General features: G+C 37.3%; 1 long non-coding RNA gene across 1 annotated transcript; it reads right to left on the bottom strand.

The window, feature by feature from the left end:
* Positions 1-21,582: 21,582 nt before the first annotated feature.
* LOC101059185 (uncharacterized) lies at positions 21,583-49,071 on the bottom strand. Its single transcript, XR_001709419.2, has 2 exons — positions 49,011-49,071; positions 21,583-21,973 (listed from the first exon to the last, which is right to left on the bottom strand). It is a non-coding gene; the product is annotated as an uncharacterized LOC101059185 (long non-coding RNA).
* Between the last annotated feature and the right edge of the window lie 23,018 nt (positions 49,072-72,089).

Raw genomic sequence — 72,089 nt, 5'->3', positions numbered from 1 at the left:
TATGGTAGCTTTCCTACCTCCTGAAAATCTGTTGCTCTTTAAGCCCCTCGTCAGATTCAAAAGAAATATTTTGCACTCAACTTTAAAGCAGAGATATATCAAAATCAGCAAATAAATGAAAAAGTGATTAAATTCTTTATTAAAGATTTGCCAAAAAATAATCCTTTACGTAATCCTACAATTGTTTTCAAATACAAATGATTTTCCCCATGTTTAGATGTATGTATTTAATGAATACAACTCAGTATAATCATCTTCCTAAAAATGCCCCTTTTGTTTCCTTTTCTGAGACTTCTAATATATTAAAAAATATATAATGCCAAAAAGCTTTTATCAAATTGTGAAAAATTTAAAATTTCCACACTTGTTAAAGAAATACTTTTAAGCACACACATGTGCAGTGATTTGCTTGTATTTTTCCCTTGATGGTAACGGGATTTAGAAAGATGTTATTTTGTAGCTCACTTTGCTAGTTATAACACTTGGGGCATTTGGGATCAGTTACTTAAACTGTCCCTGATTCCTTTTCTTACATGTAAAATAGAGGTAATAATATGACTTACTTTAAGAAATTAAAATACCTAGAACAGTGCTCATCAAAATTTCAATAAATTGCGATTATTGTTATTATTGGCATTGAGCAATGTGGTTTCATAAAAGAACAAGCATTTAAAAAATGATAAACATTGGCCAGGCACGGTGGCTCACGCCTGTAATCCCAGCACTTTGGGAGGCCGAGGCAGACGGATCACGAGGTCAGGAGATAGAGACCATTCTGGCTAACAGGGTGAAACCCTGTCTCTACTAAAAATACAAAAAAATTAGCCAGGCGTGGTGGCCGTGGTGGAGGGTGCCTGTAGTCCCAGCTACTCGGGAGGCTGAGACAGGAGAATGGCGTGAACCTCGGAGGCGGAGCTTGCAGTGAGCCAAGATTGTGCCACTGCACTCCAGCCTGGGCAACAGAGCGAGACTCTGTCTCAAAAAAAAAAAAAAAAAAAAAAGACAAACATCATTTAGTATGTCAAGTCATCTTCTGTGACCCCAGCTATGTGTTAGTGTGCTCTGGTTACCACAAGAGAATACCACAGACTGTATGGCTTAAGCAACAGAAATTTATTTTCTCACAGTTCTGGAGGCTGGAAGTCCAAGATCAAGGTGGCAGCAGCATTGGTTTCTAGTGAGGCCACTCTTCCGGGTTTGCAAATGACCACCTTCCCACTGTCTTTACACAAGCTTTCCTCTGTGTGAGTGCATTCCTAGTGTCTCCTCCTCTTCTTATGTTAATATTAACATAAGTTCTATTGGATTAAGGCCCTATCTTTATGACCTCATTTGACCTAAATTATCTTCTTTTAGACCTTATCTCCAAATATAGTCACATTGGGCCTTAGGGGTTCAACATATGAATATTGGGGGGCACCATAGAGTCCATAACAAGGTAGAACATCATTTGGGGATATCTTCATGTCTGAATTTGAAGTTCTTTGTATAAAGCCTAAGTCAAATTCCACTCCCTGCCCTCCCTCCCCATTGGAAGGTTTAAAGAGGTCATCTGATTCCCACTTTAAATGAATGACTTCGGCTCCTGTTTGGAGTTCCATTCATTAATATGCTTTCTTTCTCCAGTCCTGTATTAACAGATATTTCTGTGGAGTTTTCCATTGGTTTTATTTTATTTCTCACAGGGCTGGTGGGGAGCTTGATTACTACTTGACGCCAGGAAATAAGAGTTGCAGAAATGGAATAAATAGGGAACAGTGGAACATTTGTCTGGGCATGCCATCAGCCTCAAGCATGTCAAGAATGTTGCTGGAATGGCTTTGCCATCAGAGGAATGGTTCTAGCACCACACATCAGTCCTTCACTTGGGGAAGTGTGAAATTCCTAAGGTTTTAAAAATAACAGAACGATGTAATAGGCTCTCATTGCAACAAACTGAATCTCACCCACAATTATAATAAATAAGATTTGGATAATGATGACATTTTAAATTGACACCAAAGTGTCTCCAACCAGAAAGCAGTAATGACTAATTTCACATTGTGCAGAATAACTCATTTGTCAGGGAAAACCTAACTTGTATGCTTAGATTCTCATTGTTCTTTTTATGATAACTGCCCAGCGTCTCTGTTTAGTTATGATGTCAGTTTGATATACTATGTAATATTAACAACTCATCACATAAAACAAACAGTGAGCTAATTTTCTGCAAGTGCGCAAGTAAATACTGAATTATGGTTAACCCTTAGAGCAATGCACTTGAGAAAACTTCCACTTTCCTTTTACAGTCTGCCAATCTTTAAAACAATTTCCACCATCCCACATGTTTTTTATAAAACCTCAGATGGAACTATCATTTTATTTTATTTAATATGGATAGTGATTCTATTTTTAAGTACTATTGTGATCTGGATAAACTAAGTAATCTACAGGCCTTAATGGTACCTTACAGCCACTAGATCTTCAGGTAGATTAGATAAAACATTAATTGTTACCTATAGGAAGTCCTTGGCTGACTATATTTTCATAAGTCCTAAAGAGGCGGATCATCCGAGGCTGGGAGTTCGAGACTAGCTTGGCTAACAGAGTGAAACCCGATCTCTACTAAAAAAAGAAAAAAAAATACAAAAATTAGCCAGGCGTGGTGGCATGCACCTGTAATCCCAGCTACTCGGGAGGCTGAGGCGGAAGAATCGCTTGAACCTGGGAGGTGGAGGTTGCAGTGAGCTGAGATTGCGCCATTGCACTCCAGCCTGGGTGACAAGAGTGAAACTCCATCACAAAAAAAAAAAAAAAAAAAAAAAAGGAAGAAACGCTCTATTAAAACAATACCTTTTGGCCCACATCATAAAAACAAAGTAGAGATATCCAAGATGGAGATGGTAGTAACAGACAAAGTATCCCTGCATAGAAATCTAACTCATACAAATACGTGGCTTGACCAGTATTATTGGTTGCTGGTTTTTAACAATTCTCACAGCCTGGATCTTCAAAATATGGGTCCTCTACTTTTCTTTCTTATTCCAGATCTGACAGACCCAAGTAAGTAGCAGACAAGTAATGCTAGAAAAAAATCAGCCAGCACATTTCTAGCAGCTGGGTTTTATGGTCAGGCCCTGGGGAAAGTGAACCTACATTTGTCTCCAAGAAAAGATGAGTAGGCCATAGGGAGAGAAACTGTGTGTGAGAAAATCAGGGCAAATGTTAGTGTGATTCTGGCTATGCATGGCTTGGTCTCTCACGGTGGAGTCTGTTTTTCTCTTTGGCTCACAGTTAAATGACAACTGTTTCAGGGAAAAACTGTCTCACACTACGTTTTTCCTCTGCTCTCACACCACCAAAACAATCATCAACACAGAAGCCTTCTGTGACCAAATGTGTGGGGGTTTCTCCCCACACACCAAGCAGCGGGTCCTCCAATTCAGTTCCGACACTATCTACCCAGAGATGGTGCCAGATCCCACAGATTGAGGACTCAGTCCCACAAGACCGCCCCCCTCCTTCCTCTCAGTCACCAGTCCTGGTCTCCAGAAATCCTGACCAACTGGCTTCCAGTTGGGATTCCCACGACCCCTTCTTTGAGTTCAGTTAATTGGCTAGAGCAGCTCTCAGAATTCAGGGAAACACTTCCTTACGTTTACCCATTATTACAAAGGCTATTTTAAAGGATACAAATAAACAGCTAGATGAAGAGATACACATGGCGAGGACTGGAAGGGTCCCAAGCGCAGGAGCTTCTTTCCCCGTGGACTTGGGGCGTGCCACCCTCCGGGCACGCGGATGAGTTCTTCACCTTCCTGATGGCCGCCATGTGTTCAGCTCTCCAGAAGCCCCCTGAACCCTGTTCTTTGGGCCGCCATGTGTTCAGCTCTCCAGAAGCTCCCTGAACCCTGTTCTTTGGACCTTTTATGGAGACTTCGCTGGTTGTGTATCACTGAAGCATGAATGATCATGTGGAAATGTAACTGGACACAAAGGATAGGATCTAAATCCAGCAAGACCTGTCTGTTCAGATTCTTCTTGGCCTCTCTGTGCAGTGTTCCCTCCCCCAGAATATGAGGCAGGACCCTCTCTGGGATGAGGGTCTTATGATCCACAATCAGATGAGAATCATGCCTTGGGCAGATGAAAGGAGGACAAGAGAACGTCAGAGAGAAAAATTGTGCTTCTAAAACCTAAAGTGCCCCCAATTTTGTAACAAGACCGTAAGAATGGAAAATGATAAATGGGAGTTATGAGCTAGGAACTGTGAATAAAAACCTATATGTACATATATGATCATAATTTCACACAAGAAACCCAGCATTGACTGTAAACTTGCGTGGTTGTTGTTGAGCTTTTTGGTCTCCTGTACTTTCCACCTCCTCTATCGAATAACTGGGTCACTGTTCCAGCCTCAACCTTAAAGTTACCTTCTCCAAGAAATCATTCACCTTCCCAGCATTTGGAATCAGTGTTTTATGACACAATACATGGAAAATAATACATATACTATATGATAATCTTTGGGAAAAAAAGAAGGCTGACCAAGCAGGGAGATTGTCTGGCTTTGGAAAGCTATCACAAGTTGGCAATTGTTAGAAAGTGACTCAGCTGTCTGGCTCTATCTACCTTTCAGACAGATTTAGGTGAGCTGGAGACAGATTCAACAGTAAGGCTTATTCACACATAGGCATGCCTGAATCGGCCAAGTCTCATCAGCATACAGGAAGGCCAAATATCCATGATTGCATTAGGCAAATCCTACCTTTTCTCTGTTGAAATGCCATCAATTTAAACTTTCTAAGCTAAGAGCTGTCTAATTATATTTAAGCGTATATTTCTACATATTTCTTCACACATTCATTATGTTTTTAGTTTATTCATTTACTAAATGTTTGCAATGTAACGGTGTCAAATGCATTTAATGATTATTTAAGAACATTTATACTCATTTTACAGAGGAGATAGAGGCTTAGAAAGGTTAAATGACTTTCTCCAAGTCACATTGCTGATTTATGCTAGAGAAGAGACCAGACTTAATACTTGTTTGTACATTTCCCACTAAATTCTTACTTAGTTGTCTTTTTTCATTCAGATTTTATATAATTCCAAAATACTTAAGTGTATTGACTGCCTTGTGTATACTAGGTTCCATTTATACTGGTCCAGTTTCTGAGATTGAGGAGAACACACACAGAGAATAGCAAGGTAGAGGAACAGAAGCTGATGGGGTCTTCGATGACTTCCCTGTATCCTGAGCCCATCCTGGGGACATGTACTTCCACTTTCTTGTCATGCAAGACAGTTACATGCCCTTATTGTTTATTTAAATCAATAGTTTGTCATTCTCTTATTTGCAACAAAAAGTTTTTAACTAATAGACTAAAATAATAAAGATAGTGCAATGACAAAATTAAAAGGTTTTTTTTAAGCCTTCAACTTAAACAAATTTGCAAAAACACAACCCCATTAAAAAGTGGGCAAAGGACATCAACAGACACTTCTCAAAAGAAGACATACATGTGGCCAACAAACATATGAAAAAAAGCTCAACATCACTGACCATTACAGAAATGCAAATCAAAACCACAATGAAATGCCATCTCATGCCAGCCAGAATAGCTATTATTAAAAAGTTAAAAAACAACAGATACTGATGAGGTTGTGGATAAAAAAGAAAACTTTTACATTGTTGGTAGGAGTGTAGATTAGTTCAATCATTGTAGGAGACAGTGGGTGATTTCTCAAATACCTAAAGGCAGAAATACCATTTGACCCAGCAATCCCATTACTGGATATATACCCAAAAGAATATAAATCATTCTATTATAAAGACACATGCACTTATATATTCATTGCAGCACTATTCACAAATAAGATTTGGATAATGATGACATTTTAAGTTGACACCAAAGTGTCTCCAACCAGAAAGCAGTAATGACTAATTTCACATTGTGCAGAATAACTCATTTGTCAGGGAAAACCTAACTCCTATGCTTAGATTCCACAATTTTTCTGGCTAAGTCTTGGTTCCCCTACGTTCAAAACTATGAGCCTAATGCCTACCTGGTAATGTCATTGAGGAGAGTTGTATATGTTTGTAATTGTCTGTGCATTTATCAAACAAAATGCTTGGCACAGAGGTGAAACCACAAACAATAGTTATAGCTATTTTATATATATGATTATATAATAGTTATAAAAATTCAATTGTTTTCTATTATTATTACCTTGCTAACTACTAGTTTATTTTCTCCTTTTGCCTTTCTAATCTCACCTGGCTGCTCTGGCTCTTAATGAGCTCTCTAGGAGTTGCATTATTTTTCTTTTCTTCATTTTCAGCTGAGAAGATTTATTAACTGTATCATTATGGTTTGAATTAAAAAATATTTTAATCAAAGTGCTTCTAAAGTCAACCAATTCATATTTCTAGCATGCTCCTATTCACTCTTTAATATTACCACCTTTTCTTAAAATGTGGCTAAGAGAAAAGGCTATGATGTTCATATAAGCTGAGGCACATAGTCCCTATCAAGGAAAACCTCCTCTGACTTTTCTGCTTGTTACAGGTGATTTAGAGAACTATTAAGTAAGATAGTGTGATTTTAAAATGATGTACTTGGCCAGGCGTGGTGGCTCATGCCTGTAATCTCAACACTTTGGGAGGCCGAGTTGGGCAGATCATGAGGTCAGGAGTTCAAGACCAGCCTGACCAATATGGTGAAACCCCGTCTCTACTAAAAATACAAAAATTAGCTGGGCGTGGTGGTGTGTGCCTATAATCCCAGCTACTCAGGAGGCAGAGGCAGGAGAATCACTTGAGCCTGGGAGGCAGAGGTTGCAGTGAGCCGAGATTGCATCACTAAACTCCAGCCTGGGCAACGGAGAGAGACTCCATCTCAAAAAAAGAAAAAAAAAAAAAAAAAAAGATGTTCTTGTAGACAAAGGACTAGACCAAAGAATGGCTTAGGGAAACACTTCTATCTTAAAATTCATGATTATATTCAGTTTGGATAACTCTATTCGTGGTTCACGATGGCTTCCATCTCATTAAATACGTTTTGACAATTAAATAAGATAACACATATGTAACACCCAGCATATAGTAAATATGTATAGTAAAAACCTAGCATATAGTAAATGCTATTAAATGCTAGCAATTGCCAGTATTGTTTACTCTCTTGTGGAACTACAAGTATAGCTTTCCAAACAGTAATGGTAAGTGACAGGCAAATTAATACAGGTTGTTTTCCTTTTGCACCAGTTATTAAGCTATTGCCTTTCTCAGCTTTAAACCCTCCCTACTATGTCTTGCTTTGTATTCTGGAGAAAACCACACTTCTTTGCCAGCTATCTTCTCTTAGGTTTTGACAATAGTCAGACTTAAAAGGAGATTGGAAGGCAGGAGGAGGCATGGACCTTCTTCAGGGGACTCTAAAAGCTCTTCAAGTAGAGGGCACCTTCCCCAGTAACAGAGAGTGAGTGTTTTCTGCTCTTATCTGCTGTCCTTATTGGGGTCATCCTTGAAATAGCTCTTCTCACTTATGTCAAAAGTAGATTCCAAAAGCTGCAATTGGTCCCAATTTATAGTTTATCCACATGCTACAAATAGCCTCTTAAAGCCTCCTCAACTTTATTAAAGCCAGCTAATCTAGGTCCTAACTTCATGGGGGTCCCTTTTTGAACCCAACTAGCTGGGACCCCTTCACCAGAATTCTAGGTCCAGGCTCTGCAAGACTCTTCTCTAAACTTCTAAATTTTAATACCACCCTCGTCCCGTTAGTTCCTGAACCCTAAGGGAGATAGTTGCTCCCTCCAATAATTACCTATGTGAATCCACAGTGTCCCTCTTTCGTCTTTCACTTCTGTAATACTTGTTTATCCATGCTTTATAACAACTTTTTCCATTAAAATAACTAGTAGACTTTTTTTCCCCTGACAGGACCCAGACTAATAGGTGATCCCACTTTCTGCTCAGGGCATCATGCCCTGATAGCAAATATTGCATGCCTAGGAAAGCCTTTTTTTTTTTTTTTGAGAAGGAGTCTTGCTCTGTCTCCCAGGCTGGAGTGCAATGGCATGATCTCAGCTCACTGCAACCTCCATCTCCCTGGTTCAAGCAATTCTCCTGCCTTAGCCTCTCAAGTAGCTGGGATTACAGGTGTGTGCCACCACGCCTGGCTAACTTTTTGTATTTTTGGTAGAGACGGGGTTTCACCGTTTAGCCAAGATGGTTTCGATCTTTATCTCCAGACCTCGTGATTTGAAAGGCTTTTATTATGTGTAAACTAATCTCAAATGGTGGATTTAAGATTATAGCATATTAGAGTATTTAAAAGTTAGATCTATCTTTCTAATAATTGTGGTTGTGCACATTCTCTTCTTAAGATCTATATTGACGCACGTGTGTGTGTGTGTGTGTGTATATATATCTTAAGATTACATATTATCTATCACTTAGAACCCTGCGATTTGAAGGAAAATTCTCTCAGGTTACAGTGCCCAAGAATATTCTTGGATTGGAGGAAGGTTTATGCTCTTTAACTTAAAATGTCAAGAAAATTAAAATGAAGGATTTTTTTTCCTACAAAATATTTGACTTAAACTTTATCATGTAACTTTAAATGAACATGTGGATTGTTAGTGACTTGGGGGCCTTCCTCTTTTTAACTTTTATTTGCACATTTTAATTATACTTTAAGTTTTAGGGCACATGTGCATAACGTGCAGGTTTGTTACATACGTATACATGTGCCATGTTGGTGTGCTGCACCCATTAACTCGTCATTTACATTAGGTATATCTCCTAATGCTTTCCCTCCTCTGTCCCCCCATTCCACAACAGGCCCCGGTGTGTGATGTTCCGCTTCCTGTGTCCATGTGTTCTCATTGTTCAGTTCCCACCTATGAGTGAGAACATGCGGTGTTTGGTTTTTTGGCCTTGCGATAGTTTGCTGAGAATGATGGTTTCCAGCTTCATCCATGTCCCTGCAAAGGACATGAACTCATCATTTTTTATGGCTGCATAGTATGCCATGGTGTATATGTATTTGCACATTTTTTAAAGCTTATCTTTCTCCTCGAGCCCTCTGCCCCCACCCACATTTAATCTATAGTCAAACTTTTTTTTCTTTTTAAACACATTCCTTATATAGGTTCTTGCATTGTTAGAAACTAAAATACTTAATACTAATCTGGCAACTGTAACCAAAGTAATGATTTCAGCATTACAGATAAAAGCATAGCGAATGTTGGAAAACATTAGAGAGGAGAAGGGGAGCCAGAAGTTAACCATGTTGCAAATGACTGATCTCAACACAATCAAACTGGCTGCTCTTCTTGTAAAGTTCAAATAAAATCTAATACTACACGAGTTTAAGACTACCATACCTACTTCATTCACTCTCTCTCTCTATATATATATCTCCACATATATATATACCATATGATATATATACACACATATTTATACACTCACACACACGTGTGTGTGTGTATTCAAAGAAATTGAAGAAATTGTATAGATACAGAAGGAGTGCTTTCCCAAACTAAATCACATCAAAGTACGATATGCAGATATATATATATACATGTATATGTATATACATATATATAACTGTGTGTATATATTAATATATATGCACACATATACATCTGTGTATATATATACACACATATATACACATATGTATATCTGTATAGTACGTATGTGTGTGTATATATGTCTATATATATCTGTATATATATAGTCATGCTTGAATAGCTTACTTACAGAAGTATTCAGAAAACTACAAATGAATCTCTCAATATGAGCCAACTATAAGACAGATATTGACTTGTCCTGTGTCATGGGTAAAAATAACTTAGGGATAGGCTGGATCTTTCCACTTCACTTGATCTGTTGAGATGTGAATTGAATCTGATAGTATTTGAAAAATGTTTAAAACTAAATTTAGTGGAAAGTATCAAGGTTTATTAAAGGAAATGAAAGCTATAATATTAATCACTTCAGTTAAGAAAACATGTGTGCGCTCAAGTGGGCACTGAGTTATAATTGTAATGGGAAACAGAAATTTCTTCTTATGTGATATATCTCAGTTTTAATTTAGAGCAGAGCCGAACAAAATTAATTACAATTATTTGGCAGTATATGCAAAGCCACATTCTATGCTTTCTATAGATACTATAAAGAATTACTGTTACTTGGCTCCTTCCTGAGTATTTTGTTAAAATATTTGAATTTACCAGTTAAATTCATGGTATAGCTTCCAAAATCATTTATCAATTTACTAAACTTATTAGTGTACTTGCTTGTTTCCTAGTATAGAGAATTCACTGAGGTTCATTGCCTTATTCTTTTTGTATTGGTTAGATGTTTCTAAAAGAAGCAGCATGTTCAAGTAGAAAGTTGGGTTTAAGTCATTAATATGGTTTAACTCTGTGTCACCACCCAAATCTCATCTTGAACTGTGATATGAATTTTAATCCCCAGGTGTTGAGAGAGGGACCTGGCGGGAGGTGATTGGATCTCCATAGTGTTCTTGTGACAGCTAGTGAATTCTCATGACATTTGATGGTTTTATAAATGGCAGTTTCCCCTGCCCTCTCTTCTGCAGCCTTGTGAAGAAGGTATATATTTCTCCTTTGCCTTCTGTCATGATTATAAGTTTCCTGAGGCCTCCCCAGCCATGCAGAACTGTGAGTCAATTAAACCTCTTTTCTTTATAAATTACCCAGTCTCGAATATTTCTTTATAACAGTGGGAAAACAGGCTAATACAGTCACATTTCCCCCAAAAGAAAGTATATAACAGAATTATTATGGGTTTTAAATGACAGGATTCTCTAGAATATAATCTCCATGAGAACAGAAATTTTTGCCTGCACTCTATTCCAACAGCCTAGAACAGTGCCTGGAACATAATAGGTGCTCAATAAATAGTTATGGGCTGGGCACAGTGGCTCACGCCTGTAATCCCAGCACTTTGGAAGGTCAAAGCAGGCAGATTACTTGAGGCCAGGAGTTCAAGATTAGCCTGGCCAACATGGCAAAACCCTGTCTCTATTAAAAATGCAAAAATCTGCCAGGCATATTGGTGCATGCTTGTAATCCCAGCTATTCAGGAGGCTGAGGCATGAGAACTGCTTGAACCCAGGAGGCAGAGGTTGCAGTGAGCTGAGATGGTGCCACTGCACTCTAGCCTGGGCAACAGAGTGAGACTTTGTCTCAAAAAAATTTAAAAAAATAAATAATACATAATAAACAAATATGGAGTGAATGAATAACAGTTTTAAAACCACACGGTAAACTGCAAAGCTCTGTGAAAATATTATTGTTTACTGGTTTGGTTTGGCTCTGTGTCCTCATCCAAATCTCATCTTGTAGCTCCCATAATTCCCACATGTTGTGGGAGGGACCCAGGGGAAGATGATTGAATCATGGGGGTGGGTCTTTCCCGTGTTGTCCTCATAAGTGAATGGGTCTCGTGAGATCTGATGGTTTTAAAAATGGGAGCTTCTCTGAACAAGCTCTCTCTTTGCTTGCTGCCATCCACGTAAGATGTGACTTGCTCCTCCTCACCTTCTGCCGTGACTGTGAGGTCTCCCTAGCCATGTGGAACTGTAAGTCCAATAAACCTCTTTCTTTTGTAAATTGCCCAGTCTTGGGTACGTTTTTATCAGCAGTGTGAAAACAGACTAAAAGTTCACTAATATACTTTGATGTCAAACCTGTTATCAAATGTTATTGAAACTCAATAGATAATTCCTGCCCTTTATTATAAAATAAATCCTACCTTGCATTTATTTGGTTTTGTGTCCTGCTCAGATATATAAGCATTTTGCTACAAAGAAGAATTTGTTTAGGTACAGAAGCAGTGCTTTCCCAAACTAAATCACATTAAAGTACAAAAGGGTAGTAGTGTGTATGCATGTTTGTATCTCTGTATATGTAAGTCTCTCATTTGCGAGTGTATGTGTGAGTATATGTTACTGCTACTTTGATCTTCAGTCTCTCACACATATGTGAGATGCTAGTTTGTGAGACTCTTAGAACTGAAGGACCAGCCAAATACATAGGACTTTATTATGCCAAGTCTTAATTCAACACTTTCCAAGACCACCTATCAAAGAAAGTTTAAAACAGAGAAGGGAAAAAAGGAAAGAGAACAAAACTAATAAAGATTTGTGCATTAGGTAGAACTGCTTCTATAAATCTTGAGATAATACAACAAATTACAAGATGAATGCACTTAGTCTTCTGTTTTTATGGTTTGCCATGAACTGAGTCTTCCATCTTCTCAAGTTCCTATATGAGACACACGGTATTTGTGGGAACACCAAACTACTCCAGAGTCTATGAATCCTCCTTTGCACTTTTTGCAAAGGCTATATATTTTCTAACTCTATGAGTGGGAGGCACTTCTTTCCTTATTCAACCTCATTCGATATAACTCTATCTAGAAGCTGAATATACTACTTTGCAGGCAGCTATGAGTAACATCCCTGTGATCTCTGTGGATATAATGGATGTATTTTTTCATTCTTTTTATTATTATTATTTTTAAAAACATCTTCCCTTGTGAATCAGCACTCTTGGTCATGCTCTTCCAACAAGCTTATGACTACCATGTGGTCAGCTTTAATAATGAGGTTTAAAGATAATTTAAAGATGATAATGTTTGCTACTCTGCCTGAAATAAAGAAAAGGGTTGGCAAAACAACTAGGATTGCTCACTACACCTGTTGTTGTGAGGGTTCGTTTCACTCTACAAAAGAGAAACACATTTAAACTAATTCAAGTCAAGAAAAGGAAGCAAGTGAAAAGAAAATGGGGAACAACATAGAACCCACAAGCAGGAAGTACAGACAGTAGTACTCTTGAGTCTGGAGAATTAGCAATCAAGCAATTTTCATTCATTGTCTTGCTCTCTTTCTTCCCTTCCACCTCATTCTTTTCTTCCTTTCTTTTCTCTTTCTTTTTTCCTTCAACAAGCATTTATTGAAATTTCTATCACCTCTTTAAGGAGCAAGGGAAACACCAGTGAACAAAACAAACTAAAAAATTCCTTCTCTATGGATTCTATAATCTTTGAATGTGTGTGTGTGTGTGTGTGTGTGTATGCATGTATGAAAATGGTAAATAAACAAACACATACAATATATGATATACTATGTCATAATATATCATATGTTGGTTACTAATAGAATCAATGGAGAAAAAGAAGAAAAGAATGGGGACTCAGAGAGCAAATGCAATTGCCATTAAGGAGCCAGTAATTCAGTCTCTCACCTCTATTTTTCAGCCATGATTTCCACAGCTCTTAGCATTTGCTTTCTTTTGATCCATGCCACTCTTCCTACTTCCTCTCCTCAACTCCAGCTGTGTCCATGTGTTCTATGGACTCATCTTGTGTCCACTTGGTCGAATCTCACATGGTCTTTTAACTGAAGTGCCCACCATTAACTACAGTATAACTTTGGATTCTCTTAGTACCAATCCCTAAGGGGCTCTTAGGGCTTCAACTGGACTCTGTTTGGACAAAACCTTTCCTAGAATGGCATCGGTTCATAGGATACTGTTGAGCCAATGGAAGAAATCTCTTGGTTACATATTTTGACTCTATTGTGTGGATTTACCTACTGAGTCTTAAGGACCTCAGTGTAGAGTATAGTTAGCTTTCTGTATTCATGGGTTCTTCATCCATGGACACAACCAACTGCAGATAGAAAATATTTCTTAAAAATTGTGTCTGTACTAAACATGTACAGACCTTTTTTCTTGTTATAATTCCCTGTACAATAGAGTATAACAACTATTTATATAGCATTTACATTTATTATGTATTATAAGTAACTGAGAGATAATTTAAAGTATATGGGAGGATGTGCTTGGGTTATATGCAAATATTATGCCACCTTATATCAGTGACTTGAGCATCTGTAGATTTTACTAGCTGTGGGGAGGTCCTGGAGCCAGTCTTCCATGGCTACTGAGGGACAACTATATTCTACTTTGGATATATACTCTACTTTGCCCTATATAGAATTTTCTATTCTAGAGAAATAGATTAAAGACAAGTATCCAATTTTCTCTTTCTTAGAAGAGGGCAAGATAAAAAGGCAAGACTCACATTTTTTTTTTTTTTGGTAGGCAAAGAATTATAGATGGAAAAAATAGTATTTTGGAACATTAGTATATAATACTTCCTGAAATTATCTGCTACTGTTTTGAGTATATATATATATATATATATATATATATACACACACATGTATATACACACATATATATACACATATATATAGCAGAAATATCAAAAGAAATAAAAGATCAAAACTCAGTTTTTAAAACTTTTAAAATATAATCTCAAAATACTATAGAGGCAATTTTTATGGAAGAAGAATTTAATTTTTGTTTGAAAGTCTGAAGTTTTGAATATTAAAAACCATGGGCTTGATGACATGAGTTTTAAGTAACAGACTGGAGGTAAACTTTCTCCCTGTTTTCCCAATTACAGAAGAGACACTATGCATCTGGGTTGGGAGAAAAGAGGGGCATCATCAAGGAGAGCAGTTGAGTGAAATGGTTATGGGGATACCTGAGAAAGGGCTGCAAGCTCTGCTACAACTGCCCTCTCTGGACCACATCCCAGATTGATGGTTGGGACCTAGAGCTAACCAATCATCTATGGGTCATTGCCTTACTTTCCTGGATGGAAAGTGGGAAACAAAAGCCTGTTAAGACTCCACTGCCTTCATCTCCTGTCCTGCCTGAGTGATGTGGCAGCCACGGGTAGAAAATGTGGTCTGTTCAATCTAGGCAGACTGAATAGTCCTCTAATGGCCTTCAAGTTTCCATTCACCAGACTTGGAACCAGAAAGTGGAAGAGAAGAGCATCCAGAAGTTTCTTGTGGTTTCCACCATGCTGAGGGATGTGAAAGTGGCTGAGAAATGGCCACAGGAGCTAAAAATAATTCATGGTAGTGATGCCAGTGACTCAGGGTTACCTCTGAAATGTCAACCAGTGATACCACAGGAAATTGGATGCTTGGCTGGGGCGAGATGAGAGGTGCTAAGACAGGAAATCTGACAGGGTGGAACATACCTTAGTAGATGAAGGATTATACAGGTGGGACTGGGCCAGGACCTGGACACTGTGAAAAATTCATGGAATTTGAATCAATACAGGGAAACAGGAGCAAGAGCAAAATCTGGAACTGAATGAGCTTACCAAGAATTGACTTCAGGTTGGGATTTTTGATAAGAGAAACAGTGACGATTCCAGGACAGAAATCAAGTAACAGAAAAATAAAGCTACATTCTTGGCACATCTTAGCCTGTGACCTGGGAGGTTCATGCCCAACACACATTTCTAATGCTACACCAGCTTCATTTTAGAAATAAAGCTTTTGCTATCATTTTATCTAGGGTGATTCATCACATTTCTCTTACAAATGGTACATATTTGATAATCTCCAGCACATGGCCCCCAAGTAAATGGAGAGAACCCACATTTCTCTTCAGCTTGATTAATTTGGAGAATTATGTTTTTTATAAAATCATTCTGATTATATATCCCAAGTTATTGTAAACAGCTGTTTTAATGTCTTAGCCTCTGAGCCTTCAGAGCTGATTTCCACATTACCTTTGATACATATGTCTATAATTTAGTCTGATGGGATCTTCAGCTCTTTAAAGCAATATGCTTGCTCCTTCTTTCTTCCACCATCATAACTCTGCATTCTTATTTCAGCTTTAATTTGTACACAGCTAGAATACACCTGTCTGACCAGATGCGTGAGTTAGCTACTTCACAAGAAAATGTTGAAATGCTGCCTCCATGTCAAAACTCTGTAATAAGCATTTAAGGATTCTACCCTCAGCCCATCCCACCAAACTCACAAAAGCAGAGAGAGAGAATGCCATGCTCCTTTTCCAGTAATTATTCTGGACAAGACCATAAATGGCCAGCAGGATACGATGAGAATGGAAAACAAATGGTTTCCAAATTTCTAAAGCTCAGTGTACAAAGCATGGAGAAGCAAAGAAAGCCTGCTCTCCATCCCTAACTTTTCCCCCTTTTACTCCTGCCAGGCATTTCCTTTGTTCTATTTTCTATCTCACTGAGATTAAAGTGCTGATCTCCCCCTTTTTGAAAATGATGTCACCTTTTTTTTTTTTTTGCCTTGGCAGAGAGCAAGTTCATTACAAATCTGCTGTGTGACTGATGGCTTTGAAGAGATAAGGCAGAGGGGGAAAACACATTTGGGAAGGGTATGAAACTCAAGAGACAGGTTGACAATTAAACAGGCAGTCAGAGAGATGATGAAGGATAAGAAGAAATAGATGCGGGGTAAATATCTTTTCCATATTCTCTTTTACAGCCACTGAAAAACTATTTTTTTTCATGATAGTTTTATCTGGAAGCAATGCCATAGATGAAAATTCATTTCATGTGTTTTCTGGTGTGATCCGTGCACTTTTGATGACATTATTACAGGCAGGTCATCGTGGATGTTTTTGATGTTCAGGGTGAGGAAGACATTTCCTTCTCCCATTAGGAAAGGTAAAAGAGTTTGGTACTGAATTTGATTTACTATAATTGCTGATCATTGGACGATGTGGCAGTTTATATAAGAAACATTTCAGATGTAAAACCAGATTGAAAGCATAATGCACATTCTAGCATCATGTATATTATTTACAATTATTAGTGACAGATGCAGAGCCTGGGAATCTCAGAATCTTTTATCCCCTAGGTTTAATCATACTGGAGGCAGTGGACATATACATGGTTTGCATAGGCCAATTTACTGAAGTGTTTGACATCTAGAAATTAAACACACACACACACACACACACACACACACACACACTCTCTCTCTCTCTCTCCTAAAGCTGTATTTTCACCATACAGCATCTTATGTAAATAACTTTGTCATATGTATACATCTAAATGGATGTTAAAAAGCCCTTGTCTTGCTGGGCATGGTGGCTCAAGCCCATAATCCCAGCACTTTGGGAGGTCCAGGTGGGCAGAACACTTGAGGCCAGGAGCTCCAGACCAGCCTGGTCAACATGGCAAAACCCAGCATCTACAAAAAATACAAAAATTAGCTGGGCATGTCAGCACATGCTTGTAACCCTAACCACTTGGGAGGCTGAGGCAGGAGAATCGCTTGTACCCGGGAGGCGGAGGTTGCAGTGAGCCGAGATGGTGCCACTGCACTCCAGCCTGGGCAACAGAGAGAGACTCTGTCTCAGAAAAAGAAAAAAGAATAAAAGAAGCCATTATCTTTCCTATGGATGGATATTTCTGCAGATGAAAGGGTTTTTTTTTAAAATATGCTTCTGGGTTAAGGATAGAAATAGGATGTTTCAGAGAAGTAAGTAGTGGATAATAAAATAGAGGAGGGGCCCAGAGACAAATGTTTGCCAGGCTGCGGCATATCTGACGAGAACACCAGCCATTCCTTTTCATCTTCTGTGGCTCTTCTGCTCCTTCTCATCACCATCACTCACCTCCCGCCATCACTTGTATGTAATAACAGAAATATTTATGATTGCATCCTGCGTGTCTGAAAGGAGGGTGTGTATGTGGAAGGTGTGCTTGTCACTCCCAGCCCTGAGGCCTGAAACATACTGCATGAATTTTACTTTTAGTTTCCCATTGGCCTTGAGGAAACCCTTCTAAATAACATATGCTATGCTGTTATTCCTCTGTTCACCCCTCCCCAGTATCTTCCTGTGCTCCCATTGCCTCCAGAATAAAATCCCAGCTATTCAGGTCTCCACCTTCTGGTTCCTGCCAATCTCTCCACTCTTGCTTCTGGCCATTTTCATTACACATTTACTTGAGTCCTAATGAAGTGCCTGGTTCTTGAATGCACTTGGCTGTTTCATTCCTCTGAGCACACTCTTTCCTCTGACGGAGATGCCCTGTTGGCTCTTCACCATCTAACAAACATCTATCTCCATTTCCTTCTAGTCTTGAGTAAAAGTATGACCTCCTCTGTGAAATTTTCCATGTACTCAGAAAGAATTGATCACTCTTTTCTTCTGGCCACACCTTACCTTCAACTTCTACTTTGAGTTTAGTATCTTTATTGAATTTTTCAAAATTTATGTGTCATGATCTAGGTGATTGGGTATACCCAGCATCTATAAACCTGCTCAGCTAAAAGCTAGTGCTCACTTTATAAACGTTTGGTGAATAAATGGATATATACATCCTGGTATTTGAATTCAGGTTAAAGGATTTCAGGACTGCATATCCGCTTTCTAAGTTAAGGATGCACCCTTTTCCTTAGAAAATAAAACCCTAAAGAGACTATGAGTTAATATAGATTCATACAATATTTAAAATAAAAACAAACCAGACAGAAAGGTGTTGTGGAATGGCCTGCCGTATGTAAGAGCAATACATTTTCTTGCCCATACATTATCATTTCTTTCACAGTTCATTGTTCACGAACATTATCGTTCATGAGGTATAAGCAACTGGTCCCTCCAAACTCTCTACCCTACCATCCTGATTCTGTTTGTAAGCACAAATGAAACACTTTCAGGCAAAGCAAAAGTGGCAATTCAAATGTCTTTAATACTTGCAAATGCATCATTCCAGAATTGGAAATTATTACCTTCTTGATAATCTAGAAAGGCCCTTATGACATGTGTCTTTCTTTTTGTGTGTTTGTTTTTATTTTATTTTGTTTTGTTTTTCCAGTAATTGCTGGAGTGGCTGAGTTAGGTTTGAGTCTAAAGCAGATGGTGGTTGAAACTGATCGAGGCACAGGGCTGTGGCCTTCCACTTGGGCAGGTGTGTTATAGTGTTGAACCAGGGATGAGGTGAATGTCAGGAGTATAGATAGTATACAGTTATCCACCTATTTTTTTAAAATTTCACATATTTCTTATTGATTCAAACAGCTTATCAAAATGTTTAAAACTTTCTGATTTTCTCAGCTTATCTTATGTTAGTATCAGAATCAGCACATCAATGACAAGTATCACATGTGAAATTGCAGAAGCCAACGGCTTTCTACCATTTTGAAAAATTAGAGGGGTAATAGAAATCTCAATGCTGCTGGAGCAATGATAATTATTTGATGATCCATGCATCAGAATGATTTAGGCATTTAGTGAGTGTGATATCTTTTTATAACTAGCATTTCTTTTAACATGAGCCATTTTGAGGGGTAGTAGGTAGTCAAATTCTCATTTGAGGTATAGGAAATAATTTCAAAATGTAGCATTAAGATGAAGAAGGGTTCAGAGTTTAATTCAAACCATGGTCCTGATACCATGCTACTTTACTTCATCAAATAGACTTCATAAATATCGGGTGGAACGTTTAGGCCACATAAATATCGATGAAAACCCTTTTTCTATGAAGAATAATAAAGTGTTGGCTAACAGCAAGATGGCTGACTGGATTAGGGCACTTCATAAATGCTTTATCAGAACTCACTCTAGCTTTCCCAATTTCTTAATTTTTATCATTATCCCAGATGTGTGCATATCTGATTTAAGGAAACTGGTTAGATATGCAAGCACTTATTTTATTTTATTTTCTTAGAGAAAAAAATTAATTTCAAGCTCTTTTTAAAAAGCTTTTTTTTTCTTACATACCAATAATATGTAAAAGAAGAATGCCACCCACTCTCACTCTCAGAAGATATTTTAAGAAATCTGCTTAGTGGGTTCATTGTGAGGTATGGCAGACCCAGAGACAAGGATTCAAGTGCAAGTTATTTATTTGGTGTGTGGTTCCTGGAAATGCTGATAATGAAGAAGTAGAATCGGGAGGAGGGGAAGGCCTCAGAAAGTCAAGAAAACTTTCTTTCCAAGCAAGTTTCCAATGAGAGATTGCAATTCCACCCAGATGGGTTCTCTGGGAGCCAAAGCATCATAAGTGGATCTGCAACACCCCACCTCAAGGGTGAGGCAACTGGTGCATTTTGCACCAACTCCCAGTCAGTCACTGGCTGAGGGCTGCTCCTAGGGGCCCTTTTTTCCCCAGTACTACAGCAGGCAGAGTGAGATCTTATGACTAGAGAAGGGCCTCAGGCAAAGTGAAACAGACTCGCAAGTTGAAAATTAGCCCTGCAGGCACTGACATGGTAAGGCCCAAGGGCATCTGGCCCTTGCAGCCTCAGCTCCATCTGCTGCTACCATTCACTCAGTCAGGAATGGCTTGAGTTCCTTAAATACTAATTTCTACTGTGATAATGGTGAAATATCCTCTGTGGAGAAGAAACCTCCCTGTAGGGCTTCCCGCAACATCAATAGCAATGCCATCATCATGGCCTCTTGAGCCATTCACAGATGGTTCAAGAGTGTTAATCACAAACCCTTGGACAAAGACTCTGGAAAGCACCTTATTCTTGGGCAATACCCCACAGGCATTCATACAACAGTCTTAAAAATTCATCCGCCAGGTCAGTGGCTCACACCTGTAATCCCTGTACTTTGGGAGGCCAAGGCAGGTGGATCACCTGAGGTCAGGAGTTTGAGACCAGCCTGGCCAACATGATGAAACCCCATTTCTACTAAAAATACAGAAAACTAGCTGGGCATGTTGGTGAGTGCCTGTAACCCCAGCTACTCGGGAGGCTGAGGCGGAAGAATCCCTTGAATCTGGGAGGCAGAGGTTGCAGTGAGTCAAAGGTTGCAGTGAGCCGAGATCACTCCACTGCACTCCACCTGGGCAACAAGAGTGAAACTCCGTCTCAATTAAAAAAAAAAATCATCAATGGCAATATAATTGTTGCAAGGTCTTGTGATTCATGTTGATGAATATCTAATAGGTGTTTCATGCATATTTGTGGAATGAATTATTATCATTATCGTTATTACTAGTATTTTGACTCTTTTTGCAGAATCTTTTTGCACACCATGCAACTGTTATGCTAGAGAGCATGAATCCACTCCCCAGGCCAAGTTGTGATTGCTTTATCTGAATTTACCTGCAGACTTGCTAGGAAGTTTGTATCTTGGACTCTGCTGACTATGCTAAGGAGATTTATAGGAGCCTGATAAATAGTACTTATATCACAACAGACTCTTTACATTTCTGCCATGCTGGAATGAAATTTCCCAGCCAGAGCCTTTTCTAAGGCCATTTTTTATGTCAAACTGCAGTCAGTCTGGAGGTGGTGTTGAAGATGGTTATGAATGTTACAGAGCGAGCTAGGCAATGAATTAGCAAAGAATTTCTGTGAAAATGAGTATAAAGGGAGGGGTATTGGCTCATCAGTACAAGCAGGAAATCCCCAAGAAGAGGCTGATTTCAGTGGCAAATTTAAATCTAAACTACAACAGACAAAATGTCTGTTAGATGCTTACTACCTTCAATAATTACACAAGTTTAGTTTCCCTTGGTCTTGTTGTATTATCCCATTCATATTGATGTTGTTATATATATACATCTTCATAAGCCATGCCAGATTTTTTTTGGAAGTAAACAATAGTTAATAGATCTGAGAACTTGTGATGGCAAACATACAGATTCAAAGATACTTACAAGAAAGCCAGACTTGTCATCTACGATCTTTGCTTTCTTCTCTTTTAAAGATGGATTAATATCTAGCTTATGAATTCAAAGAAACAGATAACACTTTTTAATGTGAATCAAAGTGGTTGTTTTGTATACAGTGTTTTACAGTAGCTCTTGAGTAGATTTCCACTTCTTTTCTTTTATAGATTTGCTACAAAATTTTAGCTTCATCATCCAATGAGACAATGTAGTTTTTGTTGTTTGTTTTGGTAGCAGGAGAAAGCAAGGAAAGGGGAAAGAGTACCGCCGTCTTTTTTTGTGTTCTTTTTCTGTTGTTTATTGTTCAGTTGTTGTTTTGTTTTAGAGGGAGTCTGAAACTCCTCTATTACCCTTGTCCCTGAAAGACACAGAAACGTCAGGATATCCATGGTTGTAGCAGAACAGGTACATTCCAGAAAGGAGCTGTATATTTCATTGACCCATTCTTAATTCCTAGTGGCAAAGAACGAAATGAGAGAAACACTTTGAATGTAGGTTCTAGTGCTCAGTTCTCAAGTCTAAGTCTTTAACAGAAATGCATGAACCCCTTCATCAAAAACAAACAAAGATTAGTAATATTTTGAATATCGAGATTGGATAGGAAGCAACATTTACAGCACTCTTGAAAGAACCACATGACAAATCCAACTGATTAGGAAATGTAATTGAACGGAAGAGGGAACTATTTCCATTGTCTACACCCTATCAGTGACCTGGATGCTAAATGAAATCTTAAAAAACAAAATAAACAAAAAAACCCACTTGCTTATGTATCCATTCATTCTTTTGCATAAGTCGATAGAGTTGGGCATTCAAATTTTTCAGCATTAGTTTAAGAAGTTTCATCTGTAAAATTATGTATTTAAGAGAGAATGCTACATTTCTCTTTTATTCTTATTTCCAAAATTTGTCACATATGGAAAGCTTCAGTTTTTCAGTAGAATTCTTATTTATTATCAAAGACAGCTTTTGTGAGGAAAGCAACACCTTTTTTTGACAAACCCAATTTGTTTGCATATAAAATATAATGTGAAAATTAATATTGTACTGTGTTTGCAATACTGTGAAAATACTGGGATCTTATTTTGACTAATTATACATCTTAACTTATCCTATAATGAAACATTTAGCTGAGATGTAGTCTTGCTTTGCACTTTCTTTTAAGTAGAGGTGTGAGTTTTTCTGTTTTGGCTGTGTTCCATTTTGTGCAATAAGATTGCATTTTCTTTTAAAAAGTCCTCTGCTTCAAAACCAACTTTCACTTTCTTGTATAGAGTTCATATTTACTCTGGAGAGGTTTGCAAATCATAATGAGTTGACAGCTTCACAAAGAGCCATGGGATTCTTTGAGATTAAAAATAACAATTGAATATTATATATATTACGGGTTACAAATTATGGCCCATGCCAAATCTGCCCTAAGGCCTCTTTCTATATGGAACTCAAGCTGAGAATAGTTTTTATATTTTGAAATTATTTAAGAAAATAATATTTTATGATACATAAAAATTATATGAAATGAATTTTCAGTGTCCACAAATGACATTTTATTTGAATACAGCTGCACTGATTCATTTACATATTGTTTAAGACTTTTGTGCTACAACACAAAAATACTTGAGTAGTTATGACTGAGACCATATGGCCAGTAAAGCCTTAAATATTAATTATCTGGCCCTTTACAGAGATATTTGCTGACCTTGGTCTCTCTCTTTCTCTCTTTCCTTTTCATATATAGCAATAGATAGGTAGGTAGATTTATGATCTATTCATCTATATATGTGTATTATCTACCTATGATCTAGCTATATCTACATCTCTATATCTATGACCTATCTGCATCTATTTATGTAATATCTATCAAAGAGAAGGAGAAAATGACATTCAATGAAGAAATATAACTGCCATTTAATCTCAAATGTGTTTGGACATATTTATACTAAAATGAACAAAATTTATAGTAATCAATATCTTGTTCTCATTTATTCTTCATGTGAAAATAGCACATGAATTAAGACAGAAGATCCATCCCATTTCATATTCACATTATTAGCCCATCTTCATTTACATAGATATACCACCTCCAGGCAAAGATGAGGTTTGCACTATTAGGCAGACACTGAAGTAAAAATAAACTTCTTTTCAACATGTGATTTTTCCAGCTATCGTGTCTTTGGTTCACACAGACTCATAAAAAGCTTTAAATTTACTACATTTCTAAAAGGATACAGTTTGTGCAGTCGGTAACTGTCACATTCTATATAGACACTGGTGAAATATATTCACAAAGCAAATCAGCTATTCCTCTCCTTTGCCCAGAGATGGAAAATCATTCGATCTCATAAAACCTTCTTATTTGATTTTATATTTTTATAGCTAAAAATATGAAGCCGAATAGTGACTTGGGTGGTAATTGTTGCTTTTAAAATGTCCTTTCTCTCATTTTAATGTCAGCATAGCAAATGGAGAACCACTATTGTTTGTTGCTTGATCATAATCACTTTCCTGAACTAGGAAAACCACAGAGAATGTGTGTGTGTGTGAGTCTGTGTGTGTGTGTGTGTGTGTGTGTGTGTGTTTGGGTGGGTGGGTGAGTCGGTCTGTACAAAATAAAAATACAGCATTTAATTTACACGAGGTTTGGGCTATACATGGTGAAGAGGCAAAAATTTTTGTTATTTTTTCTAAATTAATGTCACTGAAGAACTGTGATTATTAATACTTTAAGTGGATGGTGCTTTCCAATTATAATTAATAATAAAACCTACTTGGATTTTAAAAATAATTGTTTTACTAGCTAATTCAGGCTAATGTCAAGATAATCCAGTCAGTGTAGACATTTAACCATATTCAATTATTTTAACTACAACGATGTTACAGAGTTTGAAAGGCAAGTGCACATTCAATTTCTGATAAAATAAACACTTCACATTTCTTATTCTGAAATCACCTTGTAGGCAGGCTTATATAATAACAAGGACTCTTTGAAATCATTATTCACTCAGTGTGCTATTAATAATAATCTTTTCATGTTGAATGAATTGAAGATGAAGATCTACTCTTTAGCTCTGACAGTTAAGAGTAATCTTTTAGGAATGTGGGCAAGAGGCAAGAAAGGAAACGTGGGGATTTACATTTCTCAACAGTGCTGATCCTGAGAAGACATACTCATAAGGCACCATGAGCAGAGCCTCCATGTGAAGTCAGAATTGTCCTTCCTGTCTACACAGTTAGTTCAACTAATTTTACTGGGGTGACCACACATTGTCCTTATTTCATCACCTGTTTCCTCTGCTCACTAGACTCTTCCTCTCTACCCACAAATGCTACAGGACATTCTTTATTTCAGTACAGTGAAACTGACTCTGTAAGCTGCCCCTTCCTTACTGGTGAACAACTTCATCCAATTTTAGGTCCTTTCCATTTGTTTCAATATAGGATTTTGAAATAATTTGAATGCTGTTGGAAATGATACTTTTTGTTACACGAAACAATCCATTGGAACATTATTCTTGAATGAAAAAAAGTTTATACATTTCCTCTTAAAATAAGATGAATTCCTCTAAAAAGTAATTTTGTAGGAGAAATATTAAGAAACACTACCATTTGAATTTTCAAGGCATCTCATATTTCCAGTGTCCTGCTAAATCTAAAACATATTCTTTTATTTTTTTAAAAAAAAATTTTAAAAAGAGAAAGTGTCTTTGCAAAACAGGAAAAAGTATTGACTTAAACATACAAAAAGTTACTGCCTTTTTTAACCACTTGGATACATGTGTTTTAATAGTAGATTTGTTTACATCATCAAATTCTTTCTATCTTTGCTATAGTAGACCCTAAATATTATTCCTACTAAGTTTCAGAAATATACAAATTATATCTATATTTTCTGTCCTGAACTATTAGAATAACCTCTCATGTGACCATATAAACACCAGCCACATTCTAGTACAAAATGCTTTGGAATTGAAAAGCAGTTTTCAATTCCTACTTGTAGTGGGGTAACAAAGTCTTTAGGCTGGTTAGGGCTAAAAGCGCCACACGATTTGAAGATAAATTAGTTTCATTTTTTATTACTGTATTGCCAGCTTCTCTTCCAAATTACATTTTTAATAAATTTGATCTATAGCCATTTTGAAGGGTGAAAGCCCATAAACACATCTTTCTGCTTTAATTGCCTTTATAAAGCACTTACTCAAAAGGGTAGTTTTTCTTCCCAGTTGTACCACCAGTTTTTATAAGTGAATCTGCCTGCCTCTCAGGATAAACTGAAACTCACTGCTAAAAATGAATCCTGTACTGTGGGGCGTTAATATATTCACACAAATTTTTATTGCAACAAAAAGAAAAATAATTGCCTTTTCAAGGAGGTTGTATGACATTAACAGGTAACATTTATATTCCAATTTATTTACAATAACATACATATTATATTCTACATATCATGGTCCTATTGTCAGATCAACGCTGTTTGTGACTTGCAGGCAGTTAAAAAACCACACCCGTTGTCATAGAACAACAGGCTTGAGCAAGTTTTCTACTGGGCACTGAGCCACATGAATCCATGTATCTTTCTCTTCTCTATTTGTGTGTACACTCCTCCTTGGGTGATCTCATTCAGAGTCATGAACTTGCATTCCATCTACACGCCCATGCCTCTGTCGTTTGGATCTCTACTCCCATCTCCCCCTGAGTTCAGACTTGCACCGCCTACTGGCTCTTCACTGACCGGCTAACTGATGCTCAAATTCGACGTATCGAAAGCAGAACTCGTAAGTCTTCCTGCAACCTGCCTTCCCCATCTCAGTCCCTAGCGTCAACATTTCATACGTGGGCCCAAAACCTTGTAGAAATCTGTGACTCCTCTTTATCTCCCACATTCCTCATCTATTAGCAACTCCAATGGTCTCTAACTGCATAATACAGACGTGTACACACAGAATCTGACCACGTCTTAACATCTATTCTGTGAATACTCCATCTAAGCCACGGTCTTCTCTCACCTGGACTGTAACATACTACTGACAGGTTTTTGTGGCTCTGATAATTCTCTAAACACTGGCTATAGCGATATTTTAAAATGTGAATTAGATAATTTCTCACTCTTGCTCAAGACTGGCCAATGGTCTCTATTACACTCAGAATGAAATCCAAGCACCATGGGCTACAATGGCACACGTGAGTCAATCCTTACCTTATTGCTCATGTCACCCCACTCTCCTCCTCACGCATATTGCTCGAACCATGTTCACTGACCTTCATGCTTTCTGTGAGCAAGCCAAGCCCACTCCTGCCTCAGGCCTTTCTACTTTCTCTTCTGTCTGTCTGGAACACTCTTCCCCAGGTTTTTGGATGGCTCACTTTCTCACTTCATTCATATTTCAGCTCAAATGCCAATTCCTCCGGAAGGCCTTTCCTTTCTAATCTAGCATCTTCTACTCCATCTGTCACTCAGTAATTGTGCCCTTATAACATTTTTTCTACATAGGTCTTATCGCTCTCTGAACTTTTATTATACTTATTTATTTTTCTATTCATTTGTGGATTTTTTCTTGCCTCTCCCAGCAGAATGTTGGCTCCGTGAAGGATAGCAGCTAGTCTCTTTTCTTCCCCACTGGATCCCTTTTGGTTCCTGTATCCTTTGAGGAAACAAATAAATCTTCCCACATGGGGATATTTGATTCCACTACCGTGTAGATGGCCACTAGGTATGGGATGTGGAAGGTATAAAGTAAACTCACACACTGAAATACTAGGCCCAAGTCAGCAGATGCACTTCCTGTCTCAGTCACGATTTCCTCAGCAATTGCAAGAATGTAGGAGGGGAGAAATGGGGAAGTACAGAAAGAAGTGTTGAGGCGTTGGCATTCTGGGATGAATACTAAGAATATGTGGGACAAAAAAAAAAAATTGCTGTGAACATCTCACTTCCAATAACACATAAGAAAGCAATTGAGTCAAACTGGAAAGTGAAAATCAGAAATTCATGATTTTTTTAAAAAAAGTTTCTGATTTCCCACATAAACTCAGAAGTCATTACATTTTAGCAGTTGTAAATATTGATAGGAAGCATTTTAACAATGCAGACTTTTGAGCCTCTGGGATTTGGGTCTGTTCTCCAGAGGATTCCAACGCAGGTGGTCCGTGCACATGTTTTGAAGAATGGGGACTGGGAGCAGTGAGTGCTCTAAACTATTTTATTTCAATAAAGAAAGGAGAAATATTTTCTAGCTTCGTTTAGATGCACAATAAAAATATATTGTTTCACATATTTATTTATTTATTATTTTACTTTAAGTTCTGGGATACATGTGCAGAAGGTGCAGGTTTGTTACATAGGCATACATGTGCCATGGTGGTTTTCTGCACCCATCAACCCATCATCTAGGTTTTAAGCCCTGCATGGATGTCCTAATGCTCTCCCTCCCCCTCCCCTCCACCTACTGACAGGCCTCAGTGTGTGATGTTCCCCTCCCTGTGTCCATGTGTTCTCATTGTTTAACTCCCACTTATGAGTGAGCACATGCGGTGTCTGGTTTTCTGTTCCTGTGTTAGTTTACTGAGAACGATGGCTTCCAGGTTCATCCATGAGCCTGCAAAGGACATGAACTCTTTCATTTTATGGCTGCATAGTATTCCACGGTGTATATGTGCCACATTTTCTTTATTGAGTCTATCATTGGTGGGCATTTGTGTTGGTTCCAAGTCTGCTATTGTAAGTAGTGCTGCAATAAATGTACGTGTAGATGCATAATAAAAATATTTTTAAGATCATCTATGGAAACATCAGTCTTGGCTGATTTATTTCAACATTCACAAGGCATTATTTTTGTAAACTTATAATTAATTTTCAAGAATGTCATTAAGACAGTTTTAGCATTGCCTCAGCCCCTCCACTGGTGAAAACTAGGATGATTACAGCGTCTATATCACGTGATTATTCAAACATGTTAAGTGATGGAAACACTTAGAAAAGTGCCTGGCCTATAGTAATCTCAGTAAATATAGCAATTGTTATTATTATTACTAATTGAAATCATGATCTACAAACCTTTTAAAGTTTCATTCATTTGCCTATAATCTTAATTGGTTTACAACAGTTTTTGCTTAGGGTGTAAACAGACATCTAAATTTTTATACATTCTGGTTAGGCACATAAATATTCTGTATTAGAAAAATCACAACATTTACCTGAGTCAGCATGATAATTAACCCAATTTTAATCTCTAAGAGTGAATTGAAATGGGTATTTCTTTTGAATCCACATTATTAAACTTTAAAAAGTCATGTATTTTTACTGTAAAAAATCAGGAAATGCAGAAAAATATTACCTATAATATTACCTGTAATCCATTAATATATTCCATGCAAAATGTCATCTTATGGTGTGTATAAATTTTTCTTTTTTTGAAACAAAGTCTCACTCTGTCGCCCACTCTGGAGAGCAGTGGCACAATCTCTGCTCACTGCAACCCCTGCCTCCTGGGTTCAAGCAGTTCTCATGCCTCAGCCTCCCGAGTAGATAGGATTACAGGTGCCTACCACAATGCCAAGCTAATTTTTGTATTTTCAGTAGAGACAAGGTTTCACCATGTTGGTCAGGCTGGTCTCAAATTCCAGACCTAAGGTGATCCACCCACCTTGGCCTCCCAAAATGCTGGGATTATAGGCGTGAGCCACCGTGCCCGGCCGCATAAAAGTGTTTATAAAAATAATGCCAAAACTTTACATATTTCTTAATTTTTTCAATAAAATATGCCTACAAATTTATTCTATGTTAATTTTCATTTTATTAATCTCATTGTTCAATTACATGACTCCTGGAAATTAAAAAGACAGTGTGCCCTTACAGACAAAGTATAGGCACTATTTCATCAGGGGGAAAAAAGAGAAGTATGGTGCCCTAATATAAATCCATCAGTGTGCCCTTCCAGGATTCCTCAAGGAATGAACATTTTCCAGGTATGCAATCCCCAGAGTGATCTTTGAGTGAGGACAGCAGGTCTGTCCTACCTAGAGCTTCCTAATGGAACACTTTAATGATAACTGCTAGTTTAATTATGTACAATGCAATAACATTTGAATAGCAACAAAAAATGCAATAAAATTTGAATAACAGCAAAAGAGAAGTCAAGTAATACTTAATCTGCTTTAATGATGTATTATTTTAGAAAGGGATATTTTCTTAACAGGAACTCTCACTCAAAATTACAGCTTTATGCTTTTAGCATGGATATTTAACACACAGGTCAGTTCCTGAGTATTCATGTGGTCAGATGTACCTTTCCATAATATTGCAGAGAATTCTCTTTTAACTGACAAGTAAGTGGAAATCCTGCCAACATTTCCTTCTTCTTTTTAAAAAATTTGTTGCAGGCTTATGCTCTACAGACAATACACCCATCCTTCAACTCTACAGCTTCAATATAATTGTATTTCCCTGTATTTCTCACTTTTATGTCTTTGTTTTGAAAGGCAATGGTGTGTAGATAAAAGCTTACGAGTAAGATAGACAGCAAATTGAATTTCACCTCTCTATTTGTTTACTGTGTGACCTTGGACAAGTTGCTTAACCTGCCTAATTCTCAATTCTCTAATGTGTAAAATGGAGATGATGACATATTTTATAATTCCGTTGTGAAATTTGAATAATAAGAGGCATAGAGATCATCTGTCACCTTATGCTGTCTCAATGTAAGTCTCTTTCCTTTCCTTTTATTGTATTGTACTTTTCTGCATATTTTGTTGTGTACTTGTCACATATTTTAAATTACCTCATCTCTTTTGCTTTCATTATGTCCAGGATGATCTCAGCTGCATAAGATATGTCTGGGACCATCCGGCTTATCAGTCTCTCTCTCTCACTCTTTTGTTTGTTTGTTTGTTTGTTTTTTCATCTTTACATTTACTTTCTTTCAAATCGAACATGTTTTTTCTTTGGAAAAAATCTGAAGGTGTCATATACAAGTACATAACAAACAGCTTCACCTCAGTCCCTTATCATTTTAATTTATTTTTCATATTCCTATGGTGATGGCTCTAGACCTGACATATAACACATTCGTATGTGTTCCCAACTTATCTAACAAACCATCTCCTTGCAAGTTTTTCTTGACCTAAACGGTATAAAATAGCCTTAGCTATGTTCTTTGTCATGATACCAGAATACGATCCACTAAATAGCTTAGTGGCCCAGGACTGCATGGGCCACATCCTGCCTCTTGTCAGACTAGCATCTTTTCCTGGAAAACCAGTTTTATCAGGATAGTGATGTTTGTCACTTCTAGTTCTTCATACCTTCTCAAACATCCTTTAAAAATACGATCACAAGATTCTTTTATTGTGTTAGTTATTTCATTTTTACTTATGATTTTTTAGCTAAAATAAGATATACAGTTTAGGGTCAGACCACTGGGACTGAGGACACCTCTCTTTTTCAACTCACTGATTATCCGGTCTCCAGGTTGTGGAGTGAGGTCTCACATTGAATCACTGGATTTTTCATCTTGGGCTTCTTTTCTGTTGGGAAACCGTATAATTTTCTTTAAAGGCCTTTTCTTAAAATTGAAACAGTTAAGTTATCCGATTTGTTTTTCCAAATCTTTTTTTTTTTTTTTTTTGCCTTCCATTTGCACTCTGAACCCATCAACCTCTCGTCTCTTCATGAACACAGTAAGATGTTTGTAGCATGCGCCTTCATTTTTGCCTTACCCTCCTTTTTTTCTTTTTTTCAGTTTGACTGTATCAATACAAATGGCCCTCATTTTGCTCTCTGATTTACGCGGTAATTTCTCATCCTTGTTTTCCCCCTACTGCTCTCATTAAATGTAGCTGAAAGTAAAAATATCTTCAGCCTATGAATTGTTTGAGCTTCATTTCTTCTTCTCAGAGTGCTTCCTCTAGAACTTTCTCGATGGACTCTGATGTCCTGACAAAGGAAGAAAATTTTTCACACCTTGGATATTTCTTCTAGAAGTTGAATCATCTTCCTGTTCTGTAGGAATAAGGTTATCGTCCAAGTATATTTTCCAATATATGCAGCTTTTAGGGAAGATATTAATGATTTGAAAAGTTGAACTTTTCTTTTTCTCTTACACATAAACTCTCACAGTCCTGTGACTCATCTTTTAGAAGTAATTTTTCAGCCTTTCTGCATGTATACACATGTCAAAACTTTAAATTCTGTATTTGTTTTAGATTGGGTCTATATATTTGCATCCTTTGTTTAGTTTTATTTATTTTTAGTCCTCTCGACTTTTTTTTTCTAAGTAAATCTTATATTCTCTTTAAATGCAGCCATTTTTCTTCTTTAAGGAAGGGAGACATATCCTTAAGTAACCTATCCATTTGTATTTCTTGGTGCCATTGTCTGAGAGGAAGAGGGGGCTGCAGCATTTGCTATAAAATCAAATCTCTCGCTTTCCACAATTGACATCCATAATCATCCATCTCAGGGTTAGTTCATTTACCTCTGAAATGTTTACATGCCCTGTCAGCTAATGTGATGGTTGCAGATATACTCACTCTCAGTACAGCTATTTCCCAATTTCCAGACTGACAATAAAACAAGTTTATTTAGTTTGAGTTCCAAAGGCTGTAACTCTAGCTTCTGCATTTTAATTATCTGTTTTCATTATCTTCTTTTCAATTGTGATGTACTCGTATTTATCCTTCAAGGTTTTGTGCCAAACCTCTTTTTTCCTTTTCATGATTCCTCATAATCCACAGACTTCTGGAAACACAATATTTCTTCCTGTTTTTCTCTTTTGAATTTGAGTTTCATTTATTTTGGACTTTTGGAGGAGTTTCCTTTTATTTATTTAGTGATAATTTTGTCCTTTCCCTTATTTATTTTCTTCTTCCTCTATAAACTTCCCCCCAATTTCTGTTCCAATGTACACATTCTCTTTCCTTCTGCAAAAACCTTGCTTTTTCTTCTTTTTATTTCTACAGATCTTGATCATACTAGATATTTCGTTTACTTGTATTTTATTCTTCTTTCACCATTATGACTTAAATTGCTAATTTTTAATCATCTCCTCATCTCTACCTAAAGCTACTTTGAATAATTTTCCATATCAATTTATTCTAGGACTCAATATTTTCATTGTGTACAATTTTATTATCATGTGCTTTTAGGAATTTTCATATACACTTCCCTTTCATCACAAAAATTACAGGACATGAACAGGCACTTCTCAAAAGAAGACATTTATGCAGCCAAAAAACACATGAAAAAATGCTCATCATCACTGGCCATCAGAGAAATGCAAATCAAAACCACTATGAGATATCATCTCACACCAGTTAGAATGGCAATCATTCAAAAGTCAGGAAACAACAGGTGCTGGAGAGGATGTGGAGAAATAGGAACACTTTTACACTGTTGGTGGGACTGTAAACTAGTTCAACCATTGTGGAAGTCAGTGTGGCGATTCCTCAGGGATCTAGAACTAGAAATACCATTTGACCCAGCCATCCCATTACTGGGTATATACCCAAATGACTATAAATCATGCTGCTATAAAGACACATGCACACGTATGTTTATTGCGGCATTATTCACAATAGCAAAGACTTGGAACCAACCCAAATGTCCAACAATGATAGACTGGATTAAGAAAATGTGGCACATATACACCATGGAATACTATGCAGCCATAAAAAATGATGAGTTCATATCCTTTGTAGGGACATGGATGAAATTGGAAACCATCATTCTCAGTAAACTATCGCAAGAACAAAAAACCAAACACCGCATATTCTCACTCATAGGTGGGAATTGAACAATGAGATCACACGGCCTCCCTTTCTACAGTGGAATCTTTTGAAGGTTAAGCAACAGTAAATAATCAACTAAGAATTTCTCAGAGTTGCTGCATTTACCTTCTTCTGCTTTTTTCTTTTTCCTTTGCCCATGAAGATGAAGCAACTTTGGAATGAGAGCAATATTTCCTTTTAGGACTCCCTGCTTCAGACATGCAGAGAACAAGCTCAGGCCTGGCCTGGCTGGCAGAGACTGCCTGCGGGAGAGAGCTGGGCTTCAGGTATGGGTGAGGGATGGTGAGTTAGAATTTAGCAGAAGGGGAGGAGAAGAAAACTCATTTGATTTTGTAAGTTTCCACACAGGCCTTTCAGCAACATCTATCAGCAAAAGAGAGGCAACAGAATCTTGCACCTTGAAAGTCACTGGGGGCAAAGAGGGTCCGGGAGTCAGCTCCTGGAATATCAGCTATATTACAAAAAAGAAATAAGTAATGCAAAGGAAAAAGCAATACACATATGTAGAGAGACTGATCTAGAAGATCTGGCCTTGGTATCTGGGGATTGGTAATGATGTCATGGTGGTTAGCTCAGACGAGATGATGGATGAGTCCACTTGTATGCATCTGTATTACAAACGCAAATAAAACTTGGAATGATGTGAAAAAAAAAAAATTACAAAAGGTACAATAACAGCTTAGCAGCTAATATTAAGCAGTGCTTAATAATGTTTAGGAAGTGCTTAATATTATTTATGAAAAGCCTTCTATATACCAGGCCCTCTGCTATGTGTTTTACCTAGCAGAATTCTCTGACTCAGCTACTGTTAGCCTTTCATTTTATAAGGGACAAAACTGAATTTTGCAGAAGCTATCCAAGTTAGGGTTTAGTTTGCTGAGAGTCACACAAGGAGTAAGAGGCAGATCTAGTATTCAACCAGCTAGTCTGACTCCAAAGTCTGCCCCGCCAACCCATCCCCCACCCCTGCCAGGAATAAATCTTCCTCCCAGAATAAGCTTTATTTAGGCATCATTTTAGTGTGGGGCAAGACATGAAATTAAAGCCCTAGAGAAATCATTTGGATACTATGATACAGGCCTGGTAGCACACATTGATGAACACATTCATCCAAGTGGTGCTGCTGCCCTTCTGCTCCAGCTGAGAGCTGCCACGTGCTCATGAGGAGGGGTCAGGATTTGCCAGAGTTCTTAATCAGTCAAGGCAATTAGAAATCCAAGTATTTTGCGTGTGATGTTTCCCATTAGAAAAGTTGTATCGCCTTAAAAAAATTATACGTCATGCTGGCAAACCAAAGACATCTGTATGTGTAATACAATCTGTGGAATTAGATACCTCCATTTAACTGACTCCTAAACCTGTTATATCCCATGGATACCATTTTTCCTCTAGAATAAAATGATTAGGAAAATGTTGCCTATTACATCTCCATTCTCACCCTGAGGTTGTGCTCTAGAACCAACCAACTAGGTTGGAATCTCAGCTTTTCCACATGACCTTATGCATTTTACTTAACCATTCTATGCCTCAGTTCTTTGCTTATTAATATAAAATAGAAATAAAATTATCTGCATCAGAGATTTTAAATAGTTGCCTTTAAAAATATTTTTCACCAGTTTCACTGGAGAGTGGGGGAGTAAAACTTCTCATCTGCCAGGCCAACAGTCAGTTCACCACTGAGTTTTTATGAGGATTGAGTAGGTTAATATTTGCATATTTAATAAAACACTGAAAGAACAAGAATAAGAAAAGATCACTAGGCTTTAACTCAGGATCCCTGAAATTTGAATTGAAGTTTTTAATCCACTCACTATGTGACCTTGAGAGAGTCACCTAAATGCCATTTGTGTCCTCATCTGTAAAAATATATTTTGTTTTGAAAAATATGTGTGTTATTATCTCAAGGTATTTGAGGATCCCTCATGTCTATTCTTTACAGAAGCAACACATCGCATCTTTCCATTTTATAGGACAATGCCAGCTCCTGAAGATCTTGCTCTAAGTGGTCAAAGGGTGAGCATACTGCAGGCAACAAAAGGTCGAGCATACTACAGGCAACCAAGGGTCAAGACAAATTTACAGGATCCCTCCCTACCGCGGCCACTACCCAGCTTCCCAGTAGTGCCTTCCTAGTAAGTGTCTATCTGGTCTCAGTAAAAGAATACAGAGTCACACAAAGGACATGAGCTTTTGGAGCAGACTTATGCACACTGAGCTCTATTAATGATGTGGTTATAAAAGGAGGCTGAAGTAGTCATGGCTGAATGTTAATTTAACTACAGCCATATACAGTGCAGTTTAGAGCGTAGGAAGGAAAGGTATCCCATTAATATCTATGAGTGTGTTAGGACTCCCATGTACCAGTCAGGGTGAGTGACATAGCAGTCCTAAAGAACAAACTTTATGAGCCACAAACTGTTCTTGGAATTCAAGATCTGCGAAAATAATGAATATTTCCCCAACACTCTTACCTTTGAGAATAGAAATACTGTTCCATAGCATAGTGTTTGATATTATTTAAGAATTAATTTTAGAATGGCTTCTTCTAGTTTTATTGATCAGAGGCTGGAGCTGCTTCTTTAAAAGGAATTGTGCTAAAGTGTAAAAGTTTAAGGATTCAGAAAAGTCTTATGTGTTTATGTTGGCTAGGTCAACGAGAAATAGCTCAACAAGGTAGAAAGATAATAGATCACACTTTGTTAACAAGACTTTCTTTGGTCGCTCATCAACTTTAAAATTATTGGAGTCCTCTAATAGCATTTACCTTCTGCTTCTCTTTTGGCAGTTTTTGCTTCATATTAAACTTAATTATTTATGTGTCCTCAGATTGTGTGTTGCTTATAGTCATAAACTGTCTTTTCCCTAGAGTTTCTCTGCACCAGCTAGCACAATGTCTTTCAAGTGGGATGAGTATAAGTGTTTGCTGAATGAACTAAAATACACATGTCTTCATAGGTATACATATATACTCATCCTAAGACATTACCTACTTATTTTCCACTGATCTCAACATATGTTTTGGTTCATATGACTCTAATACTCTAATTTCTTTTAGAATAGGTTGAGCCTTGTTTACAAGAAGAGGGGGTGGTTTACACACACACACACCCTCAACACACCCTTGGCAGAAATCTTGATTAGTCAAGGCAATTAGAAATCCAAGTATTTTGCATGTGAAGTTTCCCATTAGAGAAGTTGTATCTCCTTTAAAAAATCATACATCATGCTGGCAAACCAAAGACATATGCATGTGTAATGCAATCTGTGGGATTAGACACCTCCATTTAACTGACTCCTAAACCTCTTATAACCCATGTATACCATTTTTCCTTACCCCAAAGAATTCATCAAATCAAAATCCACAGAAATCAGAAGGAACTAAAAATTATTTAATTCAGTCTCTAATTAATATTCATAGATCTATGGTTATGCAATATTTGATTACAAAGTCATTTAAAATGGATTAATGGAACAAAAGCTTTATGGTTACTAATAAGGACTAAATGTATATTATGATTATTAAATAATAGAAACTCCTAGAAACCTGATTGTATACATATACGAAAACTAATGCAAAACTACAAGCAAAGTTTCAAAGATGATTTTTTGAAAAAAAGATTCTAAACCAAACACTATTTCCCTTGACAGATTTGCTGCCCATGGTAATGGAGACAAATACCTGCAGAAAAACATAATCAAAACTCAAAGGAAAGTAAGGAGGAGCAAGTTTTTTAAAAGGAATACAGTTTGCAATCCTATTGTTACTAATTCTTGTTGATAATTGATTTTGTGCTTAAATCTCACAAGAATAAACAGTTTTTAGCAACGCTTTAAATTCTTAGCGTTTTCGAGGAAGCAGTTGTGATCAGTGAATCAGATCTGACTTAATCTGATGATTGAGTATTCTTTTCAATAGAAAAGCCAAGAAGAGCTGGATACTATTCGAATGCTTCCTAAACCCTATTTCAACACTTTTCAAATTGAACTTACTCTTTTTCTCCACATATGTGCTCTTCCTTTTATGTCTTGTGTCTCCATCAATACATTACCTTCCTTCTGATCACCAGAGCTAGACAGTCCTGGTTATTGTTGATACATTCTTTCTCATCCACAGCCACATTTAACAGATCAATTATCCTCTGAAAACCCTTTCCTGCCTTGCTTTTCCCACTGCCACTAGTTCAAGCCTTTGTCATCTTTTTCCTACTGCAATAATCTCTCACTGGCCCTTCCCTCTCAATTCAACTTTCTATAATACCACTGGATTTATCTTCCTACAATACTAATAAGCTTACATTGCTTCCCAGGTTAAAAAAAATGAAGAAATGATTTCTAAAAGCACAGATGTCTCTCCTTTCAATCTGGGTGCCAGCAGGCATATTTTGTTTAGTCCACAGTCTAAAATGATTTTTGATTGGTCAACATTTAATAATTTGTAGAATCAACTTATGATATTTACTGTTTTTCTTGAGAAAGAGCAACCAGCAATGAATGGTAGGTTGACATTTCTCCCTTTGGACTGATTTGCTGTCCCCACATACTCCTGCAAATGTAAGGCTTCTCTATGTCACTACAGTCCCCATCACTCCCTGTTGTCCCCATGTCTCCTTAGCAATGACAACTTCTGTTGCTTTCACTTGTCATATCTTTTTTCACTGTAGTTTTTCTTATTTCCAACCCACTTCCTCCTACTGTATGATAATGTCCATGTTTCTTAGCACAGCATTCAAGGCCCTTATAGGCTGGCTTCATTATCCTCTCCTTATTTTATCCTCCTCTATATCCCACTTTTTATTTTAGCCATATTAGACTGCCCCCTGTTCCTAGACATGTATGAGCTGGGGGTTTCAAGTACAGATGGACTCAGACTGTTTGGTGTCAAATTTCCATCTTTGTTAGCTCTGTTATCTTGGATAAACTACCTGACCTCTCTGTGGCTTGGGTATTTCATTTCTATACTGGAGATGTTGGTTCCTACCTTCTACAGTTATGATAATGATTTAAGAGAGTTAATACATAGGAAACTTTTAGCACTTAATAAATGCTCAGTAAGTTTTAGGTATTGTTAATTTCCCACCAAATATTTTACTCATGAAGTTCCATCAGTTGAACATAACTTTTTTGTTTTGTTTTTTTGCCTGGTGCACTTCTACCTCTTTAATATTCAACTGAAGTGCTACATTTGGGAAACGTTTTCCATTTTCCCCATCAGAATTAATTACTCCTTTTGTTTATGTAAGTACTCATAGCCTAATTTGGTTATACCTCTTTTATGGATTTGCCATATCTCCCACTGGATTTTCAGCAACTTCAGGGAAAGGAGCATGTCTTACATGTGACTTGATGTTCTGAATATCTAGATGAGTGCAGTACAAATAGTAAATGTTCAGAAAAAGTATTGCTTGAAGAAAAGTGAATTTATGAGCTTGTCTTTGATGAATCAAGTAATTATAAGCTGAGTGAATCTTAAAGAGAATCATATACAATTCACTTACTGGAAAAGTGAAAAAAAAAAACCAAACAGATGTGGAAATTACTATAGATAATTAATGAAGTAGAACAAGGACTAGGCCACCAACACCATTACCCTGAACTTGCACTTCTGTTATTTATTTATTTATTTTTAAAAGGTATTCATGAGAAGCCCCTACATTAAAATAATAGTGGGGTCATGCAGGCAGGTCTCCTGGAACGTAATTGTCTGCCAATGTTATGCCACCAAACCACATGTCAGGATGAAGATGATGGCAACAATATTGTTGAGGGACTATAATTTATGAGGTACAAACTTGCCATTGCCAGCATCTCTTTTGTGCAGGCGACTTGTACCATCTTCCCACTCTTCTCAAATCACTCATTCATATGCTGCCCTTATCTCCACTCAGAGGACATGAGCTGGGGAGGGAACTTGAGGGTAGGGAACCAGTTTCAATCTATTTTGTAGCTCCAGTATCTAGAAGAGTTCTCAGCAAATTATAAACACTCAGTGGATTTTTTTTTCAATAAGTCTGTGGAACAAAAGTCTCAAGAAGTAGAACATGGAGCTATGGAGATAGATCACAACATAGAGTCAACAATTTGCTAGGCTCATGTAACAACTTATTGCTGAGGACTCACTGCTGTCTGTTCATAACACTTATCTTCCTTTCTTTATACTCCATACTGGACCCAATGGATAGAAATGATTAATTCCCAGTAGAACTTTTCTATGTGTGCTCTAGGCTATATTTTTCCACTTTCTGTTATAAATTTAGTTTGCCACTACACCCAATTTTTTTCTTTTCCTGCTGTGGGCACTATTTCAATACCTAAAAACTCTCAATTTAAGTAGAGGTTTGTAGTTTCTCCCAAAACTAAGAGCCAGCATATGACAGCAAGAGGAGATATTTCAACAGTAGCTGATCACAAAATCTTGAAGTGCTCTTGTGCACATAGGTTAAGAAAATGCATCCATGTAGGGTGGTTAGATTCGAAAGCCTAGAAGGTGTAAGTTTAGAGAAACTGTGAGTACTAAAAAATTTAAAAGAAATTGGAACCTCAAGGTTTGAGTGTAAAGCCAATTTTTTTTTTTTTTTTTTTTTTTTTTTGCGGAAGGCAGGGGAAGGTGGCAGGGGTTTGGGAATGCTTTTTATTTTCAGCCTCAGATGCTCTCATAAGAAAGTAAACCCAAGACTAGGTGAGAATTGTGTGGTTTCATTTTGTCAAAACATATTGCTACTTATAAGATTAGGGATGCTGCCAATAAAATATTTCTTCAACCCTCGAGGTTCTACAAGAATAGACTCTTGGATAAGATTATTGTTAACTGCGCAAGTGTTGATATAGCCGCGAGTTAATAGCTACTGGCAAACAGCAGCCTTTTTTGTTCTGTGTGAATAGTTCCTCCTCTACTACTCTGCCAAACTAAGCACATTTGGTGTGTTTTCAAAGTGGCACACAGGAGGTCAATTCATCAATCATTCTCAAATAGTGGGAAACATAGACTCCTGTCTAGGAAGCCACTGGAAATGCAGTCTTTTCTGTTTTCCATTTTTAGTTAGAAGGTGATATTCTGTCCCCTAAAAATTTCTTCCTTCTTTGTCTTACTTCCTCAATATCCTATACATTTCTCATCTCTTTATGTGAGAATTCCAATGAATGGATTATTTTTAAGTAGAGACTTGAGTGGGATTTGGTAAACAGAGGATATTTTGTTTTTAATCATGTTTTACTCTATTTACATATAGTGTATAAAATACTTGGCCAAAATGGGTTTTTCCGAATTTTACCCCACTAAGAAAGTCACTTCTTTGGGCACGATGTATGCTCAATGTTTGGTAACCACACATCTATCTCAGGTAGATGGGACATAGATGAAGCTAATTTGAATATCACCCCCTCTCCATCCTAGGCTGACCTCGCAAGCATGGGATTTGGTGGCAGACAGACTTGGGTGGATGTCTGGCTCCAATTCTTGCTAAATATGAGACACTGGGCTTACAGAACTTCTCAAAGCTTTGCTTTCCTCTCTCTAATCTGGGTCTAATTGTACAATCTATCTCACAGAAGAGTTGTGAGGCTACATTTGATAATGTATGTCAAATATCTCAGCAGAAAGAGGAAACTGCCTCCCAGTTTTCTCCTTTCTTTCCCTTCTTTTCCCTCCCTCTTTATTCTTTTTCCTCCTCTCTTTCTTTTCTTCCCTTTCTACTCTTCATCCCCCTTTCCTTTGTTCTCATCTCCCATACCTGAAATGCATCCCTTTGCTCCACTTTCTCATATGAATTCCACTAGAAAATGATTCATACATATTTTAATTGATTAGGAGTCTATAAACAAATGAAAAACAAGGAACTTTTTCCTCTAACCTGAATTCTATTTACATAGAAAATAAACTAATTTTTTAGTATAGAATTTCTTTTTTTTCCCTGAGGCTTCTAGCTGGAAAGGACTTCAGATTTTGGATGACACTGACACAGCTGGCTGTTTTGTTTGGTGGAGAGAATTACAGAGCTGAACACTGAGTGTAATATCAGATGGAATTCAAGAGCCTTTCCTCTCTGCTCTCTGGATCTCAGTGAAATATCCTGTTTGTTTTGAGGGTCAAAATGAGTTCTACTCAGTAATTGAATGCAGAGCATAAAATCCTTGCCCATTTTCGATTTGAAGCTTCCAAAGCTGATCAGGCAACAGACCTCTGACATTTTGTTTGTTTTCATGTGAATATAAAACTCAAATATTTAATTGATTGTGAGCCTCTATAATATGTGGTTTTGCCTTCATTTACAAGCATCTCCCTCCCTCTCCCCTTACCTCTGCTCTGAGTGCCCGGCTTTCCTGCAGTCCTCAGCCTTCTTTGCCTTCACCAAAGCCCACAGTACACTTGTCTAATCTTTTGCATGCTCATTATTCAGAATGGGCAAACAAACAAATCCACTTGAGAAAACACTTTCTAAATTTAATTTTATCTTATTTCCAGTGCTCCTTCCTGCAATTATCTTTGCTTTCTCAAAATGTTTTGACTTCTTTCAGGTTGTAGATTTGATGCATGGTCACATTTCTCAAAGTATAACGCCTGATTCTCTTAATGGTCTTCTGAGAAAGAATCCGAAAGTTATTTCTAGTTAAGTTACATCCAATTACTCGACTAAATATCCCAGGTGTTCCCTGGCTTAGGTGCTAAAGACATCACCCTTTCACATTCCTCCAGAGATATGATACATACCAGTTTTGACTTGATCATCCAAGTAGGAATTGGACATCACTGTAAACAGTTGTCTCCAAAGAAAGCTGGCTGGCCCATGTATGACCCCAATATACTCTCTTCTTCTTCAACTGCCTTTAGGTTTCTCCAGACACTTCCTATATTTGCAGTTGATGTTCTTTCTTTTCTTCCCCATTAGTTTCTTATGCCTATATCTGCTCAACTCTTTATCACTTTCTTTTCCATTTTTTTAGGAGTATTTATGGCTTGTGCTTCTTACAAAGATAAGGTGAAGAAAAATAATCTTACTATTTAAGAAGCACACAAAAATGACAATCAATGGAAAATATAGCTCAGTCTAGGAACACAAACAGATTCTTTCATGACACCAAACACACTTGACGGCAGGGCTGCAGTGCTATTCCCATCTCTCTGTCTTGGCCCTAACACAGTACCAGCTACAGAGTACGAGCTTTGTAACTGGTTAATGGATGGCAGTGTGGATTCCCCTTCTTTTCTTAAAATCAGAGCCTAACACAGGCACAGTGAGATGTTTGCTATTTATGTGATGATTTCGTATTAGGACAAGATTGACTTTTTTGGGGGCAGCTTAAGGGATATTCTATACTTGTGAATTAAATTATATATAATTATATATAGAATGGTAGTCATGCACACCTATGCAATGAACACATTAGTGGATAGGTGAAAAAACTGTGGTCATATAAGGCTTCAGAATTTGGGATTCAGTCTCTATGAGGAGAGTCCTCAAAGGTAGAACAGCATTTTCAATACTGAAAACCTCACGCCATGGAGTTCTTTTGACTCCCCAGATGCTGGTCATAGGCCAGGATTTTTGGCTTTTACACTGACTAGCTGTAGAAACTTGAGGAATCAACCACTCTAGGCCTTACTTTTGCCATTCATAAAATAATTAACCTTAAAAACTGCCAAAATTAGATGATTTCCTTGGAAAGATCTTTATATATTGTTCGATTTATTGAGTTATGGGTTAAGCATTTAGTTATGTGAAGCATTTTAAACAATGACTGGCAAATAGTAAGCACATAATATTAGCTCTTGTTGTAGTTATTATTAGTAGTAGCATTACTGAGTTGGTGTCATAGGTATGTGGCCCACACAAGGAGAGGTATGCCTTGGCAATAGTTGCTACTCAATAATTAGGAAGAGCATCAATCCGTGAGATAACTACATCACTTTACTCTCCTTGTTCATAGGAGCTACACAATACTTTTGCAATATAATGTGCCTTAAAAAATTTTTTTTGCATTACTTGTGGGGGATCGACACAGCCCCCACCTTTTCCCTACCACATTCTTCCCAAGAACAGAAAATAGCTTCTAAACTCTCACTGTACTTTAGAAAATGCAAAGAGACTGTATTTTTCGGGCAAAATTATACATTTTCTGGGGCTTCCACGTCTCAAAACCTACTGCCAGATTTAAGGACATTCTTGAAGTGGGTGCAGTAATGGAGGATAAAGCAGGAATGAAAATCTCTGAGTGTTGCTGCTTGTGTGTGGTCCCTCCTCTCCCCAGAGCCCCACCTTGCTGCTCTAGGAGACTTGCCAACAGCATTTTACCCAAGGGAAAGAATCTCCAGAGTGGCATTTCCCTCCTCAAAATGTGAGAAAAACCATGCCTAGAGAGGAGAGTTTCAGGGCTGATAGAAGGGGTGGAATGGAGGAAATATTCCAAATTTCTTGTTGTCAGTTTCCAAGAGACTCCTCTCCATTCTCATATATAGCCAAAGTGCTCATGGAAGAAGGGGAAATGACATTCATTCAGCCATTCATTCATTCATTCAAACATTCACTGAGGATCCAAGCAATAAAATGCAGTGGCAAGAGGAAAAAAAAAATGCTACACAGTCCCACTTCTTAAAGTAGTGAGGAAAAGAGGAACTGCATAACTGAAACATAATAGTTAAGTCTTTAAAATATAAGGCATGAGGGGAACACAGAAGACAAGTCTTAGTAGGTCCTGAGTGAGGCAAAGTGTGCGTGAAAGAGGCAAGGTGCTTCTAGGCAGAGGAACAACAAATATGAAGATGGAAGAGACGGAAGCAGCATAGTTTTTAGAGAGCTAAAAGTGGAAGCTAAAGAAGCCACAGCCAGGTATGAGTCGAGAGACAAGGCTGGATGGGTAGGCAAGGAAGGTATGTGTGAAGTTCACTTGCCATGCTAAAGCGTTTGAGAGTTTTTAAAATTGTCCAATGGGAAGCTATTAAATAATTTTAAATAAGAAAAAAAGTTAATTCTATTTTGCATTTTAGAAACATGAAGCTAGCAAGAGTTTTAAGGCCAGATTGTTTATATGAGTGAGGGTTTTGGGGGGCTTGGGTGCACTTAGGACATGTTGGCCAAATAGTAGTGTATGCGAGTTATTCTACCAAGAAATGATACAGCCCTGAACTATGCCAAGAAACGGGGGATGCAAAAGATAAGATGGTGTGAAATGTGGAAAGAAAGTCCAGAATGAACACCTGGATCCTGACCTGGCCTCTCAGGTAGCTGGTGATGCTTATAACCTGATACAGAAGGGTGGGTTGGGCTGGGAGAGAATAGCTCCATTTTGTTCTTGTTCAGTTTGAGCAAGCACTGGAACATTCACAAAGGCAGACAGCAGACATGCTCATCAAAAGCATTTTTGCTGCATATTGGGTTATCAGGATGGACATGCATGGACTAATCAATGTGCTTCAATGAGAGCTGTAGAAAAATGGAATGAGCAACAATGGAGTCATCATATAGCCAGCATCATATAGAAGGTGAGAACATGGACCCTAGAGCTACAGTGCTTAAATTCAATCTCCATCCTCATAACTTAGCAACTGTTCAGCCTTGAGCAAATTGTTTAGCTTCTCTGAGTCTCAGTGTTACCTTTAAAATGAAGACAATAGCAGTATCTGGTATAACCCTGTTATCAACAGTGAATAAATTAATGCCTATGAAATGCCTGGACCAGTGGGTGACACAAACTTAATAGTATCTTTTTCTTTCTTTTCTTTTTTTTGAGATGGAGTCTCACTCTGTCGCCCAGGCTGGAGTGCAGTGGTGCGATCTTGGCTCACTGCAAGCTCCGCCTCCCCGAGTAGCTGAGACTACATGGTATGTGGCACCACGCCCGGCTAATTTTTTGTATTTTTAGTAGAGATGGGGTTTCACTGTGTTAGCCAGGATGGTCTTGATCTCCTGACCTTGTGATTCGCCTGCCTCGGCCTCCTGAGAGATTTTTCTAATGAATGAGAAGGACCAGGAAATATTTTTGGTGTGAGAAAACCAAAGCTTTAAGAAAAGCCTTATGGAACCTCATCGTTTAAAAGTAGATAAATAAATTGGCAAAGAAAAAAGGATGAAATATGGAGACCAAAAGAATGGACAAAAAGGCCTAGAGAGAATTATGTTATTGAAGCCAATGGAGAAAAGATTTTCTGAGACTGTTTAACATGGGCAAATGCACACACATGATTCAACTAAGGTTAAAAATTAGGAGTGTCTTTGGATTTGCCAACGTTAATATTTTCAGTGAAGTGAGCCTATTTTCAGCAAGAGGATCATGACCAGTAGGCTGAGAATGAATGAAGGACAAAGATGTGAAAATCCTTTCTATGTGGTGCTATTTCAGGAAGCTTGGCAATGTGAGGGAGGAGGGAGGGACAAGTGTGTCTGGAGGGATAAGGAAGGCTGAGGAAGTATTTCCGTTATTATTATTATTATTGGCAATTTTTGTTGTTTTTAGTGCGGGAGAGACATAACCATGCTTGCAAGGGAAGAGGAAAATGAGCTTGAACATACATGAAAGAGAATATATGAAGCCAGATTCCTGATAAGAAAGAAAGAAGAATTTTCTTTGCTTTCAGTGAGAGCAGAAAAAAGGCCTGGAATGGCTGCTTTTAGGCAAAGCACTATCCAACTCTCACCCGAGTTCCTGACAAGGTGCTAAAAGGCCTAACAGTCTCTGTTTTGGTATCAATGCTGTCTTACTATCTGATGTCACTTATAGGTCAATCTATATTTTGCCTCTCCCCGTAATCCTACAGCTCTCGTCTCTGCTGCCCAACACGGTAGCCACGAGCTCCATGTGGCTATTTATATTTCAATTTAACTAAGAAGTCAGGTTCTCAATTGCAGTAGCCACACTTCGAGTACATTTGTGGCTAGTGGTTTCTGCATTAGGAAGCATAAATACAGAACATTTTCCTTATAACTAAAGTTCCTTGGATAGTGTTTTTCTAGGTGATGAAATAAACACCATTTCTCTTACTGGGGTTTGTCACATGTGAGGACCCCCTGTTGCTGCTCATATCATTACTCTATTGACCTTGAACCCTGAGCAGGGTCCTTGCTACCTGGCCTTCCCACTGTGCTTGTGGTCTTTCATTAATTCTCTCTGTGGGACTCCTCTGTCTTTTAATCTTTCACAGCACCCTAGGTTCCCATGATTCTCTCTGAAATTCCCTTTTTATTGGCCACAGCTGCCTCCCTTGAAGACCTTTGTAAACACCCTCTTGCCCATTGACCTTGGTGATACTATGTCAAACTGTTCTCTTTGTCCAACCCTGCAGTCCACCATCCATTTAGTCCCACACTTCATGTTCAGAACTTCTCCTTACGCTCCTCCAATTTTAAGTCAAAGGCTGCCAGCGAAGTTCAGCACGTGGGCTTTGGATTCCAATAGACCAGCTGGTGCAGCATTTTATGTGTGTAACATGGACATGGTTCTTAACCTGTTAGAACCTCACTGACTTCATCAGTGAATTCGTAACAAAAACATTATCTGCTTCCATGGGTATCATGAACATTATGTGACACAAATTTGTCTGCTTTGTAGCATGATTCATGCTAAACTGCGCACTGTATTCTTTCTTCCTCCCTTCCTCCCTCCCTCCCTCTCCCTTCCTCTCTTTTTGTTTTTAAGTAATTTCAACTTTTATTTTAGATTCAGTGGGTCCTTGCGCAGGTTTGTTATATGGATATATATATATATATATGATGCTGAGGTTTGGATATGAATGTTCCTGTCATTCCGCTGGCGAGCATAGTACCCAACAGTTAGTTTTACAGTCCTTATCCACCTCCCACCGTTTCTCTCTTTTTGCTCTCTTCTCCTCTGTCTTGAGTGTGTTCCCAGAGACTCAAGGAGTCAGAGGTTATATTTGATTGTGAGTACGGAGGCCTTGTAAAAACACATGCACGCATATGTTTGTTGCAGCAGTATTCACAAGAGCAAAGACATGGAATCAACCTAAATGCTCATCAACGATAGACTAGATAAAGAAATTGTGGTTCATATACACCATGGAATACTACGCCACAAAGAAAGAACAAGATCATGTCCTTTGCAGGGACTTAGTTGGAGCTAGAGGTCAATCTTAGCAAACTAATGCAGGAACAGAAAACCAAACACGGGAAGTTCTCCCTTATAAGTGAGAGCCAAGTGATGAGAACACATGGACAAGTGGAGGGGAACAACACACACTGGGGCCTTTTGGAAGGTAGAGGGTGGGAGCGGGGAGAAGAACAGGAAAAATAACTAACAGGTAGTAGGCTTAATGCCTGGGTGATGAAATAATCTGTACAAGAAACCCCCGTGACACGAGTTTACCTATGTAATAAACCTGGACATGTACCCTTTAAGTTAAAATAAAAGTTAAAAGGAAAAAGAAATTCTTATTAGTCATCCAGAAGTGCCTAAACAACCATACTAGAAATCAAGTAGCCCTTATTCCTGCTTCCAGTTGCATGTACTCACTCCCATCCCTGCTGCTTCCAGTTGCATGTACTTACTCCAGTCTTGCAATTTAAGCTGCTGTTTGATACATTCACTGTGTAGGCGCATCCCTAGATAACCGATTGCTTGATTTAAACTGTGTTTCTGTCTCAATATAATCTTTACTAAAGCCTCCGGAATCAACAATTATTCAAGTAATTTTCAAAAAAAAAAAAAATACAACCAATAGCCCTGTAGTTAGTTCCTTTCCACAGTTTTGACTTTGCATATGTTCAAGTCAGAATATTCTTTTTCTCACTGAGCATAATACAATTGCATAAAAAACATATTTCGGGCCAGGTGCGGTGGCTCATGCCTGTAATCCCAGCACTTTGGGAGGCCAAGACAGGCAGATCATTTGAGGTCAGGCATTCAAGAACAGCCTGGCCAACATAGTGAATCCCCGTCTCCACTAAAAATACAAAAATTAGTTGGGCGTGGTGGCGCAAGCCTGTAATCCCAGCTATTCGGGAGACTGAGGCAGGAGAACTGCTTGAACCCGGGAGACGGAGGTTGCAGTGAGCCAAGACTGCTCCACTGCACTCCATCCTGGGCGACAGAGTGAGACTCCGTCTCAAAACAAACAAACAAACAAACATATTTCACAGAGGATCAATGGATACCATTTTGTAATAATTTGTCTTCTTAAATGTCTTCTCCTTTTTCATATTCCTGGTTTCCATTTTTAAGCTAAGTAAATCTACACATGACTTTTAAAATATTTATTCGAACATACACCTAGACATTTGTTGATATATTTGTATATCATAACATGGAAATGGTGACTATTTCTGCTCATTTTTAACCTTTTCACATTTTAAGGTTTTATTTGGTCTCTTAATTGCTTTGCATGCTATTTAAAAAGAGGAAAATATTAAGAAAAAAGCGTGTAGCTCAAAGACAGCTCGAAATATTAATCACTCTCTGACTTGAGGACCCCGTAACGTCAAAACTCATAGTATCATAAATAGTCTTATTGTAATGTGAACATAAATGTTGCACACAAAGCCATGAGTCTTGAATAAGGCACCCTGTGAAGAACGTTCAAAGACCTACCATACTCTAAGGGTAAGCAACACCAGCGCTAGAGTTATGAACATCTGTTTGGAACAGTTTTCCAGTAAGAACTGTTCCTTTTATGAGGAAAAATCTGAAGAAAACATCAAGTGCTTACCATTACATCATGCTACAGATTTTCTACACCTCCGTAAGGAACAAGGTTATATGAGCTTACCTCCCCCTGCCTGCATAAACTGTCAGTGAAACTGCCCTCATGTCATGCACAACGGACATTCCTGGAGGTTCTACATTGAAAGAAGGACAACTCAGCCAGACCCGTGCTGGCAACTGTATTTAAATTATATCTTTAAATACACTTTTAAAATTAAGTCTGTACCCTGTAGGCCCCCACTAAGCAATCTGTGTTGGAGGAAGGAGGAAGCAAAACAAGTCAAACAAAAATAAAAATAAATAATTCTAAAGCATATATGATCCACAAAGCAGTTTAAAAGGAAAACGGTTTTCAGAACCATTAATCACGTTATGAAGGGCTTGCTTTTATCCCTTGCAAAATTCCAAAGGGAGAATTTCTCCGGGGCAAAGTGTGACTAACAAAAGAAGCATTCGACAAGAAAGCAATCTCCCTTTCAGTGGCATATTGATACTATGAGAGAAAAGCCACCTAATCAGCACTATAAATAGGGTAGAGAGTGGGAGAGTTTAGCAGCAAAGACACAGGATTTGAAGTTCTGATTCTAACACTCAATTATGAGCCCACTGGAGTCACTTAAATTGGCTTAAGCTCACTTTCATTATCTTAGAAACAAACAAACAAACAGACAAAAAGCCAGGACCACTATGACACCTGAGCAGTAGGACTATTTTATTTTGAGAGCCAAATGACATATGCTTATAGAAGTGCTTGGTGAAATGTGAAACACTGTGAAATGATTGCTTTGTAGTTTTGAAAAACAATTGCAGGATAAATGAATGAAAGCTTTTGAACAAAAACAAAACCGGCATTTGGTATTCAGGTTTCACTTAAATAAACTGTTAAATATTAGGTATTTTAAATAGATAAAAATATTAAATAAAATATTGAGATATTTTATAGGATTTCCCAAATTACTAAAAAGGCATCTGCTTTTCCAGTATTCCCTTAAATGACCTATTATAACCCAAAATAATATATTTTTTATTTTACACAGTGTCAAAAACCGGGGCAGCACGTGATACAAATTTCTAAATTCTGTTCTACAAAATTGCCATCCTTCTCCTTCACTCAGCACTGTTTGATAACCCAAAATCAGAAAGGACTCAAGATGAGATAGGGTGGGAATCCAACCCACACTGCCTTCTAAGCGTGAGATTTTAATCAGCAACACTCATTTTTAATACAATAGAGAAATACTTAGAAGAAACTAAGAATAATTATTGCATAACAGGGTGACTACAGTTAATGACAATATACTACATTCTTGACATTTGCTAAAAGAGTAGATTTTAATTGTTCTCACCACAAAAAAACAGTAAGAGTGTAAGATAATGTATATGTTAATTACCTTGATTTAGCCATTTTACAATGTATACATATTTCAAAAAATGTACATGATAATATATTTAAGTTTTATTTGTCAATTAAAAATTAAGTACAGGATATTACCACTTCCTATGTCAAGGCTCTGTCACATGTAAGCAGATTCCTTTCGAAGTATGTTTGCTCTCATGAGCTCATGTATATTGCTATTCTAAAAACAGATGAGCTCTTTTAATAATCTGTCAAATTTATTTTAACACAATAACTAGGCCTTCAGGGTGCATCTGACTTGACCCTTTTCTGTACAGTAAGTCCTCAATTAACATCACCCAGAGAATCTTAGAAATTGTGACTTTAAGCAAAAGATGTACAGCAAGTCCTCAAATAACATCATTTTCTTCAACATCATTTTTTTATAAGGTTGATGAAAAAATGGTATTGTTATGTGTCATTTCACTTAAAATGTGGCAGTTTCCAAGAACCCATCGGGGACGTTAGCTGAGGACTTCCTGTAGTCTTGTCCGATCTGTCCCACGGTCTAGCCACCAGCCACATGTAGCTCTTTATATTTAAATTTAAATTAATTAAAATCCAATTAAAAATTCAGTATCTGAGTCACATTATCAATATTTTAAGTGCTAAATAGCCAGCCACATGGCTATTGCTACCATAGTAATTACTGATTCATAAGATACCATACCATCTAATGCTACCATAGCAATTTCTGATAAGAACATTTTCCTCATTACAGAAAGTTCTATTGGACTGTGCTGGTCTAGCTTCTTTCTACTTAGTCTATGACAACTTCGTGTTAAAAAAGTGTAACATAAATACGTATGAAAAAGCCATTCATAGGAATATAGAGTTCTGATCTGCAAATGACTGGAAAAACCAAGGGTTTGGCCCAGATTTCTGCCTTCCTGTGAGTGAGATCATGTAATTCTTTATAAGGTGAAGTAACTCAGGCCCAAAACCACCAGGGGACAGGTTCAAGTTTATACAAAAAGGGTGTCAGACCAAAGTTTTGAAACTCGGTTCACGTTTTTCCTATTGCAATGCTTCTTTTATAATGTCACACTATTTCTTCTCATTCACTACATGCCTGTAAAAGACAAAATGCAACAGGCTGCAATTTTATTGATTTTGACAATAATTCTTTGTGAAATTTAAAGTTGGTTAGAGCATGTCTATAAAAACACATTCACGATAAAGCCATAAGCAAAAATACCACCTCATTTTCATATATGATTCAGGAAAAAATAATTGCTAAAATTATTGAGCAGCCATGTTCTATATACAGCAACACATACCTTAAGCACATCATTTTGTTATCATACTAAACAACCCTGATTAATTAGTATTATTTTGCCAATTTTATCAATGAAGAAACTGAAACTTAAGTAACAAATGTCTCAAGACTGAAATCCAGGTGTGTTTGGCTCTATAATCCATATCCCCAATCAGAGCCTTCTATCCGTAATCCCCTGTGAAGAGTAAATCACAGAAAATGTTCTCTAACTTTTCATTTGGCTCTAACATTGCATGAAGGTTTTGTTTGTGAGTGAGACAGAGAGAGTGTGTGTATGTGTATGAGTGTATTTGTGAAAGACATAGAACACATTTTTCATAGTGCTCATATATTTTGGCTCAAATTTCCATTTTGATAGACTTACTTCAGGGGAATTAATTCATGTAATAAAGATAACAGAAGAGGAGAAAAGAGTGAAGAAGAAAAACAACAAGAACTTACTAGTTTATTAAGGATAGATTTATCACATATCTAGAGCACACAGTTTCTTACTAGTACCTCTGCTCCTACTCTCTGTCTCTCTTTACATATTCATTCTAAGAAAAAAGAGTTCAATTTTTAAATTGTGGGGTAATATTTATGTACAGCAAGAGAGATCTGTGCTTATGATTAGAAACATAAACATAATATTCATTTTTTCCTTCCTAAGCAAAACCATGGAAACATATTTATTGAGTGTTTCTTATGTTATAGAAATTGTGCCAAGTTTTAGGAAATTAAAAATAAATTCAATGGCATCCATGGACTAAAAGGCATATCTAGCATGTAAGATAAATAATGAATCTAAACAATCCCAAAGCAAATGACAACAACGCAGTAAAAACCCTTGAAATAAAAGACTTTCTGGGACAAGTATCTGACGAAAGATTACAACCGGAATATGGACCACCATGCTGTTTATCTAAATAAATATTCATTATACTGAAAGGGTCGCTGGTAGAAAGAGGAATTAAGAGACTATTCATTTCTAATGAGTGCCTCATTCTATCCTGGATCTTCCTGGGCAAATGGAGAAGAATCTACATGAAATGGCAAAGCTCTTTTTGCCAGATGTTTCTTACGTGTGCTACCTAATGAACAGTCTCCTTTTAGTACAGGAATGATCTAACTCCTATCTCATCCTATCTTGAAACATATAATAAAATAGATACAGATGTTAGCAGGTATCCAAACACATTGGGTAGGACTATCGTTATTCTCAGTATAAAAATGTTAACACAGCACTATGAAAATAAAAATAACTTTGCATTTTAATGAAATTCTTTTATTTTAAATGTTCACAGGCTGAAAAGTTGTCTGTAACTTGATTCAAGCAACAAATGGGACACATGAATGGGAGAAATGTGCCCGTCAACATTCTTATTTCTAGACCAACTGAAAACTGACTATGTTTATATTGCTTTCCAGATGACCACTAAAGTAACTTATTCCTTTAGAATGTTTTTTTTATACCGATGTATCATTAAGTTGATAAGTGCTGAAAGACTTGATACTTTCAAACCATGTGTGATCCATACATTGGTATGTAGGCAATAGAGAGCTCACTTTAGCACTTGATTAGCATGTGCTATGGCTTGAATGTGTTCCCCAAAGTTCATATGTTGGAAACTTAATCCCCAATGTGACAGTGTTGACAGGTGGAATCTTTAAGAGGTGATTAGAATGGATTAATGTTATTATCACAGAGGTAGGTTTATTGAGAAAATGGGATTGTTATAAAAGCTAGTTCATCCCCCCTCTTTCTCTTGTGCTCTCTTGTCCTTCCACCTTCCACCATGGGAGGACATAGCAAGAAGACCCTCACCAGATGCCACCCCTTGATCTTGTATGTCTCAGCTATCAGAACTGTAAGAAATAAGCCACTGTTCCTTATAAATTACCCAGTGTATAGTATCATGTTACAAAACACAAAATAGACTTAGCAGGCTTGTGGCCTCAGCACAGCTCACACTCAGAGAAAAAGGTAAGAGGAAAGACAGCTGCCAAACATTTTATATCTGTTTTTCCTATTATCTTTTCATAAGCCCATATTACAACCAAATTTTTACACCAAGTACAGAATATTAAATATTAATTTAAAAGAACTTGAGGGAAATCATATTACAACTTCACGGTAAATTTAATTTAAAATGCTAAAAGCAAATTCTTTCCCTGTACATTGTATTTGCGTTTTTAGAAACAGGAGCATGCAAACTGATTCTCATTTTTATTAAATGACTATCTGTAATTGCAGGATTCTCAGAGAGTCAGAAAGTGAAGCCCACGCTCCATGAGAAATGGACAAGTTCTTATTATTTGACAATTTATTTCCCAAGGCTTTCTAATCATTTCACCCAACAACCAATTGAATCTATTTAAATATAATCTTCCCTTGCAATACTACATGGCTAAAAAACATATTAGCTCTAAAAATATTTTCTTTAAGAAAGACAAAGATGCATTAAAAATCAGTTAAAGTCATAGTTGCATTTTTTTAAAAGGGAGGGGAAAACCTACAGACAAACAATGTAAATCCATTTAATTATTTGTTTATTTTCTTTTACCTCAGCACATTCATTTGACAAAATGCTTTATTGTAGTCTTCCAATAATCCTTAGGAGATGCAATTATATAGATTTCATTTTATGAATTTTCTTTTTTGTTGAAGAAGAGGAATACTGTTGAAGAAGGGACAATGATCACTTACAGTTCATAGGAATTAACAGAGTAAGAGGCTAGGCAAAAATATACATAGAAGGCAGAACTGAGGGGGGCTTTAATTTAATCATTTTAGTTATTTAATTCAGAAAATTTAGACCTTTGGCACACACACCTAGCTTCTCAGTGAAGACTGAGTGTGACTGACCAGTCAAAACCTCCTTCATTTTCTTTCAACTCTCCAGTCAGCTAGTAATGCAGGGACCACTAGAATGTTCAAACATGATGACTTGATGAACTTAGAGAGGATCTTTAGAATCATGCAGAATAATTATGCCATTAGGTTAATTATCCTTGGAAGTTTATCCTCAATCTTTGAAATAACTTTGGTTTTCAGTGAAGATTGCTCTCTTTCAGTTAATGCATTTGGCCATAGAGTGGACTTGTCCCCTCAGTTTTGTAACAGTGAAACAAAAACAGAATGGATGTCAGCCTAAAATGTTGGCATAGTAATCTCTTTAACTAATAACGAAGATAATTTATTCATGTTGCTTAACTTCTTTAACCTCAACAAATATTTTTTGATCATCTTCATCAGAAAATGAAGTTTTGAATAATGAACTAACAGATGATAAATGAATAGTTAAATGGCCAATTCATAAACTATAAGACAATATAGTTTTTTGAAAGAGAGGGTATTCAGATTCATGTGCATGAAATAAAATTAAATCTTAAATGCTTTATGAAATTTTAGATTATACAAGAATACTTACAACTGTATACATTCCCATTTTCCTATTATATTAATGGTTGCCTTGGTTCAGGCCCTTGTGTTTGAAAAGTCTCCTACTCATATCTGTATTTTCACCATTTCTCCTATTAATCCCTCTTTCACATTGCAACAAAGCAAGCTACATAAGTGCAATTTGATTTTCAACCCTCTACTTGAAACTCTCTTTTGCCTGTAACGAAGTCAAAGCTCCTGAGCCTGGCCCACAAGTCCACCCACAATCTGACCCCTTCTCTCCCTCATTCTTTAATACTTGTCAAGTCACAAATTAAAACTTTTACAGTTTTCTACATACACAGACAAATGCGTGCACACTTATGTACACACACATGTGCACATGCACATATGCACACCAGGTAGACGGAGCAACACTTCAACAACTATTACATGAGTTAATGGAACTTCCTATTTCAACAGCAAGCTGAGCCAGCAGAAGCCAGCATAGTAGCAGATGGTCTTCAGGCAGTCAGAACAAGTTTTCTGATTGATTCCCTGTGAATTTATAGTGACCAGGACTGACCTTTTGGCTGATTAAGCTTCCTGGAGTTTTTGGTATGCATCACAGAGATTAGGCAAGTGGAATCCAATGTGTGAAAAGGGCCAGTAGATAATTCAAAATCATATCATAGGAATATTAGAAATGTGTGACCCTAATTTGCACCTCGACTTGGTGAACTGTAAGAAGAGATGGTTTTCATTCTGTGTTATTCTGAGGCTGCTTTCTCAGCTCAATACAACATGCTAGCACATGATAGCTTTCCTGGAGCTTCCCAGGAGGATGGGGATACCTTTATTATCTTACTTAACTCTTCAGCCTTTCTTAGTGACTTGATAATTGCATGATTAAACAGGGGTGAATTTGATCATTATTAATTTACTTATATACTTAGAGAGCTATTTTCGTCTTATATAGGGATCGGCATGTCCATTAGTTGATGTATACAAAAATATGTGGGGAAATTACAATTGCTTTGCAGAATATATTCCAAAAAGTCAAATATTACCAATATATTAATATTTTCTAATGTTAGCCAGGAAAGAAGACAATTGAAATAAAACAAGTACCATACCTTAGGTCTTAGGCTTAAATTACTCTTATCTGTATGAAATAGTCAATTTATATATATTTTTCGGTTTCAAACAGGCAACTGATTTCCTTTCAGTGCTGGGAAATCTAATGTAATGAAAACGAGACTTATAGCATTTTAAGCAATATTGATAAAAAGAGCAAGCAAAGTCTTAGAACCTTAAATTTTCTCTTTTAGGATGTCTTTAATTCAGCATTCCAATTCAGCAAGTGAATTTCTTTGGATTTAACTTAAACAATTATTTTATAGGTATTCTCTGGAATACATCTCAGCCTATGCTTATTTGAGGATAGTGGCTGCATTTTTGTTGTTATTAGTTCTACATTTACTTATCTTAAACTCTAGCTGTTTTCATGCCTCCTATTTCATATCCTGAATGCTCCTAGTCATGAAGCAGCAAAATCAGGGCTTTTCTTGAAACACATGTGTAATTTCCAAGCTGTTTGTTTTTCGATGAAGTAAATGCAGAGGATGAAAATCATCCATGGGAATCAGGATACACTTGCAGAACAATTTCAAAATTAATGAATCTTGTGAATCTATAATTTCAATACAAGTGACAAATTTATACAGGAGAAAGAGATCTTCTTAAAAGGATAAAACTTCTATTTAAAACTGAGTAACTAACACGTGGGGCATTTGTACAGGTACAAAGTCATACCTCAAAAAATTCAATGAAACTCTCCTCTCCGTAGTACAAGAGGCAACACAGCAGGCCTGAAAATGTCCACTGTGCTATTCCACAAAGCCCAGTTCCAGGATTCAAACTTTACCCAGGCTAAGAGAAAGGGTGCAAAAGTGCTGGTTATTCCATAGGGCCTTGCAACCCTCTGATTTTGACTGTGCTTAAGCCAGAACTCTTTGAAAGGATTGTGGTTGTAGTTTCCATGGCAATGCAAATTCCGAGAAGCAAGAAGGTCATTCACCAAAAATTGTATACTACCTTCCACCCTCTTGAAGTCACTTTTTTTTTTCCTCCGAAAGAGAAAGAAGACTGGTTCCAGAAAAAATAGTTGTTAGTTTTAAGTTGAAGATGAGTATTTAATATCAATTTAGACATCCGCATAGATGGAATGTAAAGTTGGAGGGTGGATAGTTTGGTCTAGGAAAGGAAAGAGAATTGCAGACACAAATGGACCACTTCCTACCCATTCTCATCCCCCAACTTCTGATTCCAAGGATTTTCTGGGTCAGAAACACCATATTTCCTTTTTTCTTGTGGAAATTATGATCTGAATTCCAGAAGGAAGCTTGGGAACAAAAATGTTTGTATGTAAGATGACTCATACAGCAAGCACCCCTACCACTTTTGTTGGTGGTATAGAGACCTTGCTGCTTAAAATCTCTTTTCAAAGAGTCCAATGAAGTTATACCCCCAAACATAATTTTATCAATTCTACTAACACCAACAGATACCATTAGCAGTTGCTTGTGAAATATTACTTTAGATTTTTTTTAAAGGCTTAGAAACATCTTTACTTAGAAGAAATTTAACTGCCTAATAAGCTTTGAGATTAATGTCTCTTATGTAATTTGCTTCTCATAAGTATTTCTTTTTTCTTTTGGAAATCCAGGCTCATAGTCTTTTATTATTACAAAGTAGCTTACAACTGGGTAAGTAAAGATTTATTTCCGTAAGAAAATTTAAATTGTATTCAACCCTGTAAAACACCTTTATATACTTATTTGGTGAAAGAGAGAAGGTGTGATAAAATGAGGAGTATATGGGCTCTTCAATGGAATAAATATTTGTTCTGCAACATTTTTTCTTGTGAATATTAAATATTATTTTTCACATATAAAAATATGAAGAAAAATTTCATGTAACTATTATTAAAATATCAAACATTCTAACAAAGTAGTGTGAAAATGAGTACTTTCCAAGTTAATCCACAAATAGATAAAGAGTAGAAGAAGATTGGTTGGGCGTGATGGCTCACACCTGTAATCCCAGCACTTTGAGAGGCCAAGGCAGGAGGATCACTTGAATCCAAAAGATTAAGACAAGACAGGGCAATATCAAGAGACCTCATCTCTACAAAAATATTTTTAAAAAATTAGCCAGCTGTTTTGTCTCGTACCTGTAGTCCTAGCTACTCAGGAGCTTGACGCAGAAAGATCTCTTAAGCCTAAGAGTTTGAGGCTGCAGTGAGCTATGATTGCACAGCACAATTGCATTCCAGCCTGGGCAACAGAGCAAGATCACATCTCAAAAAAGAGAGAGAAAAAAAAAGAGTAGAAGAAAGAAAATTATCCAAAAAGAAAATATTATAAAAACATTGCTAAACGGAAAGAAGTGGTAGTAGCAATCAAAATACTATCTTTTTATTATCAAACATTCAACAGTTTTTTACAAAGTTAATAGTCCATAATGGCAAGGAAATGATGAGATAGCTATTTTGACCTACCTTAGAAAGGGATATGCATTCTATGAGCCTATGTAGAAAGCAACTTTAGCTGTCACTAAAATCTTAAAAAGAGATTTATACTCTTTAGTAATGGTATTTCTAGGATTCTGTATTGAAGAAAAGGCTGGGAATGTGAACAAATATGTATATAAAAATATACTCTTAACAGAATTTTAGTTGTAATAAATATCCAATAATAGGAAAATAATGCAATAAATTATGATGCAGCTATATGATGTATTGTTGATAGTAAAAAGTAGTTTTAAAAATAATTTAATAATTAAGCTCATCACTTGTATCTTCACAGTTGGAGATAGTCTCATAAGAAAAAATGGGCACATGTGTAGTCCTTTTAAAGTTGATAAATAGATAAATAGACACGAATAGATGGCTCCAGAGTATAATACTTTCCGTGAGGAAGAGTGTAAAAGAATACGTGTGATTTGACGTAAGAATGCTATTCCTCCTGGAGAACTCTTGAAGAGGGGAAACTAATTTGTACAAGAAGCCCAGGCGGGTTTCTTGAATGAAAGGAATAGAAATTTCAGCATTTTCTTCCCAGGATTCCAAGCTCGTTTATAAGCCATCTATTGTTGTGCAACAAAGGCACCCAAAAACTTAGCAGCATAAAACCACCACCATTTTAATTGCTCCTAATTCTCTTAGAAATCTGAGCTGGGATCAGCTGGGTGGTTCTACTTGTTGGTTTCACTTGGGATCACTCATGTGGCTGTAGTCAGCTGTTGAGATGACTTTGGCTGGATGGTCCGTATAGCCTTATACATGTGTTTGAGTTTAGGGCTGTCTGTTAGTTGGGCCTTTCTCTCCACATATTATTTCATCATCAAGGTTGCAAGCTCAGGCTTCTTCATGTAGTAGAAACAAACAGTAAGTGTCTCAAGATAGAATATATAAGGCCCCCTGAGGCCTTGTTCAGAAGGCACCAAGCATTGCTTCCACAATATTCAGTTGGCCAAAGCAAGCCACAGGGCTTGCAAATTCTAAGGATGGAGAAGTAGATTCCACCTCTTGACAGAAGAGTGACAAAGGGCATATATACAGGAAGGAACTACTGCATTTATCTTGACAATCTGCAATAGATAGCAGTACCTGTGGGGACTGCAATACTACTGATCAAAGACCATTGGCTGTAAAGGACCTGAGAGAAAAATTCCTCATTAGGAATTCCTCATAGGAGAGAAGACCAAAACAGTAATCAAGCCACATTACCTAAACAGTTAATTTTTTAGCAGGGATAGTTTGCCATAGAATGTGAGCCAGGTTTGAAGGTCCTCTGGATTCAGCAACGTGTCTAGCTCTGGGGAAAAAAAAGTGAGCATCCTTAATGTGCACTAACATTTCTATAATCTTGGAGCATGAAGTGTCAGGTAATACTAAGTGCTATACAGGAATATGGACAAACAAGACTCCTATCACCATGCCAGTAAAGCAATATTCACCGTGTAGTACACATATTTAGAAGTGTTGTCATTTGGCAGAGATAGAATAGTAAGATACAGCAAACTAATTAGACTATCAAGCTCTTTTTATCTTCACCTGGCCTGACTGAGTGACTCTCCCTTGCCACTAATCCTGGTTCATGAAAAATCAAGGAGGAGAAAGGTCTTGTGTGAAAGATTTTGGGCTTCCACTAATAGGTAATAAACAAGAAAGAAAATAAATTGCTAACATTTATTAAGTGTTTACTTTTTTAGAGGTATTAATGTTATCTCATTCAGTCTTCTGAAAATTCAAGTAAGTTAGAAATAATGCATCCACTCTTACTTATTCAAATATGCATATGAGTTAAATATATGCATATTTAAATATGCATTCCTTCCCACCACATTCTCCGTTCTACTGCTTTACTGTATTGCACATGAAAACAGGACTGGGTCTCAGTTCAAGGGAAGTTCACTACCTACAGACTCTTCCTTGCCCTATGAACTGCACACAGGGAATGCTGAACCTGCCACTGAATACCTGACCAGCCTGCTTCCTCATGTTACCTACAGGCAAAGCGTCCATTGTAAGTACTACAAAAATGCGTTCCTTGCTCCATTACTCAGGCTAATACCTTTGCCAACTAACACAGTGCTGGGGAGAGCACTGAGATGGAGAAAATACAGGGGATTCGATGTGACTAGGACTCTGTGTATTCATGCCTTTGTGCTACCTTTCGTTGCCCCACGAATCCCATAGTGCAAGTACCTGCTTCTTGACTTGATTTTATAGTTCATAGGGTTACTGTTTTATTGAGCTGGCTCTTTAAATCCAAACCAACTTGTGCATTTAAGGGCTGGAGTATAATACATTCTGTAACAATATGTGTAATATTTATTAATAATTATATATAATATATTCTGTAATATAGAAGAACATTGGCTATGCTAATCTCAAGACAAAGGGGCTGCTGTGAATCTGTTTGAGAGACGACACTGATGTCACAGAAAATATACAACATCAAATATTTTGTTGTTGATTTAAAGAATTTAAAAAGTGATTCTTACTTATGTATCTCCTTTGGGGTGGATCCTTGCTATGAAATATGAAGCTCTCACTGTACTTTTATTATCTATGGGGAAATTGAGGCAATGAGAAGTCAACTCACTTTGCTGAGAGCACATAGCTCTTGAGGGTAGTGGGGGATTTAAACACAGGTAGAGTCTGACTCCAGAGCCTGCTCTACGTGAAACATGACATGTTTTGCAGTAAACTTCAGGAATGATGAGGGGACCAGTATTGGCCAGCACATGAGGGACAGTGACCTGTAAAGTAAATATGGCGTAAATTCTCCAAGATGGAAGTGGACCAGGTTGAGAGGATGATGGGTTACTTTAGTCATGCTGAGTTTGAGATGCCTTTATGATGTTCAAGTAGGCATCAGGAACCAATAATTTGACACTAGTAGTTTTCTTACAGAATCACAATTGTTAACATATTTGGATGCCAAAGAAAAAACTGAAATGATGTAATAAAATCCTTGAATTAACCAGAGTCCAATATGCACTTTTGGTTAAGTGCTTAACATATTTAACCTTTGAGTTGATCAATGCATGGATTTAAATATATTTCCTAGTGTTGTTTCGTACTTCCTTCAGCAATGTTTAAAGTATATTCAGTTAGGGAAGAGGATAAAACTGCTATTTCAATCCTATTAGTGTGAGGTCTGTATAGTAATCTGAATGTTTTCATTTTAGTGGAATTTCACTGTAACTAGCGTATCATATTCCCAACACACACAGCCTTTTCCTCCTAACTTCGTCACGACCTCTTTATTTCTCCTCTAAGCTGTCCTGTGTCCGGTGTTCAATTAGTAAGCGATGGGAAATCCCTTTAAAGGCTAGCTACTCTGTGAGTGCTATTGCCTGACAAGAAGCTATCTAAAAAGGAACTGCAAGCTTTTAATCCTACTGGTTTTGTAGACAGTGTTAGAGAACGAGGAATTGGCTGCCACTCTCCAAACTGTGATTTACAATTTTTCTGTCTTCCCCCTTCACACGTTTCAGGGTTGAATTGTGTTTTTAGTCATTATGAGTGCCTTGTGTATGAATACTTTTATATCCTCTATAATGAAATATTGGAGATACTGGGGTCTAACTTTGGGCTTATGTGGAGAAAGCTAATAGAGAAACATCTGGAGTTTTAAGATTGTTTGGGAGGGCCAAGAAAGTATTGTATTAATCAGTTTGTCTTCCTAAACCTTATAACCCCTTTCATCAGGCTCCTTTCAATCTTGATTTGAGTGAAACAACTGGATGAAGCATAGGAAAGATTTCATTTCAAACAAAACAAAATTCAAGTAAAAAATGAAAACAACCTCTTCACATGCAAAAACCTGCAAAACTGTAAAGAATACAAACAAAAACAAATATAAAACCACTCACACTTTAATCTTTCTATTACCTTCTCTTCACAGGTGGTGATTTCTGATAAACCCTTTTGCCCCAATCTCCATCTCAGTGTCTCTTGAAAGGGGCCTACCTGTGACAATATCGTTAACTGAAGCTCAATCGATGAATCCCATTAAAGGAAAGCTGCTATTGCTAAATCAAAGCATGGAGCCTCTGCCCTCCCCAGTAGGCTATGCCATCCAGGTGCAATGTTTGGGAATTCTTTCTCTACTCCAATCTCCTCATTGATAAGTGAGGAAACAGAGGCCCAGAGGACTGTAGTGACCCACCGTCATGCTGAGCATATGGGGAGGGGCAGGGCTCATGAATTTTCTTTCATGCTGGTGCTTCAGGACTGCTCTAGGGTCAATCACAAAGTCTCTAAAATTCACAAAAATACTAAATGAAAGTAATATAAAATGAATGCTATAAATATTTTAAGATTTGCAATAATTTTGAATACATTTTGATTCATTTTCTAATTTTCTCAAAGTCATGTCCACTTCAGTGTTGAATGTAGCCCTTCTTGGTGGATTTGTGAAAAAGAGTTTCGTAAATTAGATGAAAGCAGACTAGCTTTGGCAAACAACAAAGCTTAATCTGGTTAAGTAATCTCTCTTGCAACTTAATAAAATCCCTTATGATAGGACTTTGGGTCTCAATGAAAATGAAATTCTTTCTACATTTGTGACTGACCAGCAGGTCTTTCAGATGAGCACATATCCTTGATTAAAGGATTTAAGTCTTGCTATGAGCTAAGTCCAGGGCTGCTGAGGTTTGCAGCTCAAGTGCTCTGGCTCAGGGCAACTTAAGATTTTAAGTATTCTGGTTCACAGCAAGTTATGCGTAGTTTGCCTAATGCAGTGATTCTCACCTGGTAGTAATTTTGCCTCCCAGAGTACCTCCAGTTATGTCTGGAGATATTTCAGTTGTCAAACTGGTGGGTGCTACCGGCCAGGGATGCTGCTAAAATCGTACCATACACACGACAGTCACCCTAACAGAGGATCACCTAACCCAAAATGTCAGTAGTATGGCTGTTGAGAAAAGACTGGCCTAATATTGTTGCCCTACTGACTTCATACAAATAGCAAATGACACCAGAAGGGGTCCTGAACCAGGAATCCCAAAAGTGGGTATTGCTATCTGGAGTGAGTTCCTCTGGCAGAGGTTCTAAAGAATATTTTGACTTGCTAACTGTGTTTAAGTGGTTAGATCTTAATTCCTCTTAAGAGCTGATCTCACCTAGGCCAATTAGCTGGAGCTCCAGCTCATATAAATGGGTGTTCCATAAGCGCAGGCAAGAGAGGATAACTTCATGTTGAAATGAAGCTTGTCAAATTAGATGAAATTAGAAACGGCCCAGATGGCTGTCCCCTGTTGAGATTTAAATGCTATTGGAGGTCGAAATGTTACTCAAAAGAAGTATCTAATAAATAAAAATGGCAGCAAATTAGCTACTTTCTGCTTTTCAGAAAGATTAAAACTGAGCATTCATTTTTTCAAATGGCCCTTTAGTTTCTTTAAGCCTAGTAGGTTTCAATGGATTCCTTACATATGGTGCTCACATCTTATTTCCTGGAAAGAACGTTCCACTTTGGCAACATGAGGAATGACACTTTGGCCCCATTTCTATTTTCTTTCTCAAATCTGACATCCTCAACAAGACACCAAGATATTGTTAGGAAACCATTCACACCCCGTCCTGCTAATTGTGTATCCTCAAAGAGGCCTCTGGCCACTTGGTTTGCCTCTTTAGGATACAGAGTGAATAAGTGCAGTGAGGTTAGAGGTGAGAAGAGAGGTATGAAATCACAACCATTATCGAGCTCAGAAAGGTTTTTTTTTTTTAGAAAGCTGAGTTAATAAGGTAGAAAATGATGGGGTCGGTGTGCTGTGGGCGAGGAGGAATGGATACAACTGAGCACGTTGGGAAATCCTATAAAATAGACACTTTTAGGGCCAAGTGTGCCCTAAAATTCCAGTAATCCCAGCACTTTGGGAGGCCTAGATGGGCAGATCGCCTGACGTCAGGAGTTCGAGACCAACCTGGCCAACATGGTGAGACTCCATCTCTACTAAAAATACACACACAAAAATATTAGACGGGTATGGTAGCAGGTACCTGTAATCCCAGCTACTAGGGAGACAGGATTATCACTTAAACCCAGGAGATGGAGGTTGCAGTGAGCCGAGATCACACCACTGCACCCCAGCTTGGACGACAGAGCAAGATTCTGTCTCAGAAAAAGAGACACTTTAAAAAAATTCTGAATATGTTTTTATAGGAGCTAATTTTCAAACTTGGATTCAGATAGTGGATCATACAGCCTTATTGCTCTTGACTTCATTTAAAAACACCCATGTGTCTCTCAGCCTTTTAATTATCCCAAGGAAATGTTATGTTAATATCCAAATATCCTTTGCTTGATCTCTTGACTTTTTTGTATCAGGGTAAAGTTAGTTTCAAAACTTTCAGAAAGCTATGAATGAATAGAAACCAAGATCCATTTCTGAATTAAAGCTAAATGTTCTTATCTGCAACAAATTTTTAAAAATATTCAACTTTAATCTTCTGACATAAACTCAGAGAAAAATACCTCTTTCATTGAGCTAAGGAAGCAGTCACCACAGCACATTCGAACAGGAGACCTACTCCTTAATATTAAGGAGCCACCTAGGAGCTGTTTGTTTGTGTCCCTCATAGCCACCCAGCTGTTACTCCCATTTGTGGTCTTAGTGCTAATTGCATAATGTCCCTAATTTATATCCGTTGGTTGATCTGATCACCACATTACCTGGAGGGCAAGCTTTAATTAGGGAAATTTCTGAACAAATTGTCTAAAGAGCTTGTTTAGTGTGATTAAATGCAAGAACATTTCCCCTTCTCTTTTTAAAAATGAGCATTTACTTTATCCTGAAACTTTGTGGATAAAAAACAACATGGGTTCTAATTAAGGCCTATAAATGAACAGCAACATTACCCACGAAAACGAATTGAATTTTGTTGTCTGTAGTTGAGATATATACGACTCAATACTACATTTATTCAACAGCTTTCGGCATTTCTACTTTGCCTCTGTCAGAACTAACAAGGTGAAACAGCAAACTGATTGAAAAAGGATAAACTGTGAAAAGACAATACACTAATGCAAGATACTAATTCGACTGTGGCTTATGAAAAGAGATTAGAATCATATGCATTCTCACCTGAGCATCTCCAGGCACTTGAACAAGCTAACATTAAATTAAACCTTCCATATTGTTAATAGGTAGTCAGATACCATATGAATTAATATGCAATTGTACATTTAACTGAAGTGCAAAGATAAATGTCATAATAGGATCAACAAACTTTGATAACTCAAAAACAATTAAAGTCAGCTCCACTGTTTAGATGGAATATTCTGGCTAAATGTCAGTGTCATAACAAAGTGCAAGAAATAAGTGTGGCTAGGAGAATTTAGAAATTGCAGTCATTTTGTTATCGGCCTCAGTGAAAAGTGTTTGCATTATTCTTAATCATCAGACATTTTATAGATGCCTCCTTCTGCTGGATCTCTGTTAGAAAATACATTAAGTTTAGAAATTGTATTCCCTGTGTGAATACACAAGCAGGACATAGTAAAGTGTGATTGATTATTTGATTCTTTTGAGTAAATCTTTGAAAAGGACTGTTTTTTTCATCCTTGTCACCAACTTTCTTAGTGAATATTAGCACTGGCTAAACATTAAAATCACTTTTTAAAAACACCAATGCTTTACCCCAGACCAAGTAAATATGATTATCTGAAGTTTTCATGTAGATATAGGAATTTTTAAAAGGCATTTCCCCTGCTTCTGATGTACAAGGAGGGTTGAAAAATCCCTGAAATATATAATCATTGACTGATTGCACTTTAAATAGCAATCTAAATTACAACTCTGGATTGACAGCCAAAGAACCAAGGCTGTCATTCCATCTTGGCCACTATTTTATCAGGTGAACCCCAAGCAAATGGCTTAATTTCTCCCGGACCCATTGATAGGTGATCTCTCTCTTTTTTTTTTTTTTTTTTTTTTTGAGACGGAGTCTCACTCTGTCACCCAGGCTGCAGTGCAGTGGCACGATCTCGGCTCACTGCAAGCTCCGCCTCCCGGGTTCACGCCATTCTCCTGCCTCAGCCTCCCGAGTAGCTGGGACTACAGGCGCCCGCCACCACGCCCGGTTAATTTTTTTTTGTATTTTTAGTAGAGACGGGGTTTCACCGTGTTAGCCAGGATGGTCTCGATCTCCTGACCTCCTGATCCGCCGGCCTCGGCCTCCCAAAGTGCTGGGATTACAAGCGTGAGCCACCGCGCCTGGCGATAGGTGATCTCTTACGTTTTGATTTAAGCCAAGGAATTAAATTAGTTTTATTTTCATCATATGTCCATTACCTCTAGTGTATAGTGCCAAAAAGAGTAGAATATTCCGTTTTCCTATGCTTTGATGTCTCTTGTCATCAGGATATTATCTATTTATAAATGATTTCAGTCAGTGGAGAGTAAAAGAGAATTTTGTCCCCTGCGGGAATACCAGGGAAGTTACCGTGTCTGATAATAAGCTCAGGAGTCCTTAATGTAGTCTATTTTACCAATTAATGACATTTCCTTGTTCATCATGGGTAACAGTCAGGTTGCAGTTTGTTCTGTGAACTCAGGGTTGTTAAAGGGCAATTGAATTTTTATGTTTATTTTTATTTTTTTTGAGACGGAGTCTCGCTCTTGCCCAGGCTAGAGTGCAATGGCACGCTCTTGGCTCACTGCAACCTCTGCCTTCTGGGTTCAAACAATTCTCCTGTCTCAGCCTCCTGAGTATCTGGGATTACAGGTGCCTGCCCAGCTAATTTTTTTTTTTTTGTATTTTTAGTAGAGATGGGGTTTTACCATATTGGCTAGGCTGGTCTTGAACTCCTGACTTCAGGTGATCTACCCACCTCAGCCTCCCAAAGTGCTGGGATTACAGGCGTGAGCCACCATGACTGGGCAATTGAATTTTGAATAAACCAAACACGTGTGAAAATTATGGTTGTACATAAATTCCTATACTTAAGTCAGGGCTCACACATTGACTGACTTATTCATGGTTTGATGAGTTCAATGATTGATTGGTTGACTCACTGATTCATTGATTTATTCAATGCTTCACTAACTTATTCATTCAACAGGTATATATTTTCCAGGCAACAGATTAAATAAACACTAGTCCTACAGAGTCAGAGGGCCCCATTGGGATTGAGCCCTGGTTGCTCCTAATAGTAATCTACTCATTAATTTCACACATCTTTTACTGGTTTTGTTTCTTTGCTTCTCAAATTTCCCTAGGCCAATGGATATCAATTATAGGCCCGTTGGGGGAAATTTTGCAAAAAAGAAGCTATCCTTCCTCTGGGGTTCCTCAGAAAATAGGATATTCTTGCTAAGCAGCAGGTAGCCATCATGTCACCAGGAGGAAAGAGCCTCTTGAAATGAAGTCAGTAAACAAGAGGGCCTAGTGTTAGAAAAAATAAGTCTGATTCCATATCAGATTGCTTGAACCCCTGGATCTAGCTGTATCTGTAGCTACAACTTGTACTTTTCACTTACATGAGCCAGTAAGTTACCTTGTTTGGCTTAAGTAAGTTGATTTATCATTTGTAAATAAGTGTTGAGACTGATTCTTTACCATCTTGTCTCTAAAAAAGTTACATCTTCACCACTCCTTGCTTAAATTCATTCATTAACTCTGACAAGATATAGGTTTAATAAAAAGGTAGTCTTTCTTATCCTGTCACCTGTACAATACAGCAAGAGATTTTTAAGATATTATATTAGTGGGTTTGGCCTGCCATAACAAAATACCACAGACTGGGTGGCTTAGACAACAGAAATTTATTTCCCACAGTTCTGGAGGCTGGGAGGTCCAAGATCAAGATGCTGGCCCATTTGGTTTCTGGTGAGGACTCTCGTCCTGGCTTGCAGACAGTGGCATTCTGCAGGTGTGAGCACATGTGAGCACATGACCTTTCCTCAGATGCATTCTTTCTCTTCTACTTAGAAAGCTACTAATCCTATCACGAGGTCCTCACCTTCATGACCCCATCTAATTCAAATCACTTCCCAAGTGCCCTGTCTCCAAGTGCTGTCACATTAGTGGTTAGGGTTTCAAATACAAATTTTAGAGGGACACAAATATTTCACTCATAACAGATATCTACATAATATTAAACATATGATCAACCTTTGAGCTCAATTTTCAAATTTCTATATGTTTGTGCACCATGTAATTTTTGCTTTCTGTTTAAAGTATAAATTTTTTTAAAGTATAAACATTCTGCCCTCCCTCCCTCCCATATGAATCATTTTGAGAAACAGTCTTACTTGAAAGAAATTTAGGAAATTGAAAATCTTTTGATACATCTAAAAAATGCTTATCTAATAAATCAGAGGAGATTTGCTCATTAACTTTACATTTCGCTTGGTCTTTATTTTTTTCTTTTTTGGTAGTTATTTTTGTTGTTGTTAAAACAAAATTTTGTTGTTGTTGTTGTTGTTAAAGCAAAATAGGCTTTTGGATTTTTCATCATCTTTAGATTAATTACATAGATGTAATTGCAAAAGATATGTAATTTTTACTTTTTTCATCTATATACTAGAGGTTATGCCCTTTGGTTACTTTCAATTTTTTTATAGTAACAAATAATATTGTAAAGAACATACCTTTGGTGCCTGTATTTAGCAATTTTCAGGATTATTTGCTTCATTTTACTAACGAAAATATTATGAGCTTGTTTGAAGGAGGTATCTATTCTAAAATGATAAATTAATTTGTTGTACCACCAATATTGTAAGTTGTTTCCATATCAGCATACCTTTGACTGTTGTAGGTGTCATTTCTAAGATTTTTTTCTGATTATTAAATAACACCTCTTCATAGCCAATCATAAGAAGAGCATAGACAAGTATAAATAACTAAATAAAAATTGTCCATAACTTCGCTACCCTATGTACTCTCTTCTAATTGCTTTTTATAAATTTTGTTCTATAAAATTAATATCATAATGCATACATATTACATACTTTTTTTTAAGTTAGCAGTATACCAGGAGTTCTTTCCATGGAATTTACTACTTTAAAATTTACTTTTAAATCATTGCAAACATTAAATTTTGTAATTACGGTTGATACTAAAATTAAAGCACTCTTTTATTAACAGAGGCTATTTCTAATTTTCTCACAAATGTTGCAATGAGAATACTTTTATGCATATTTTTAGCAGCATACCTTGATTACTTATTGCAAACAAATGTTTAGGATTGAATTGCTAAATAGATGAGTCCTGAATAAGGTTATTGACACATTATATCAAATAAAAAAGATCATTTAGAAAATCTTTACTCAACAATTATCATGTTAGTTTTTACAATCATAGCCCACAAAAAGACCAGTAGAAGAAAAAAAAAAACACTTCAGTCTCAGTTAAACAAAATATACATACACTCATACATTAAAATTACTTTCTGGAAAGTCTTACATTAATACTTTTAAAATTTCTGTTTTTAAGCATCAAAAGTACATGAACATATGGATATAGCAAAATAATAAAAAAAAACAGTAGTTATCAAAACAAAGCATGTCATATGTGTATTTATCCAATAATCAGTTTTAGTGGTCACATTAGAATAAGCCATAAAATTTTAGAAAGAGCATTTGGTAGAATTATATGCACAAGTTTACATGAAAGTATTTCAAATTGCAATATGGCAAGACAAATTGTGTTGCAATAGTTTCCCATTAGTAATAAAGAATCACTTCCCTAAGTAGCCAAGCAACTAACTAGATGTTTCAGTATATAATGACTATTTCCTTTTATTATCTCAAATTTATTCTTTGCTAACAGAAACTGTATGCAAACAATTCCAAGTCTTACTTCAAAGGTCCTAAAAAGCCATCCAGGATTAACAGGAAAATCAGTTGAGATTTTTAAAAATGCAAGTAACAGATAGCCCATTTACATTTCACCCAAATGAGAACTCTAGGAATGCTGCCAACTCTGGCACTCCTGCATCCAAAGAAAGGTGTGTATGATATCAGAACCTCTCCCTCTCTCTGCTCTAATTTTGTTGGTAAGAGCCTCATTCTTAAGCAGTTTCTTTTCTCGGTGGTGGTAGAATAGACAGCCCTTGGTTCTTTTCAGTTTACTTGGTCCTTGCTATTTACTATCTCAGTGAGAAAGGAAATAGACCCTCTTTAGCAATAGTTTCAGCAAGCAATGACTCTAATTGGCCAGTTAGGGTGCCACTAAGTCCTATGCCGACATCTGTGTGTTCTTATTGGACATATCTGAGTCATCTACTCTTAGTATACCACAAAAGATGGGGTAAACATTCAAAGGTCACCAACATCAAGGACCAAAGGTATATAAATCCATGAAGATGAGGAAAAACCAGCACAAAAGGGCTGAAAATTCCAAAAACCAGAACGCCTCTTCTCCTCCAAAGGATCACAACTCCTCACCAGCAAGGAAACAAAACTGCATGGAGAATGAGTTTGATGAGTTGACAGAAGTAGGGTTCAGAAGGTGGGTAATAACAAACTCCTCTGAGCTAAAGGAGCATGTTCTAACCCAATGCAAAGAAGCTGAGAACTTTGAAAAATGGTTACATGAATTGCTAACTAGAATGACCAGTTTAGAGAAGAACATAAATGACCTGATGGAGCTGAAAAACACAGCACGAGAACTTTGTGAAGCATACACAAGTATCAATAGCCAAACTGATCAAGTGGAAGAAAGGATATCAGAGTTTGAAGATCAACTTAATGAAATAAAGCATGAAGACAAGATTAGAGAAAAAAGAATGAAAAGGAATGAACAAGTCCTCCAAGAAATATAGGACTATGTGAAAAGACCAAACCTACATTTGATTGGTGTACCTGAAAGTGATGGGGAGAATGGAAGCAAGCTGGAAAACACTCTTCAGGATATTATCCAGGAGAACTTCCCCAACCTAGAAAGACAGGTCAACATTCAAATTCAGGAAATACAGAGAACACCACAAAGATACTCCTTGAGAAGAGCAACCCCAAGACACATAATCATCAGATTCATCAAGGTTAAAATGAAGGAAAAGATGTTAAGGGCAGCCAGAGAGAAAGGTTGGGTTACCCACAAAGGGAAGCCCATCAGACCTACAGTGGATCTCTCTGCAGAAACCATACAAGCCAGAAGAGAGTGGGGGCCAAGATTCAACATTCTTAAAGAAAATAATTTTCAACCCAGAATTTCATATCCAGCCAAACTAAGCTTCATAAGTGAAGGAGAAATAAGATCCTTTATAGATAAGCAAATGCTGAGAGATTTTGTCACCACCAGGCCTGCCTTACAAGAGCTCCTGAAGGAAGCACTAAATATGGAAAGGAAAAACTGGTACCAGACACTGGAAAAACATACCATATTGTAAAGATCGTCAACACTATGAAGAAATTGCATGAACTAATGGGCAAAATAACCAGCTGGCATTATGAAGACAGGATCAGATTCACACATGACAATATTCACCTTAAATGTAAATGGGCTAAATGCCCCAACTAAAATACACAGACTGGCAAATTGGATAAAGAGTCAAGACCCATTTGTGTGCTGTATTCAGGA

Source organism: Pan troglodytes, chromosome 15, assembly GCF_028858775.2.
Source record: "Pan troglodytes isolate AG18354 chromosome 15, NHGRI_mPanTro3-v2.0_pri, whole genome shotgun sequence".
Lineage (NCBI taxonomy): Eukaryota > Metazoa > Chordata > Mammalia > Primates > Hominidae > Pan > Pan troglodytes.
Note: the sequence above shows the minus strand (reverse complement) of the source record. Positions and strands in the feature narration are given on the sequence as shown.